This window comes from Cornus florida, unplaced genomic scaffold (assembly GCF_030987335.1).
Source record: "Cornus florida cultivar Cherokee Brave unplaced genomic scaffold, ASM3098733v1 CherokeeBrave_3.0.0_Hap2_Chr02, whole genome shotgun sequence".
Classification (NCBI taxonomy): Eukaryota; Viridiplantae; Streptophyta; class Magnoliopsida; order Cornales; family Cornaceae; genus Cornus; species Cornus florida.
The window spans coordinates 36,174,294-36,246,382 of record NW_026775572.1 but is presented as its reverse complement, the minus strand read 5'-3'; the positions used below and the strand labels follow the sequence as shown (position 1 = coordinate 36,246,382).

The 72,089-nt window shown below is 36.5% G+C and overlaps 1 long non-coding RNA gene across 1 annotated transcript; it reads left to right on the top strand.

Annotated features, from left to right (window-relative positions):
* Positions 1-29,841: 29,841 nt before the first annotated feature.
* Positions 29,842-30,400, top strand: LOC132286493 (uncharacterized). The gene is made up of 2 exons (XR_009472797.1): positions 29,842-30,054; positions 30,143-30,400. It is a non-coding gene; the product is annotated as an uncharacterized LOC132286493 (long non-coding RNA).
* Positions 30,401-72,089: the final 41,689 nt, after the last annotated feature.

Sequence of the window (72,089 nt, the reverse complement as noted above, 5' to 3'; positions counted from 1 at the left end):
TTTTTGAATAGCAAGTTCAATTATTAACCTAGAGTTTGGGCCCTCCATCTTTCGGCGCGAGAAGTTCAGTGCTTGATAAGGCTAGAATCCTGGCTACTCAATGAAAAGGGTTTGTTATCCACTTTTGTCAAGATGAAAGCTTTTAATGCATTACTAGCTCAATTGGGATATAACCAAATCAATAATCAACAAAGCATGTACCCCACAAATGAATGCTAGTGTGCGTCTGTGCTAGTGTAGAATCCTAGAGTAAATCTTAAAACAATCACAAAATCAAGATAATGTGGACCTCAAATGCAAGCATAATATCAATTTTTCAAAAAATTTACTCCTAAATGGCATCCACAAGGCATAGAAGGAGTATTGGACTCTTAAGTCAAGCAATTTTTAAATACTAAGCAATATAGTCCTCAAAAGATCAAAATTATAGCTAGTCATGGACCAATCATAGAAAATCCCTCAAATACACAAGTCATACTCAAAATGTTGAATTAAAAACAAACACTGCAAAGAACACACATTACCCCCCCCCCCCCCCCAAACTTAAATGGCATAGTATGCTCAATGTGCAAAGAGAACAAAAGGAAAGAGTATACCAGTGCAGCTTTGGCAAAGAATGGCCGGGACATAAGTATACAGCCCTCCAAACTTGGGATGAACTGTGGTCCTGAAAAGATGGCACTGGGATAAAATCTCATCAGATAACAAAGGGGATAATAATGGTGTACAGTGGACATGCAAGTGTAAGTGGGATAGTAAATGAAAATAGAGAGAGATGGATAAGGGTGGTCCTGAAAAAGTATGGGCTACACTCTCTCACTAAATTCACTTGGATACACTTGATAATGGAGTTAATCACAAATAGATAAATCAATATAATAATCTAACATCCAAAATACCATGCATAAAGTAGAGAAAATAAAAACAGTATATGGTACATCACAGTATCGGGGCCAACAGATTGGCCGCAAAAATATAATAACAGTATCAAAGGAACAATCAAATAACATAGATATATATGAATAATAAAGAGAGAGAGAGAGAGAGAGAGAGAGGTCTGGCAGATGAAGTCGGTCGGGCAGGGCTTGAACCACGGATATCTCTGGAAATACCTTACAGTGCAGTCAACACATCCGTGCAGAGAGATATCACATCTGCTCAGAGGGAGACGGCCACATCCTCCAATGTCTGGATACGCTCCCCTAGGCTGGGTGTTTGAGCTGGAGCGTTAGGAATGGTAAGATCAGAGAACTGATACCTGGCCTGATTATGCTCCTATGAATGAAATGGTGACCCCATCGGAGACTGATGTGGTGACTTCTCTGGAGGCTACTGCTCCAAGTCTATGTTCATGAATGCACCCTCAGCCGCCGGTGCTGTTGCTGCTGCCGCCTCTGCCCCTGCCTCCTCTGCCACTAGGACTGCCTCCTCCTCTAGTCTCCGAATAAGATTATTGTAGCTCTTATTCTAATCCTTCTTGTAGTAGTGGCAAACCTCTGTCTCACGATGCTCTTCCGGGTGAAAAGGATAATGTTGGTCCCGGAGGATCTTAGTGATCAAGTGCGCAAAGGGAAGGAACTTAACCCGCTTGGGCTTTTTCTTGCTGACGAAAGAGTCATAGAACTTTATCATAACAATCCAATAGAGGGCAGGGATTGAGAACCAGTGATCTGTATAAAAAGCATAGAGGGCTGCTAGAAAGTTTACCCGTCTCTGAGTCTTATGCCCCGCTATAAAAACATTTTGGTAGTACAATACTGAATCAAAGAACCATAAGTCGTCGGGCAGATAGGTCCTGATGGCAAATGTGTCACCGGCGCTAGCAGGGCCATTAAGCGCTATGGCCATGGCTGAATAGGGTGGCCACCAGAGAACTGGATAATCAAAGCCAGGAGGGCAGATGTGTGGGCACTGAGAGGCCGTAGCTAAAGTCTCAATTGTAATGCGGATGGGATGGCCATTTATAGTGGTCCGCAACTCCGCCAAGTTACTCTGGGCTAGCCAGAGGTTCTGGTGAACAACCGAACGATCCTCGGGTAAACCGGATTGGCTACCGAGGCCAAAATATGGAGATATTGTGCTAGTAGATCTCATCATAGGCCCACTTGGTCGTGGCCAACCGGGTAAAGAAAGTTTCATCGAATATTGACTTGTGCACCACCAAAAGGTGCAAAAATTTGGGCTCAACTTGGTCACGGGCCATACCAAGCTGTGCTGATGGTGGTACTGGAATAAGTGCAGGAGGTGGCATAGGCTTAGCCTCCTGAGCTGAAGAAGATGTAGAGGCAGCTGCAGAAGAGGAAGAGCACTCGATTTCCTGAGTAGGAGCTGGCTCCTTAGGCTCCTCTACCCGCAGCTATACTCGCCGGTCATAAGTCCGGTTCGTCGTGGCTTGTACCTAGTCATGGTCTGCAAAAAGAAAGAAACATTTGCAAATAAAGTCAGTAACATGAAATAATATTTGAAATATAGAATTGAAAGCACAATAGATAAAAACATGTTTGTCAGATAAAGATAGACAACTCAGAAGGTATGGACATGAACCTATCTGTGTAAGTGATAATGCAGCCAAGTATATGCATTGAATAGTCAAACATGTGAAACATGTTAAACATGATAAGTAAGGAATGCAACCAATGTGGAAAACACAGGCATTGGGCATAATTATAATAGCATGAACACAAATGAGGGTGCAAGGGCATCAATATGCAAAGCAGTAAAGTTCAATCGATCATGAAAAAAAGGGATCGATCCAAGTTAGATCGATCATGGGATGGGTTGGATCAATCTAACTAAGATCGATCTGAGCTTAGGTTCGATCAATTGAACCTGTGGATAATCATGAACAGTCACGGATCCGTGACGTGGACAACACAGGGGCATCCGAATGGTCTCGTTACCTCAACAACTCATAAATGGTCACTTAAATCGGCACGTGACCCCCGAAATCAAATCTGGAAACAAAATATATATATATATATATATATATATATATATATATATACATGCTTTGAAACTTCAAAAATGGCAACAAATCAACATGGAAGCTCTAGATTTAAACATGGCAACATGAAAAATAGTAGATTGAAGCTCCAAAATGAAAACAAAACCTTAAAACTTACCAAAAACGAAGAAGAGAAGTGGACCGAGGGAGAGATGATGAGATCGAGTGCAAGGATGGAAGTTTTAAAGCTTGGAAACTCGCCGGAGGTTCGTCGGAGATGGGGAAGATGAAGAAATGGTCGTCGGGAGAGAGAGACTGCCTAAGATCGATGTCGAAATCGATCTAAATTACCCTTGGGTCATTTAAAAAAAACTGATCCCGACATGTTCGATTGATCTCAGGAATAATTCGATTGATCGAAAATGGATCGATCATGAAGATGAATGGATTGATTGAACCCACAAGACGACAAAATATTTTTGAATTTTTTGGAAAATTGAAAAATATTTTTGAATTTTAAAAAAAAAAGAAAAAAAGAAAATGAAGAATATTTTTGAATTTGGAAATTTGGAATTGAAAAAGTCAAAGTCAAACAGGAGAATACAGATCGATCAACGATCGAACCTCGATCGATCCAACAGGTAAAAATCTGCAGGGATGTTTAAACGATACACAGAGGTATTTTTCAAAGTTTCAAAATTTTTTCTATGTATAGAACTGAGATCGATCCAAGGGAAAGTTGGATCGATTGAATAATGCTTAGATCAATCTGAGAGAAAAATTCGCACGATACACAGAGAGATGAAATATGCAGGAAATTTTCGCACGATGGAACAGAGATATGGAAGTAGGCAGAGAGGATGTTCAATTAATCAAACTTCCTTTTGTGATCGATTGAACATGCACTAAATGCCTAATTTGAAAATGAAAGTGCAAGCATTCTCTATCAAAGTCCCAAACGATGTTTATGATCCTAAAACATATCTAAACGATGCAAGAAGTGAAAGTAAAATACAAATGAGGGAGGAATACGAATCACTAGTGTTTAACGTCTCTAGCAAGACGTTGGGCTCTTTTTAGCCCGGATCAAATATCTTGTTGTGCATCTCCTCATTGATGGGGGAAATGATTTTTGAACCCCACCCAACAAATTAGTCCCTAGGGAACTTGTTGGATTTCATTCAAAGAAGATTGATGGTCCTTTGTTAATGCAACTTTTGGGCTTCCATACCTTTTCAACACTTGATTTTAAGATTTTTTTTCTTTGAAATCATTTTGGAAGACAAATCATTGGAGTTTTCAACCTCAAGCAAAGACTCAAATTTTTCAATTTCATTGTCAAGACACTTTTCCACAACACACACCTCTTTATGCTTATCCATAGAATTGGGGGTTGGATTGAAAATGTTCAACTTCACCTTCATATGCCCAAATGAAATTTTCATTATCCTCGTCCTATAATTGATGTTGGCATTAGCGGTTGCCAAGAAGGGAGGGCCAAAGATAACTGGAATTTGGCTCTTGGGATTAGGAATTGGTTCCGTGTCAATGACAACAAAATCGACCGGGAAAAAGAACTTGTCAATTTTGATTAAAACATCCTCAATAATACCCTGGGGCTTTTTGATGGATCGGTCTGCTAGTTGCAAAATGACTGACGTTGATTTTAAATCTCCTAAGCCCAATTGAACATATACTATGGAAGAAGGTTAACACTCGCTCCTAAATCAAGAAGAGCCTGGTTAATAAAATGGTCACCAATGATGTAAGAAGTGGAAGGTGAACCGGGGTCTTTAAATTTTGGAAGTGTGTTGTGTTGCAAAATAGAGCTTACTTGCTCGGTCAAGACAACTTTCTTTGGTGCTTGGCTCTTGTTCTTCCTCTTTTGGGTACAAAGATCTTTCAAGAACTTGGCGTAAGCCAAAATTTGTTTAATTGCATCCAAGAGAGGAAGATTTATCTTCACTTGCCTAAACATTTTAATTATTTCATTGGCCTTGGTCTTTTGCTTTTTAAGAGAAATGGATCCTTTTAAGGCATCTGGAAATGGAGCTTTTGGCTCAAAATCTTTTTCAAAATCATTTTGAGAATCACTTTCAACATAAGAATTTTTCAAATCATTTTTTAAAACTTTCTCAGTAAATGGTTCATACACATGCAATGAAAGAGGAATAGGATGTGAAATAGAACGGGTGTTAACTTTTGGTTGCACTGGTTCACTCTCTTCATTGTGAACTCCAACTTGATTGTTAACAATTTTTCCACTTCTTAAAGTTGTCACCACATTGACATGCTCAATTGTGTGGCCTTCCGATGAGGAATTGGTCTCCACAACAAATTGTTGCTTTGGTGGATTCAAAGACATCTTCCCTTTTTCCCTAACATTTAAGGTACTAGCTATTTGCCGAACTTGGGTTTCTAGCTTTGCAATTGATTGAGAATGAGAATGAAGCAATTGGGTATTTGTCTCCAACGTCCCCAAAGCAGTCAGCACTTTTTCCTCAAAAACGGGACTCCTAGAATTTCCTTGAGAATAAGATGATGGATTAGGAAAATGAGAGTTAGAAAATTGATTTCCATGTGATGATTGAAAAGATGATCTAAAACCTTGGGAACCTCGGCTTTGCATTGGGGGCGGAACATATTTACCTTGAAAACCACCTTGGGGAGGTTTGGAGCCTTCCCCTTGGCTTTTCTAAGAGAAGTTTGGATGGTTCCTTTACTCGGGATTGTAATGTGTGCCATAGGGGTTGTTCCCTTGGTTGACAAATGCGGCATTCATTTGTTCATGGTGCTCATTTTGCACATGTCCATGGGGACAATTGGAAGTAGAATGTAAGACACTAAAACAAGTTATGCAAGTTTCATTGGAATTATGATGAACATGGTTAGGGGAAGAAGACACTTGATTCACCGAATTTTGGTCGATCAAAAATTGATCAAACTTTTGAGATAAAGACTTGACTTCGGCGGCTATGTCATTGGAATTGTCAACTTGATATAAGCCGACATTCTTCCTTCCACCTAGATTTCTACCATTTTTAGATGAGAAAGATCGATGCATTGAATTCTCTTTCATGCTTTCATAAAAATGTCATACATCATCCTCATGCCTATCAAGATATGAGCCACCCATGGAAGCATCTACCATTCCTTTAAAATTATCCGACAAACATTCACAGAAAAATTGCACTAATTGCCATTTAGGAATGTCGTGATGTGGACACTTCCTAAGCAAGTCATTAATGTGATACCCCTGGATTTTCGGATGTAGGTTGGCCAAGCCCACGCCCGATTACCCGAGGATATCAAACCAATTAGCAAATAACGAACACAGAATACAAATAAGAAACAAGAATAAATAAAAATTTGCTGAAAAGAAACTAGAATGATAATCCAAATACTGAAACCTCAAAATAAAAATTAAATTAATAAGGAATTATTCTGATACATCAAAATTCTCCATTTCTAATACAACTCGGGAATCCATCTGGTGGACCCCTAAAAACTTCAACACTGAAATCATCAACAGAAGAACTCCACTGCTAAATCATGAAAAAGCTCTTACGTCGTCGGAAGAATGAAAAGCCGTTTCTGCTCAGCACGAACAAGATCTAAGACATGGAACCGTCCATTACCTGAAAAATAATAGTGGGTCAGGCCCACGAACAAGTTCTATCCTAACTACAATCCAAACAGAGACCCGATACGCAGATGCATCCTAGATGTCTCAACCATATCTATATAGTCCATAATAGATAAATATATATCCACACTACAAGACTCTCACTAAACTATGCTGAGGGTCTCAACCTGAATAGAAGGCAACATGTAATACGCACCTGAGTGGGCATGACTACCTAAACCTAACAGGGTACACCTCAACCAACATAGCTAGCTAAGCATCCTACTACATATACGCTCCCTAACCGTCGTCTATGAGACTCAAGCTCAGACCGCGGTACCATAAATATATATAAAGTCCTGTCCTATCCATCTATAAGAAATCCAGTTAGTCATTCAGCTTGTGCAGCTTCTTTGACATAACCTAGATATCATGTGGTCTAGTTAATCATTTAGCTTGTGCAACTTCTTTGACTAACCTACATCATTATGTATATAAGTTCCATCCAAATAAAATGTTATAATAGTCAATTGTTCGTCGTTCAGACACGACATATAATTAGGGTTTAAGTGTTTTAATTAATTCTCTATTCATCCTAGTACAGTAATATAAACAACCATCCAGTATGCCGTTCAACTGTTTTAGTTGACATGACATAAAATTATATAGGATTTAACTATTTTAGTTAATCCATTCCGCATGTATGAATGGGTAGGGATTAGCGTTTTGATCTAATCCGTCCCTTCGTATCCCATCGTCCCATACCGGTGTATACCATGGAAATGATCCGTAATGGTGCAACATTTTGAGCAGTTCATCAAATAAAATCCACATAATCCATATAGTTGATAATACATAATTTAAACAGTTCATCAACTAACAATCTAGTATCCATCCATGTACTTACGAGACAAAGTTTAATAAATCATCAAGTTAAAATCCAGCATTCATCCAGTTAATTGACAGAAAATATATATGTATAATTCTTCAATTAAGATTTATAGAACCCAAGTACTAGTTCCACAATTTAAATCCACTAATCCAAATAATTGCAGTGTAATGCTTAATATTACAACAATTAAAACTCCAAGCTTAAGTCCGTGCTTGTAGTACAGAATTAATATTTTCAACAAATAACATCCAAAGTACGCATAGATCAAACATGATACATAAATGACTCTAGCATGCAACCAAAATAAGATTTATGAATATATATATAATCCGTTAAATTGCTAAAATTAAATTAGGCAATTAAACCCTTTCTATCCGTTAACAGCCTGCACTGCTGTGTAAGATCCTATGATTAAATCCATGAGTACTAAGACACTAATTTATTAAAAGTGGCTCTAATATAGCATGATATAATGTTTCGAATCCCTGTTCCAACTCTTTTTTAATTTCTAGACACCGATTGCACCATTAAGTCCTTCCGGTCCGTTAAGTCCGTAAACTGCCGCGACTTGCCCTAGATTTTTCCTACCGTTTAAAACCTTAGCATGCAAATAAGTTTATACATCCTAGGGCTTTAATATTCCATGGTTTAGTGTTTAAAACCATCACAGTAGCCCAAACAGTGCAGAAAAACCCACATTCGAACCAAACAACGTACAAAACTACTTCTGTAAACAAATAGGATCACAGAGCCTTCTCCAAAATAAGTGGAGAAGGCTCAATCTGCCTAGAGCCGGCTCTCCCACAAGGGGGAGCCGGCTCTCCTTGCCTAGAGCCGACTCTCTCCCCTTTGAAAGCCTCGACTTTGTTCCTTCTTCGTTTTCGACAATCTGCTCCATCTCCGACCCTTTTCTACCCCTCTGTTGCTTCTTAAATTTGATCTTAAGAGTCCTAGAAACATCCAATAACATCACAATGCCTTGTACATAATAGTTCAATTCAATTATAGTGATTAAAACCTTAACCGATTAACCATGTTTTTAACGCAGACTAAAACACAGAAATACTAGAACTATAACAGAACAATTCCATGCATATAGATATCAGAATTGGCATATAACAAGCATGTAAACTTTAGTTAGTAATCCATTAAAACCCTAAAGACAGTCTAAGGATGCACAAAACACAGGCAACGGGAGAGAGAAAGGAAAGAACTTGCCTCTGTAAGTTTGGTTTGCCATCCTCTGTCTAGAATTTCTGGCGACCTCTTGATTGTCGTCCACTACATTGCTGCCCTAAGTTCAATCCCATGAGTAGCACCCCTTCCTCCTCTCCTTGGTTCAGCCTTAACTCATGACCAAAACCCCCGTTTCCTCCTCTGTTTTCCTCACCATCTCTCTCTGTTCCCTCTATGTTCTCTCTATATTATACTGTACGTATATAGGGTTATAAACCCTTTGAAGACACATAACAGTATATATATAGGCACTAGGAAACCCTAAGCCCAATCCTAATCCTCGATGGAAAAACCCTAATTTTAGTTGGCCTTAGTTAACGTAAATTTTAAAACCATTTAACGTAATTAAATAATTAAAACAAATTAAAAAAAACAGACCATAAATTTAAATCATTACCACAAATCAATTAAATAAAGGAATGCAATTAAATTAAATACTACCAATTAAATCATATAAATAAAGTGAATCAAGGAATGCAATTAAATTAAATAACCAAATAACAAGCCTAATAAAAACAATTCAATTAAATAAAACAATGAATTAAAACAATTTGACATTTAAGCACATAGAATAAAATTTAAATTCCAATCTTATCCTTTTGAAAACTAGGGGTATTACAATTAAGGCGCTCCCATGCCTCATGAAACAATTCCCTATACCCTTGAGAAAATTCTCTAATTGAGGTTTTCATTGCATTGGTCTTTGAAACCGGATAGTACTTCTTCAAGAACTCTTGTTACATTTCTGCCTAAGAAGTTATGGAAAAAGGCCTAAGATTGTTAAACCAATATTTTTCCTTATCTTTAAGGGTGAAAGGAAAAAGTTTGAGTCTTAAAATTTCTTCTGGCATGTCAGTGTATTTCACAGTAGAACACGTTTCTAGAAATTCATCCAAATGCTTATAAGATTCTTCACTTAGAAGTCTATGATAATTGGGAAGCATTTGAATGGTTTATGCTTTAGTTTCATAGTGGTGTGCTCTAAATGGGGGCAATTGAATACATGTAGTTGCATTATATTCATTTGGCACATATCGATCTCTTAAAGCAAGAGGAGGATTCACAATTGGTGGCTCTACACGAGCACTATGATTCACTTGAGCAACGGGAGGTGGGGGTGGAACAAAAATTGGTCAAGGCATTCCCAATGGAACTTAGCCTTGTTGTTGTGGTAGAATGAAAGGCCTTGGCATGCCAAATGGTACTTGAATATTGTCATGATGCACATTAGGGTGGAGGATACCTTGTTGGTTGATGTGGCCAAGGTCCTCCACACGGTCCTCATTAATGTCCTCCATTGATGAAATAGAGTGATGAGAGATACCCCTTCCCCTAGGATTACGAACAAGCATGTAACAAATAACAATCACTTCGCCTCCGCAACAAAATAATCAATAAACCTCCACATTTATCTGTCCCATACTCCCAGACTTTCAACAATATGCAAGAAAGATTAAATTGCCTCCACGCGAGCTCATAATCTATCTAAGAAAATAAAATCTTGCCGCCACGCGGGCCAACGATTTAACTAGAGATAGAGTTAGAAAAGCTAACAAAGGGTCCTTAAGCAACTTCAAATTGTTTTTCAATTTTTGCTTTGCTTTACAATTTTTAGATTTTTGAGCTTTTTATGCTTTTACTTAGCTTTGCTTGCTCCTTGCTTTAGAATTTTCCTTTGTTTCACTTTCCTTAGCTTAATTCACCTAGCCAATCAAGAACAAACACAATAAGTAACCAAAATAAAGTAAATTAAATACACGATCAAAAGAGTACTAATTCCTAATTGTTTCCAAAATACGTTGTTACCTAATCCCCGGCAACGGCGCCAAAACTTGGTGTGTAGCCGCTTCAATGCACCAAATTACATGCAAAAGTGTGTAGTGTGGCCAAGTTCAAATTTAGAAAATGCCACTACTACCTCTAACTACTAATATACCTAGGGTGAGTAGGGATCGTCCCAAGGGAAAGAGGCCAATATTTGTGCAGAAACAATGTTGGATTAGTAGGTCGAGTGATCAAAAGATGGTTTGTTGGTTGAGTTAAACTACAAATTAAACTAGAAAAATGCAATATAAAACAACTAGATTGAGTAAAGTGTAGAGAATGAGAAAGAGGTCTAGGACTTAGAGGTCACCACTAAACATCTCCTTCCTAGACATTCAATGTTTGATGGATGAGGGGAATTATGTGTTGCAATACTAATGTGTGTCATTGATTGAATCAACAAGCATGGATGACTAAATAAGTATATATTGTCTAGACAAACTAATGAATAGCACAACATATCAAATTGAGCCATTATTCCTTCCTTTAAGTCCACAATCAACACACATCATCAAATTAGAGAAATATACTACTTGCATTCATAAGTATGGAACATCAAACAATAAGCATGGATTGTCCTCCCATATAAGAAAAGTAAGGCAACTACACTACAACTAAGTTAGGGACATGAAAATTAAACTAATTAAACTAAGGAAGAGGCACAATCCATCAAGGAATGAGTATGAACCATCAAACAAACCACAAGAGTATTCCATTGAAGCACCATACCTTGACCATCACTAGATTCATAGCATCAACACATATAGGCATGCATCAATATCACAAAACCTAGAGATAAACACATGAACATCTATTTTAGCATACATAAACATATGAATAGAATTAAATGATCAATTAGAAGTATTAAACTACACAAATCATGTTAGAAACAAGATTTATATATATATCAAAGGTCAAGACAAGAATTACAACCCTAATCCCCATTAATTACAAAGCATCAAAGTCTAGGAGGCATGCTTAGGGCTAGCTTTAGCCCCAAGAAGATGTTTAGCCACTCATTGATGTTGTCATCCAACCCTCAAGGGCTATCTCCATGCTAGAAATGATTTTCTTCCTCCTTGGTGGAAACCCTAGAAGAGGGGAAGAACTTTCCCAATTTTGTGTATTCTCTTTCTAATCTCTAGTAAAGACTCTCTAATCTCACCAACCTCCTTACTCAAAATAGCCAAAATCCTTATATAGGTAGCTCAAATGTCACCTCCATTGGTTAGACCTCGTGCACTAGGACCTCCCAATGATTGCACCACGAGCGCACATTTAATTTAGCTCGAAATTAACTTTTCATGCAACTCGAGGCAGTTCGATCAATCTCAAGGTTGGTTCGATCGATCGAACCATGGCGGCGCCTTTTTGGAATAAAGACAAGGTTGAGATATTTTTAGGAAGAGGACAAAAGTGGTAGGTACGGATAAGATCAAAGATGTTCGATCGATCGAAGAATTGTTGGATAGATCGAAGAAGGCATTTTACTGAGGATAAGGACAAAAGGCTCGATCCATCTTGGCATTGTTGGAATAATCACTGTGTGATCGATCTGAGCTCTATTCGATCGATCGAAGAGGCTTCCTTTCACCAACTTGCTTCAACTTTGCTCCTTTATTCCATTGAGCTTGAGATTGCATCTTTTATGCTCCAATTCAGCTGGATTAACTTATTTTGAGGATAAGTGCCTAAAAAGGGAAATAACATGAAATTAGACTAAAATGAAAAAATAAGATAGGATAAGGTATTAGAATGCTCATGCTTAAAGGGTTTAAATGCGCACTTTTCAGTTCTCATCACTTTCCGGCATCTAAGCGAGGAGAGTTAAAGATAGAAATTAATGGTCTTAAGCAGGGTTTAGGAGACAATAGTTAGCCAGATCCGTACCCATTGTTTCAGTGTTTATAGGGTCTATTAGAACGGATGTTACTTGTTTTAGGTGTGGATAGCCAGGACACTATAAGTCCTAATGTACTCAGGTTCAGGAGGCATCGGGTGGGTGTTTTGGTTATAACCAGCAGGGCCATAAGGTAAGGGATTGTCTATAATGGGGCAGTGGTTCAGGTAGGGGTAGAGGTTCACAATAGAGATAGACACAGTCTGCCATAGTCCAATGAGGGTTTCGACCGCTATCACCACTTCAGCTATCTCAGCCAGCCATGATAGCTCATAGTTCGCGACCGGGCATCGGAGCCCCTTCTAGCGCACCTACTCAACAGTCGGATTTTCAGACCAATGGTTCTCAGGGGTAGAGGACCTAGGGTCATGTGTATGCAGTCGCTCCAGCCGAGCCATCATCTAGTCCTTCTGTTGTCAGGGGTATGTTTATTGTGTTTCGTTCTTGGGCTTGAGTGTTGTTTGATTTCGGTGCTTCTTATTCATTCATTGCTTCATCATTTACATGAGGATTGGGGTTGGAGGTTAGTCAGTTAAACAAACCACTTTGTGTTGACACACCTATCGAGGGTTCAGTCACTCTTGGTAGAGTTTGTCGTGGTTGTTCCATCACCATTGATGGACAGGTGCTTGAGTTTGACCTCATCCTTCTTGAGATGACAGGGTTTGACATTATTCTTGGGATAGATTGGTTGTCGTCCTTCAGAGCCGTCATTGATTGTTTCAGGGGCAGAGTATCGGTGTGTACCCTAGATGGAGATTGCTTCTGTTTCGTGGGAGATCGGTGTGACTCCCTCACTCCTCCTTTTTATGGTGTTAGAGGTCAAGATCAACAGGAGTTCTTCTTAGCTAGTCTTTTTGTCGATAATGATGTTGAGTTTTGTGGGGTTGATTATCCAGTGGTTGTACGCGATTTTCTGGATGCGTTTATGGAAGACTTGACGGAGTTACTTCTATATCAAGAGGTGGAGTTTGCCATTGATTTGATGTTGGGTACCGCACCAATTTCTATAGCACCATATTGTATGGCACCAATAGAATTAGAAGAACTAAAGAAGCAGCTTAACGATTTGACGATGAAAGGCTTCATCCGACCGAGTGTGTCACTATGGGGTGCACCGGTCTTGTTTGCTAAGAAGAAAGATGATTCTTTGAGGTTGTGCATTAATTATTAGAGATTGAATCATGCCACCATCAAGAACAAGTATCCTTTACCAAAGATAGATGATTTGTTTGATTAGTTGAGAGGAGCTAGTTGCTTTTCAAAGATTAACTTGAGATCAGGCTATTATCAGTTACGGGTTAGGGATGAGGATATCTCAAAAATAGCATTTCGTACACGGTATAGGCATTACGAGTTCCTTGTTATGCCCTTTGGTCTGACTAATGCGCCAGCGGCATTCATGGACCTAATGAACCGTGTCTTCCATGATTACTTGGACCAATTTGTAGTAGTTTTCATGGATGACATCCTTGTGTATTCACAGACTCTGGAGGAGCACGATATCCATTTAAGTACAGTGTTGCAGATTTTGTGGGAGCACCGCTTGTACGCCAAACACAAGAAATGTGAGTTTTGGCTATAAGAGGTCAAATTTTTGGGACATATAGTCTCGGAAGGTGGGCTTTCAGTGGATCCATCAAAGATTGAAGCAGCTTTGAATTGGGAACAACCCAAGAATGTATTTGAGATCTGGAGTTTCCTTGGCCTAGCGGGTTATTATCAGAGATTTGTGAAGGATTTTTCCTGTTTGGCAGCTCCTATGACTAGATTGACCCGGAAGTGGATCAAATTTGTATAGAGTGAGGCATGTGAGTCATTCTTTCAGGAATTGAAGACAAGGTTAACTATGGCTCCAGTGTTGGTGATACTTGAGCGTGGCTTGGGTTATGTGATCTATTGTGATGCTTCACGTGATGGTTTGGGGTGTGTACTGATGCAGGACGGTAGAGTAGCGGCTTATGGGCCTCGACAGTTGAAAACTCATGAGCTTAACTACCCTACTCATGACTTGGAGCTAGTGGCAATCATATTTGCCTTGAAGTGTTGGAGGTACTACTTGTATGGTGAGATATTCGAGGTGTTCTCGAATCACAAGAGCCTCAAGTACCTTTTCTCCCAAAAGGACTTGAATAACAGACAAAGTTGATGGGTTGAATTCTTGGAAGACTATAACTTTGACTTGTAGTATCATCCAGGCAAGGCAAATATGGTAGCTGATGCCTTAAGCCAGAAGTCTCGTGGGACTTTGGCAAGGTTAGCCATTCAAAAATGGAAAATTTTTAAGGATTTGGCAGAGATGGGATTGTATCGTTTTGATGATGATATTGGTAATGAGTCAGCATTCTTGTTTAGTCTTGTGGCTCAACCTACTCTTGTCGAACGAGTGATTGAGTTACAAAGATTGGATCCGAATTTGGATGTCATTCACACTTTGATCTCCAGTGGTGAGACAGTGAAGGATTGGACCTTGTGTGATGGCCCAAGTTTTTCAACCCGGTGCGTCAGTGATAAACTGAAAGATGACCCGATAACAAATCCGAAATGCGGAAGCAAAAGACAAACAACGGTCTCTAGAGATACAACATAACTCTAAGACGTCAATGTGACCCTCAACGAGGTCACGGAACCCAAAGGAGTCAAATGCGGAAGCAACATTTCAAAAACGAACAAGAATGAACCTAGGGGCAAAAACGTCATTTCTAGCTTAAAAGTGGGTGCTACCGAGCACACCATTGGAAAGACAACAAAAAATCAATGAACTTAGACTCAAAAAATCACTTAATGCGGAGTCCAGATGAAGAAGATATGGCTAACGGAAGAAACAGGGGCAAAACGGTCAAAATAGTCGACACAAGACCATCTAACCGGTTACCAAGCCTTCCTAACCAGTTAGAAGACCAAAAACCTTGACCAAAACACTGCCCACACTCATCTAACCGGTTACGAAACCCCTTCTAACCGTTTAGATGTGAAAGAGGCAGAATAGGCAGCAAGAAACCCTAGCAGCAGAGGTTTTTCCAGAAAAATTGGGATTTTGAGGGCCAAAATGACATTTTCTGGAAAAACACAAAGAAGAAACCCCCCCCTCAAAATTGAGTTTTATATATAAATTAGAAGAGAATTAAAAAAAAAAAAAACCCACTGTAAAATGCCCAAAATGCCCGTCCATGAAATCTGGTCATGAGGGTCCAAAAAGCTGCTAAATTGAAAAACAGAAGCTGAACTTTGCGATCGATTTCTGATACCAAGATGGCATTTTCTGGAAAAATACGAAGAAGAAAATCCCCCCTAAAATCACATTTTCTAAGTGACTATGTGGAGACCGGAATTTATTTCCCAAAAGAAATTCCCAAAATGTCCTTAAGCAAGATTATGCAACAAAGATGCAAAATGAGTCCGTAGGAAGCTCAAATCACCAAGGATGAGGTTTTTCTTGAAAATGATTATGCACGCAAACGTAACTTACCTATTTGGACGCGCTACAATGGTCCATGGCTTAAAAATATAGCTGATGCAAAATCCGACCCCCCAACAGGCTAAAAGGCAAAAATGAACAAGAAAAATGAAATTTGAAAACCGAAATTAACAAATGATTTCAAATTACCGTTTGGCCCTTGGCCACACTTCAAACATGATTTATAAGACCCTATGAAAGAATAAAAATGAAATTCCCACACCCGATGCAAGCATAGTGAAGCAATGACTCGGCATTTTTCAATATTTTCATAATATTTCATGAAGTTAAAAGTTACATAAGATACAAATTAGATATCATTAGCCTATGGCCTCATCTCATACATGTCAAATACATTGTAAAAAGTGTACTTATGTACATATTACAAAAATAGAATCAAATTTACACATTTTGACATATAAAGCTATAAATGGCATTTCAAGCCAACATTTACAAGAAATGAGAACTTCAAGTCTACAAATCATCCAAGCATGATGTGAATCCCGGTACCTGAAAAATGTCCCCACCACGTGGGTGAGTAACATAAAGCTACTCGTAGGAGATGAGCATGCATCGACCTAGCGTTTTACAATTATATCACCTTAAGGTGAAATATGTCAAAGGGCTCATGCCACCTAACGTCTATTTCAAAATGAGACTCAGCGATCATCCTAAGCTACTCATGCAATTTAAAGTGAACAACGGCACACAAGGATATATGCTTAAGTATACTAAGCATTGTTAAAACATGCTACACAACATCAAGCATACATTTCTAAGTATACTAAACCATATTAAGACAAGTCATACAATGTCTATGCATATGTACACAAGTATAAATTTTATATGGAAATCTCGTAAATCAAGTATACGAACACAAGTATACTAAGCTAAAAGAGATACGCTTAAAACAAGTATACACGGCACAAGCATACTAAATGAAATTTAAACTCACGGAGCAAGTATACAAGTTCAAGTATACTAAATAGGATTCAATTATCCAAATCAAGTATCAATTCTCAAGCTACAAGTAATCCATGATTAACAACTTGAAATTGAATGCGAAATCAAATAGTGGAAAGACTAGGACATGCGGTCGCTAGACCAAACAAGTGTTTCCAGGCAATTACGACCCACAAGGCACTACCTAGTGCGCACATACATAAGTTATTCCGGGTAATTATGACCCACAAGGTACTACCTAGTGCGCACTTATAACTTAGAAGACTCTTGTCTCCGTACTAGAGCCAAACCCTAGCCATCACGTGAAATATGTCATTACAAGCTTCCCAAAATCAATAAGTTCAAAACTTATACTAAAATCAATAAGTTAGACCAAACTTATATTAAAATCAATAATGCATAAACCCATCTTCCACGCACAAATAAGGTTGAATCGACACAAACCACGTCTAATGATTCAAGTCTAAATAGCATATGACATGTCAAGTCTCCAATACGCAATTATGCACAAAACAAGAATATTTTACAACAATTGAGTTACATTACTATCCTAAGCCACAAGTATTAAATAAGTTTCAATTTAGTAACAAGCTTTCAAGGTAAACAATTTTAATATTCTAACAAGTTATATACCTACACAAGATATATTTAAACAAGTTTTACTAGTCAATAATATTCTATATCACACTAAATCCAATTACCATTTTAAGAGGCCCTAAGTACTAATTCTACATCTAATTAGTAATATGTTCACAAGGTAATTAATTTCACTACATTAAAAGGGATTTTCAACCTAACATGAAAAGTCTCTAGATTTCATATTAATCCCAAATAAACTCAAATTAATATATGTTAAGGGACATAGCATAGTCTTCACATATATTATACCCAAAATCAATTTAAGTGATTACAACATTTAAAAATAAAATTAATTAAGCTAATTAATTAATTTTCTCTAGATTTTCAAACATATCTAAATGTCCTCAATTTAATATATATTAAAGAACTCACCAATGCCTACTTTAATATCACGTTACAAGTTGATTCCATGCTTGATACAACTAGGTGAATTAAACTTTCACAAAAGATAAATATTAAATAAAATTTGCAATTCTTTTTCAAATAACCCCAATTTAATATATATCAACCACCATACCAAGGCCTAAATTTCTAGCATGCCACAATTTAATTCTAAGTTGCCTTGCATCATGAGAATTAAATCTTAAACAAAAATAATAATTAAGTTAAATTGTATAACTTGAACAAGGCATGCTCACAAGTTGTATATGCTCATATAACAATCAATACAATATTAATATAACACTAAAACATCCCTCACCTCATTTTGTGATGAAATCACAAATCCCCACCGAAATGAAACCGCTCCGAATCCGACGAAACTTCTAGGTTTTGTCGGGGACAACACGATCTACATGAATCCACAAGAAGCCCCATCAAAATCATAACTTGACTTCAAACCCGAACTCCAAAATTGGCCAAAAGTGGGTTCTAATAAGGGGGAAAGGTAGAGCACGACGAGGCCTACGATAAATGTTAAGGCCGAAGACTTTCTACCAAGGAAATCAAGTGGAGGAGAAGAAAGAGTGAAGGCAGCCCCTTGGGCTCCCATGGCTGCCGGCCAAGAGGGGAAGAAGATGATCAAAAATCTCACTTTTTGACTTAAGACCCCCTACTTATAGAAAAACTCAAAAAGTGTTCCGAACGGGCCCCGCCGGGTCCGAAAAAGTGAAATTTGAGCAAATGCGCTCAAACAAAAAAACTCTGTGAATGAAAAAGATTTAAAATAAGAAATTATGAATAAGGGAAGAAATGGTGTCAAAAACTGAGTCCCGAGCAGAGAGTTATGTCCCAAACAAGTTTGGCACAAACCGGGGCCAGAAACCCTAAAACTGGAAAACATCATCCAGGAGGAAATTCTAAGAGTCCACAACTCGATGAAATGTGAAAATGAATCCCGTACAAGGATCCAGGCTCAAAACAAGGCATTGAGCAATAACTTTCATTAATTGCACAATGGCCCCTTCAAAAAGTAAAAACTGCGAAACTGCCCCAGAATGAAAATATCTTCCAAAAGATATTTTATTAGATACCCCTGAAATAAAATATCTTCAAAAAATATTTATGAAAAACACCCCAAGAAAAGAAAAAGTTTCCAAAGAACTTTGCATTTATACCCCTATGGAAACCGGGAGCAACCAAAGTACTTTCTCACGAAAGTAAAGATACGTATCTCATAGAAATCATTGAGAATGAGATACGTGAAGTCAGAAACCAACTCCAAACACAAGAGGTGTGGTTACGCAAACAAAGTTTCAAACGGGAAAAAGATAAAATAGGGAAAATGACTAAAAGTGAATAGTGTCGAAAAACGAAAAATATGGAAACGACTCGGTCCTCAAAGGAAGTTGTCAATCCACAGAAAAGAGTCCTTGAAATCACTCCAGAGCATTCAAGATGACACTAAGCGACATGAAACTGAACTCAGAAAGGAAAAAGAACGGAAAAAAAATATCCGTGAAAATCTGAGGAAAGGGAAAGGAATGAAAATGACCGGGTCATTACACCTTGCATGCAGACGGAGGTCTACGGTTCAGAGATTTGCTGGTTATCTCCACAGTTTGTCATAAGGACGTCTTATTGGAGTTTCACACTTCTCGCTTTGCAGTTCATCCAGGTGGTACTAAGATGTATTATAATTTGAGATGTCAGTATTGGTGGAGTGGGATAAAGAAGGAAGTTGCACAGTTTGTGGCTAGGTGTTTTACCTGTCAGTAGGTAAGGGTCGAGCACCAGAGACCAGCTGGTTTGGTGCAGCCATTGCAGGTAATGCAGTGGAAATAGGACAGATTACTATGAATTTTGTGACCAGTCTTCCTAAGTCATAACGGGGGAATGAGGCCGTATGGATTATTATTGATAGATTGACTAAGTCGGCTCACTTTTTACCTATTAAGGCAACAGATGACACAGAGGCATTTGGTGCACTGTATGTGAAAGAAATTGTGAGATTGCACGGAGTTCCAGTATCTATTGTTTCTGATAGGGATGTCAAGTTCACTTCGAAGTTCTGGAAAGGACTTCACGTAGTGTTTGGCTCATCGTTGTATTTCAGTACTGCATTTCATCCCAGACGGATGGTCAGTCGGAGCGTACCATCCAGATTTTAGAGGATATGTTTCAAGCATGTGTAATTGATTTAGGAGGTAGTTGGGAGGATCACCTTCCATTTATTGAGTTTGCTTACAACAACAGTTATCAGGCGAGCATTCAGATGGCTCCATTTGATGCGTTATATGGTAGACCTTGTAGGTCTCCTGTTTATTGGACCGAGGTAGGCGAGATAGCCGCCTTAGGACCAGACATTGTACTTAAGACTACTGAGAAGATTAAGTTAATTAGGCAAAAATTGCTTACAGCTCAGAGCTGACAGAAGAGTTATGCGGATAAGCAGAGACGACCGTTATCTTTTGAGGTGGGAGACCATGATTTTCTTCGGGTTTCTCCAAGGAAGGGGTTAACGAGGCTCGAGAAAAGTGGCAAGTTATCGTCACGATTCATTAGACCTTTTGAGGTCTTGGACTGTGTAAGAAAAGTTACCTATAGGTTTACTTTGCCACCATAATAGGACAAAGTCCATAATATCTTTCATGTATCGATGCTATGGAAGTATGAGCCAAATCTGTCTCACATTTTGGATTGGGTTTATGTGAACATAGATGAGGATGTTTCCTATAAGGAAGGACCAGTTCAAATCCTTAACACACGACAGAAGGTGTTAAAGGACAAAACTATACCATTGGTAAAAGTTCTCTAGAAGCAACACGGAGTCGAGGAGGCTACTTGGGAGCTCGAATAGGAGGTTCGCTCTAAGTATTCGGCGTTGTTTTCTTCCCCGGGTATGGTTTGACTTCGGGGACGAAATCTTTTTTAAGTTGGGGAGAATGTAATATTTTCGATTTTCGTCATTTTCTATTTTATGGAATTTTCCTAATTTTTCAAAGGTATTTTTGTCTTTTCTCGTTTTGCGTGTCGGACACCGTGTGGTGTGCCAGGTATGTCTAGGAGTTGGTTAGGACATTTCCTTGAGTTCAGGACTCTTAGAAATGTATTGGTTGCCATTTTAGCATTTTTTTTGTCTTTCGGACCGGGGAGTCCCAGGTGGGACCCTCTACAGGGGTTATTGTGTACTGGGGTTGTGTCACGAGTCCATTGCATTTCATACATTATTATCTGGAGCATATTTACTTGGTTGTGTAACTAATTATGTGGTGGTAAGTGATTGGTGTGTGTGTGTGTGTATATATATATATAATATTATTAATGGAAGATATTTTAATTTTTGTGTGGCCCATTGTTACATAACAATTTTAATGGCCTTAAGGCTATTATATCATCACCATTTCCTCCCTCTCTTATCAAAATCTCTCCCCCTCAATTTCTTTCCTTTTTCTTTTCTTTTGCCATTAATTTAAAGCTTGATCTAGCCTTGTCCATTGAGAATTTGGCTTTGCCACTTAAGGCAAAGTTGACGAGCGCATCGAGGTTGACATTTTGATCAGAACAAATCTCCGTTTGGCCACCAATTAGGATTTCAAAAATTTAGTGAATTTAGGGCTTTTCATTCAATTTGAGGTAGGAGTGTTCTAACCCATACTTTCTTTGATTCTAGTGAATTTTTCCCCTTAAATTTGCTCTCAAACATGTTTAGTTTGAGTATTTAACTTATGATACTTAGGGTTTTATGTGATAATTTGGTTTATGTGGTTATTTGGCCAAAATTCTTTTTCTTTATGTTAATGTGATGAAATACCTTCAAAGTATGCTATGATATGTCCAACGTGTTTAAATTGTTTATTTGAAAGTATGATGTATAAGTATGTGGTTAGTAATTGGTAACTTATGTGAAATTTCATTGTTTGCGTAATAATTATGAAACATGAGGCATTCTTGCATTCATTGGGAAAGAAAAGGGAGAAAAGTACGTGTTTTAAAAACAAATGAAATTATTTTGTGAAAAATGTTTTCGAAAAGTGTTTGCGAAAATCGGACGCCTAAGAGTCGCCTAGTAATCCGTGGTGTTAGTGTGGTCTAGAGTGGACTAGGGAGAGACCCTAGTGTGGTTGAGCTACCTAGGCCGGTATGATGCCTTGAAGTTGCCTTGTGGTCTTAGATAGTTAGCCAATCCTCTTTTCGTAACGCCTTGGAGTTGTCTTAGGTCGGATTGCACTGACGGTTTGAAAGGTGAAACGGTATTATTTCGGAAATGGGGAGCGACATTGCATGGCGTGGCATTTCATTGGCATATATTGCACACTTGGTAGTTAGATGACTTGTTTAAGTGATTGTTGATATTATTATTGCTTTATTTAAATCCCGATGCATGATCCTGTGTACTTGTATTCTATTCCTTATGTGGATTCATGGGGTCGTAAGAGGTGTGTCTTAGACATTTCCTACTGAGCGGTTGACTCACCCCATTTTATTATTAACATTTTTCAGGACACGAGAAGGAAGTGGCGGATAATGATCGACCACAAGCTTGATGAGACTTGAAGTCATTTGTCATCTTTTGTACTGTGAACCCATTCTTTTATAAAGTCTCTTATTGAAAATGTATTCATTTTGTACTGTATAGACGAATTCTGTAACTGATTTTTGATAGAAATTTTGTTGTAATTTAGGATTATGTTGACACTTTGTATTGAATAGTAAATGATAGAGTATTTTGGGAAGTTTATATTCGTTTCAGTTGTGGAGTATATTGTATATTTCATTACCATGGATTCAAGTGTGGTTGTGTATCAGGTTTAGCTCATAATGAGCCCAGTTTATAGTGTTTCCAGCTACAGTTAGCAACATTTCAGGGCTTGTCGACTGGCTGACAAGGAGAACCAGCCTACCGACAGGGCATTTTTGGTGCTTGACAGAGAGTGTGGTTGTGAACTGGGTTGTTTAGGCTGGCCGAATTTCCCCATCAACCAACTGAACCTCTGGTTTTAACCTGCCGAAGCTAGATCTCTAGCCGGCCGAAAGACCAAATTCTGGAAGTCCCGAGGGCATGCACATTTGTGAATCGTTTCGGTCGCTCGACTATCTAGGTTAGCCGAACGAACCTTATGTATCAGCCGGCCGACATAAGGCTGTTAGCCGGCCGATCTTCTTCTTCCTCCCTACATTGAGTTCCTCCAGTGGTGTTGGTAGTTTGGGAGAGTTGTGGACTTGTGGATGAGGTCCATGCCTTGCGTTGACTTAGGAAAGGTCGGTCATGCCCTTTGTTAATCGTTCGGGTAAGGACCTGACGAACGGTTCGGACCCTCGGGTTTAGGTCGTTACAATTCATCTGCATCTTTCTTTTTCCTTAGCTCCAGCCGCCAATCATCCCGCCGTAAAATTGAGTAAGAAAAGGAATAACTTTCATATATAGCATGCATAAAAATAAATTAAAAAAAAAAAAAAAAAATTGAAGTAGATTTTGAAAAGGGAGAAATAGAAATGTTCAGTTCAATTTTTTTAAAGATAGTTTTCTATCTTAAGAAAATTAAAAATAACAAAAAAAAAAAAAAAAAAAAAGTTGGGAAAGACAATTTTCAATAAGTTGTTCTCTAAAAACAGAATTAAAAGAAGATACATCCAAAGTTGAATAATTTTAAAACTATTTCAGATTTTTTTTTATACGATTATAAAAAACTGCCTAGAACTATATCAGAATTAAAAGGATTTTTATTATTCTAAAAAATGGAGGTCTCGTAGGAAATATTAGGATTTGGAATGATTGACAACGGGAGCTAAGAGAAAAGAAAGATGTGGATGACCATGTGAGTGAGATACATAGTTGGGAGCAAAGAGAGGGAAAAAATATAGATTTGTAAATGGGTATAACCCATATTTTGTATTTTTTTAAATTTAAAAAAGGTGTCAACCTCTTATTGGGACACATTATTGTCTATCCTGATGGAGCAGGACTAAAGCATTATCCGATCCTAACCAATATAGAAATTTAATATTAGGCCGAAAAATTTGTATCATTAAATATTTTTTTTCCCTCTTTCTTTCTCTCTCTCTCACTTTTTTACACCAGCACTAAAAACATTTTTGGGTAAATTACACCAACGGTAAAATATTAAATATCAAAGAGTCGGACTAATCCAATTGTCAAATTATATATCATTTTTCTAACTCCTGTTACTCATTTTTGTTTTGTAGACTTGGACATTGATCTTTAACATTTTGGCGTGTAGACTTGGCATTCTTCTTTTATTTTTGACTAGATTTGCATTGGTCAGTGCTAGGGAACCCACCATAACCACCCTTTTCTACACTTCCCATTTCTTTTTTTCCATTCAATCAGTGATGTGTAATTAGAACTCCTCGAAGTCGATCAAAAGTGAAATCAAGTAGGCCAAAATTCAGTTCAGAATTTAATTTGACATTTGATCGCAATTGAATAGTAGCCCAAAATTTAGTTCAGGATTTAATTTGACATTTGATCGCAATTGAATAGTGATTACGGTTAGAAATCATAAACAGCGATTAAATTTCACCTTTAAACTGATTTTGAAGTCTTTGGTTCACGAACTAAAAAATGTAGCCCCGAAAGTAAAGGTTAATTTTTTTTTTTTTTGTAAGGTACGCGGAAAAGTATAGGTTGTGAATTGTGATATTGCATTCATAATTGAATAAGTAATTTTGCTCTCTATTAAAGAAAACCCTAAATTATAAAAAAATTAAAAACCTTATAACATAAGGAATCTGATCTTAAAAGAAAAATAACACCCGAAAAATAGTTTAAAAAATAAATATTTAAAAAAAATAGAATAAGAAATATAATCAATAAAAACTGCTATAGATAAAAACGAGTTCGTATGAACAACAAATAAAAATTGTGACCAATCCGAATTCGTTTAAATAATGAATAAAAATCTCAAAATATTTAGTAATTCTCTTAAAGAACAAAAAAATCTTATTTTGATACTCTAAACGATGCTATTTGACCTAAAAACGATATACTGGTGGGCCTTGCCTTTTGAGTTGTCTCTAATAAAAAATGGACAAATGAAAATTCATTCAGAAAATCTTTCTACATGTCCATTTGAAACTCTGATGTTCCAAATAAACTATATAGGCTTTGACAATTAGTTGCAACACAAAACATCCATCGGGAAGTAAAAACCACTTTATAACTCAAAGTCTTTCTACAATGATAGCCCACTTGCAAAAATAAGCCATACATTGTTGATATAAATCATGTATAAACATAGTATATTACAACTTCTTCTGTTCATTTCTTCGTTGGTGCCCACAAAGCTAAAAAAACAAATTAAAATAATGAGAAAAGCTTATTCGAGCTCTTCTTCTATCATGTGCTGGGGAGGAAACTTAAAACGATCAGATACACATAGAACACTATATGATGAGATATGGATACAAGGATACGATAAATAAATAAATAAATAAATAATATGATATGGTAGGATAGAACAGTAAATAATAAAAAATTATATTTTTATATATTTATGAAAATTAATTTTAAACAATATTTATAATATTATGAATTTAAATATAATTATTAATATATTTTAAATAAAGAAACAAATATAATAGAAGTTCATTTCATAACATATTAAACAAGCATTTCTAGACAGCACTAAATAAACTTTCACGTATGAAGCATAGATACTGATGATACGATACATATACGAAAAATACTTACAAAATAAAATATGATGCAAGGACATGAAAGTAGGTAGATGCTATTTTATAAACTTAGATATGTATAAAATTTAACATATATATATATATATATATATAGACTGAAGTACTGTTAAATAGTCACTAAGCATTTTGTTTCAAGATTGATATATTTTTCATCTTTTCCTAACTTTAATGTCACTTTAAAATTATGAAACACAAACATTTTTACGAATGAGGTGTACTTGTATCGCATTCGTGTCAGGTATTGACACTCATCGGACACGCCTTGGATATGTGTTCGACATTTCATGTATTGTAAATAATTTTTTTTTATTATGTTAGACATTTTCCTAACACTTTCGGACATTTTGCCACTTTTTGGACAAATAGGTGCTATTTGAAAACTCAATTAAGTATTTAATTATGAACGAACTAAGTGCTTATCCGGTTAAACATAAGGCAATTTGAATATCACTTAAAATGGTAAGTGTCAATTAAAAAGCCACAAAGATGTCACTTATTACTGAAGCCTGAGATATGCCAAAGAGAGATACTGTCAAAAAAACCAAAAAAAAAGAGGGAGGTTCCACTTTCCGTTAAAGCTTTATTCTTAACCGCAATCAACGGCAAAAAGAGATATAAATGTCTATTTATGTTTACACTTTTCCAAAATAAAACATTAAAAAAAAACAGAGTAATATTTAAAAGATTAAAAATAGGAGATCTTGACACGTCACAAAAGCCAAAATGGCAAGGCCTATATGTAAGACCAGAGCCTACATGGGTTTTTGTGTTCACTTCACTTTAATCACTAGGGCTGTATACATATTTGAGCATTAGAGACGTCTTAGAAAATGTACACTGTATAGGTGAGAGACTAGAGGGGCTTCAATGTGAAACAAAAAAACGTCTCTTGCCTTGAGAGACTAGAGGGGCCTTCAATGTGAAACAAAAAAAGTCACTTGCCTTGATTATTAGGGCTGCTAAGGGTTGACCCTAATTCTGTAAGACCAGAGCCTACATGGGTCTTCTGTGTTCACTTCACTTTAATCACTGGGGCTATATATGTATTTATACGAGGATGAGTGCTAAACACAATCACTTGCGACTGTATATTTACAATAGCATATTTTATTAGTTGAAAAATAAGTTGTAATTAATGTCGCTTTCTTATTTTTTTGGAATTATAAAACTTCAACTTTGAGACTAAATTACTTTTCTAAATTATTTCTCTTTCTTTATACCTAATAACATTTCTTCTTTCCTTTGTTACGTTTATTTAACTTCTTTTTTTTTTTTTTTTCTTTTTTTTTAACAATTGTCTTCTTTTTTTCTTTCTTCCTGATTGGATATATATGGCCATACTTCATTTTTTACTTTCTTTCTTCTTTTGTTCACTTGTCTTATATATATATATATATGTTCCATCTTGATGGATTTTTTATTTGATTTTATGTAATTTAATTGAAATAGCAATATGAGATTGAGTTTTAATTGAAGTAATATTATAAAATTTGAATTTTAGTTAATATATAAAATAAGAGAAGTATGGTTTTCAATCTAATCACAGTATGGCTAACGCAGTACTCTATATATATATATAGAAAATGAAATAATTGAAAAAACAAAAAAACAAAAAGGAAAGAAGCCATTCACACGGTGAGCATATATATATATATATATATTAAAAACAATTGAAAAAAGAAAAGAAAAAGAGAGACAGAAAAGAATAAGGTAGGTAAGTAAAAAAGGATGAAGGTTACACACGTGCGCGTGCGCGTACAGGCAGGATAGCAGGATAGAAAAGAAAGAAGAAATATAAAAGAATAATTTGATTTTAAAAGTTAAAATTTTATAATTTTAAAAAAAATAGAAAATAGTCATTAATTACAACTTCCATAATTAAAATTTTAAACCGTGCGATTGTATTTAACACTCCTCTTATATGAGTATTAGAGACGTCCTGGAAAATGTATACTGTATAGGTGAGAGACTAGAGGGGCCTTCAATGTGAAACAAAAAAAGTCACTTGCCTTGATTATTAGGGCTGTTAAGGGTTGACCCTAATTCTGGAGGACCAGAGCCAACATGGGTCTTTTGTGTTCGCATCACTTTAATCACTAGGGCTATATAAATATACATGAGTATTAGACCTCTGGGAAAATGCATACTGGATGGGTGATGGGCTAGAGGGGCCTTCAATGTGAAACCAAAAAAGTCACCTTGACTTCATGGTGGAACTTTCTTTTTGTTGGAGACCCAAAACAGTGTATCCTCTTCCTAGAAAGCACACTTTCACTTTTTCTTTTCTTTTTTTCTCTTTTTTTTTTTCTTTTTTTTTTTTGCCCTTTTTGGGTTTGGCCATCTTTTGAAATCTTGAGCATTCACACCAACAAATAAATAAATTCACAGCACATTAAATACTATGGAAATTGGAGGTACAAAAGTCACAGAATTAATTATTTTATGTATGAAATGTGAGATAAGAAGGAAGGGAAGTAGCAGGATTTGAAAGCACAAGTAAACACAGTATGTACAGAATATCTTTAGTACGTACTAATATCAATTTTTCTTTAATTTTTTATTTTAATTTTTTATACGCTTTACCCATGTACTATCAAACAACTTGGACTATCAAAAAGTTTTATATAAGAGAAAAAAATTTCACGGAACCATTAGTTGACAAAAATTATCAAAATGACATTTTAATAAATTTAAGAATTAAATTAACAAAAACTCCTCATACTTTTATTTTTTAACACTTTAGTACTGTAGTCTACACGTACTATATATAATATAATTTTGCATTTACATAGTTTATTCATTATCAAAATATCGTATATTATTGTTTATTTTTAATATAATATATATTATATAGTTTGCAATGCTAATATATCATTTATATAATTATATCATATATATTAGGTAATGGTACAAACAAAGATAACTAAACATTATTTGTTCTGTCATTATCTTTGCCTCTATGTTTGTTGAATGGGGTTGTAAATATACATTATATTATGTAATAAAATAAAAAATACTATAGATACATAAATACTATATTATTTCATATTATAAAGTATATTTTATATATTTAATAATATTTAATCAAAATCTCTAATATCATATTATAGGTTTTATATGGGTAAATTATTTTATAGAAAATTTATTTATTATAAAATTAATTTCTTATATAATTACTAATTTATTATATATAATGTAATGTATTTAGACGGTTTTAGTTATTTTTAAATAATAGATTATATAGTGTGATACTCAATTTAAGCCTTTTTATTATTGGTGCTAAAGGGTATTTTAGTCAATTTTGGTAACAAGGATAAAAAAATAGTACATGGGAGTTTTGTGAATTTAATCCAATAATGTCCAATCCAATAATATATAATGTACAACTATATAAGGCATACATTGTACAAATCTGGTCACTTAGAAATATTACAAGAGAGAGAGAGAAAAGAAAACTGGAAAGATATAGTTAGGGAAAACATTGCCCTCTATTTATACATAAAATTTGGACTTGAAATGAAAATTTGAAGTCCGCATAGTGAATAGTTGGCGTGTGCTAGAATAATACAGTCGGTCGGCCCACCACTAGGTTCTGTCTCCTTGTCGGATAGTAATGATAGACTTCTGATAGGGGTAGGGAATTGTGGAATCAAAGGCTTTGGGAAAAGTTCTTTGTTTTCCTCCAATAAAATCAAAAACTTTGGAGAAAGTGCTTTGGCGTCTTCTGTCGGCAAGGTAGAAGAAAATCTCTACTGTTTTGGAGGTTTCATCTTTTATGCCAAATGAACTGTAAGAGAATCCCAATAATCTTCAGCGGAGAGGTCCTCTTGGATAAGATCCTGATCTATGTCCTCTTGTATTTATATATTATGAATATTTAATAATATTTAATCAAAATCTCTAATATCATATTATAGGTTTTATATGGGTAAATTATTTTATAGAAAATTTATTTATTATAAAATGAATTTCTTATATAATTACTAATTTATTATATATAATGTAATGTATTTAGACGGTTTTAGTTATTTTTAAATAATAGATTATATAGTGTAATATTCAATTTAAGCCTTTTTATTATTGGTGCTAAAGGGTATTTTAGTCAATTTCAGTAACAAGAATAAATAAGTGCTAAAGGGTATTTTAGTCAATTTCAGTAACAAGAATAAATAAGTGCTAAAGGGTATTTTAGTCAATTTTGGTAACAAGAATAAATAAATAGAAGTACATAGGAGTTTTGTGAATTTAATCCCATAATGTCCAATCCAATAATATATAATGTACTACTATATAAGGCATACATTGTACAGATCTGGTCAGTTCGATCTTTGTTGTTGTCATATATAAAAACAAATTAAAATGATAAGCAAAGCTTTCCCGACCTCTTCTTCTATCATATGCTGCTTGTTGATGATTTCGATTATCATGGTTTCACCTGTCCTGTCTGTGAGAAAGTTATCCATGGCTTCCGGCAGCTGTAAGTACTCTGTCTCTCTGTCTCTCTCTATATATATATATGTCTCTCTCTCATAGCTCTCATTCATTTTGTTGTATGAGTTTTGCAGATGACGCATATGGAAACCCTTTTCCACCAGTGGCTGTTAAAATTGGGGTACCCCCAGTCCATATTGAACCAAGTCCTGGCACCGGCCATTAATTGAATAATTTTTTTATTATTTTTGAGATGTGAGAGACTGTATTATGCATGTTTTGGTTTATATATGTAGCCAAACAGAAACTAATAACGTGTCCAATGTATGCCACCATGTTCTGTACCTCACTTTGAATTTCCCTTTTAATTCTTACGGTTTTTTTTTTCGAACTGTCTTTTAATTCTTATGTTGAGAGCTGTGATAATAAGTTGCTAAATCATCCATCCGAAGAGTCTTATTATTTATGAACATTGTGTTGCTTTGTTAATTAATTCGTTGATTTCCCGGATAACTTTTTTTTTTTTTTTCAATTGGCCATTCTTTGACCAGGAGATTGTGGTCAGCTTAAAAGATCGTTAAGCTCCGGATCAGTGAGATTGTTTGGGAAATGTGTTTGTTTGGGGATTATGTGTGATAGCTTGATAGGTTGATGTTGGACATAAAATATAGGGTAAAGTGCATAAAACCTCCCTCAATTATACTCTCTTTCAACAAACCCCTCAAAACTACATTTTATACTGAAAACCCCCTAAACTATTTCATTTCATTGCTCAATATCCGTTCTGGCAATATGCCGATGAACAGTTAGTCACATGCCTGTCACGTGATGGGTTAATTTTTATTTAATGGCAATAACACCATTACACCCTTCTGCCTATATATATACATATACACACACACACTATATATATATATATATATGTTCATCTTCTTCACCACGCATGTGCAGATGCATAAATAAAAAATCTTCTTAACTGAATCGTCCTTTCTCCCACTGCCTCTCTCTCTCTCTATATATTTAACTCTTGTCCACATCATCCATATTCATGGCAATGATTATCAGGAAGAGAGAAAATTGATTTATAGAATTGATTCTCAACCCTAATCACAAGAAAACCCAATTGCAAAATTCTCACCCCAATCACAAGTAACCCAATCGCAAAATTCTTAATACATCGCCACCACCCAATCACAATAACGTATTTGCAAGACATAATCACAAGCCAAACCCACTCACAAAACCCCCAATAATTTTTTGTTACGTACCGCAAATCCAATCGCAAAATTCTCCATCCATCGCCAAACACAATCACGAGTAAACCCAGTTGCAACAACATCCACGTCGGTGGATCTCGAAACAACAACACAACATTCCCATCACCGATTATCAGGTCTTTATCGTTGTTGGTTGAGCCTTTCACCAAAGTCTTATATTTCACTCTCTCTCTATAAATATAATAATATATATATATATATATATATATATATATATACACACACGCAATATACGCTTGGCTTGTATATCATCTTGGGTGAGTTGTCAACATATGATTGGTTGTTTATTCCACATCGTTGACTTAAGTGGTTGTGGAGTGAAACAGTGACATATTTTGCATGGGTAACATAGTCTTTCAACATTTCCATTACCTACAACTAGCCGGAGTGTCCTTACTTGCAACAAAGTAATACTTTGGGGGGACAATTCTTAATTCAGGGGGTTATTTGCAAATGAACAATAATTAAGGGAGGTTTTATGCACTTTACTCTAAATATATCTATAGAGTGGTAAAACATGATATGCTTATTTTGTGTTTTATTTATAATTGGCAAAGGAATGAAATGGGAGGAAGTTGTTAATGCTTCAAATAGTAATTTTTTTGATACATCTCTAAAATTGGAAGGATTTAATAGGGAAATGTTTATCGATCCACTTTGTCCATGCAAGTAGGTTAGGGATTTGGCGAGTGAGAAAGAGCGTGAGGGATTTGCAGATTTGGTGTGATTTGATAGAGAAGACAGAAGACGGTTTATAAGTTGATTGTTACATATTCACACATGCATATAAGTAAATATGTAATGTATGGAATTATATATATATATATATATTTGGACATAATTGTTTTGAAAAACTTGAGCCTCTAAGCATTCCCATTCCCCCTAATAGTGTTGAAAAACTTGAGCCTCAAAGCATTCCCACTCCCCTAGTAACTTACGCAAATTATTTTTAATGGTACTACTCATATTTATATCATTACTATTTGAAATATTATATAAAAATTGTGTCACGCCCCAAAAATTTTAGCACAAGAACTCTTATCTTATACTAAAATCTGGTACGTGACTCACATCATTTATGCACCATAATCCATGATTAAATCAGTATGAATAAATTTTATTTAAAAATCCATCAATCCAAAGGGAATCTATTACAACCACCAATAAATTAAAATTCCACAAACTAAGTGAACCTTAATACAAAACTCCTCGTTATGAAACAATAACAAAATAAAAATGTAGAATATCTAAGAAGTCTTCTACTCTCCATCGAGCCTCCTTTGCATGCTAAATCAACGAGTACCTGAAAGTAATAAACGGGTGAGCTCACAAGTTCAGCAAGAAATGCTAAACACAATAATTGTTCAGCAAGTTAACCCATACCTTGTATTCCCATACTTAAAATGCAACCCATAAAAGATACATTAATTACGTTCATCAAAAAGCCTACTAGGTACTAATTTTGTCAAAGTACATAAATAATAATGTATAATAGTCACTATAACTACTATCACATTTGGTACAACTATATTATTATAATCTCATTCCCATCCAATAATTATTTTCTTATAATTATTATATCTCAATACCATTATGTCACAAGATAATCAAAATCTCAAATTCACACTATAAATCTATTAACCATCTCAATAATTAATTTACTAAATTTCACTTACCTCACATGAGCCCCTGCCTCCCCTCAACTAGTTGGCTGTTTTATTGCCAGTATCTCACATGAGCCCCTGGCTCTTCTCCAACAAGTGGTGTGAATCGCATAGTCCTGGACTACCGAAAATACACATGTGGCTGGACGGTACGTCTACTCACCCTGGCCGTTGACCACCTCCACATAATAAGGGCACATTAAGCCCGATGGCCATAACAAATGGTAATTCACTCCCGTAGGCGGTCCCTCACCGTGCTCAACAAACTCATCATTGGGTTACTCCCAGGCTATAGCTCTATTAAGTTCAATTATCCCAGTTAAAAACCAAAGCATTGCTTAATTTAATTAATGCTCTTTAACCTTTAAAATAATCCTAACTCATAAATTCATGAGTTCAACAAACACCATAAATAAATAAATAAATAATTATCATATACATCAGATACCCAAAATCTTAGTTTCGTATCCTACCATTTAACTCTTCAAAAAAAAAAATAGCTACAATAACCTCCAATTGATTTGCTATTTAACAGCACGCTCATTCATTTCAACCAATGATTACTAATTCTAATCACTAATAATGATTCAAGTGCTATAATTGAATCTTTTGATTCCTTAGTTAAAAAAACTGGTCACTATGGCATATGTGTATCTATAAGTAAACATCCCTGGCTTATTTAATTATACTAAACACCTTCCAACTGCTCCAACACATACCCATCACATTTATGAAATCAACACATAACCCAGACTATTAATTAATCACTTAATCTACAACTACACTTTTGATCCATTACGCTTATGTACGAATCATTGCGACCAATACCTACTAATTTATTTATATAAAAGTACATAATGGTAATAACAATCTACCCTATCTAGATCATAACAGTACATATGTATGACATGTATGTATACCCAATATAATTACTAAGAATTGTTCACCCCTAAAAACTAGGGGTATTCAAATAATCCGCCAATCCGTCAATCCGGCTCGATTCGGTCCGATCCATGTGGTTCGGTTTGATTTTCTATTCTCGTGGTTCGGTGATGATTTGAAAAATTAATAATCCGTAATAACTGGATCAATTAACGAATTAGGTGTTAAAAAAATCGAACCAATCCGTAAATCGATCCATGGCAATCAGTTCAAAATTTATATATATATATATATATATATATATATATATATATATATATATATATATATAATAAAGGAGAATTGAATACATTGAATACAAAAAGAATCTGGTGAAAAGCCATAGGACAGACATGCCATGTGCAAAAGTCTAAAGGTACACTATTTTTTATTTTTTTACAAAGCTTAAAGTCTAAAAGTGTTCGTCAAAACTTGAAAGTAATAAAAACAACATAGAATAACAATTTCGATGCTTCTCGCGTGCGCCTTCAATCTCCTGCTGCCTTGAAGCTTGTAGCCTTGTACTACCAGTTTCTTTCATTTCACAGTACACACTGTGATACCCCTCGGATCCAAGACACGGGTTGATCAAGCCCAAGCCCGAACCCGAGGGACTATCAAACAATTAATATATAAAACGAACACAGAATACAAAATGAAATAAGAAATAATTAACAGCTGGAAGAAACTAAAATGAAATCCTTTAAAAATAAATACTTAAATCCAGTAATCCAAAACCTTCAGTAGTTTAAACAACTCGGGAATCTATCTCTAGTGAACCCCTAATAAAAATCCAAACTGAAATAAAACTACTCAAAGAACATCTAGAGTAAACCATAGAGAGAAGTCCTACGTCGTCGGAAGAGTGAGTAGTAGTCTCTACTCAGCACGGTTAAATCTAACTATGGAACTGACGAGTACCTGAAAAAAATAGAAGTGGGTCAGGTCCACGAACAAGTTCTAACCTACTACAATCCAAGCAGAGACTCGATACATATATACATCCTAAGCAACTCAACAATAGCTAATAGTTCGTACGTAAGTATATCCACACTACAGGACTCCCTAATAGGGTATACCTCAATTTCTCATATCCAGTTATGCATCCTACTGCATATACGCTCCCTAACCGACGACTCTAAGACTCAAGCTCATATCGCGGTACCATAAAAATATATTTAAAGTCCTATCCTATCCATCCACAAGAAATCCAGTTAGTCATTCAGCTTGTGCAGCTTTTTTGACTTAACATAGATAACAAGCAATCCAGTTAGTTATTTAGCTTATGCAGCTTCTTTAACTTAAGTATAAGTAGGATTTATTTTAGAATCCATTCCCTTATTCCGTGTAGGTAGGATTTAGTATTTTGAAACTAATCCAAACCTAGGAATGCCATCGTCCCATACCGGTGCATGTTATCCAACATCCAGCGGTTGATAATACTAATAACGAAAGTAAATACCAACTAGTCCATAACAAATATAATAAGAATCCATCACAAGTATGATAAGAATATGCATATGACATGCTTGTTCTTTACTACCGATACATGATTCTCCAATAAGTTTAAAATACAGAGAATAGGTATACTCCATCCTGTAATCCACTATGAGCATAATAATAACAATATCAGAATTAACATGCTCACTTTAAACCATTCCATGATATCCAGTAAGTTGATAAGATATAATACTGTATAGTTAGCAACTAAATTCCCATTAAGCATAACAGAGAATTATCATAATTGGCGTGCTTATTTTTATAACACTGTAACATGATTTAAACCATGAATTCCTTAAGTCAATTGCTAATTTAAACATGAGCAACTTGAATCATTCACATCCAAGCCAACACTTAAACTTTCTGTAGAATTTCCTACTGTTTTCTATATTAGCTTCCCATGGTATCTTACGTATTACCATGCCTTCTGAAGCTTTAATAAGGGTTTAGACATCACTGTACTCCCCAAGAACAACTCCTTTATCAACCTGGAACTTTAAAAATCCAACCACAGTATCCCAAAACTCGCAGAAAACCAAGAAAAACTGAAAAACCCTAAAGGAGCCTGTTCCAAACAAGTTGGAGCCGCCTCCAAACAAGATGGAGACGGCTCCAAACATGTTGGAGCCGCCTCCAAGGCATTTAGAGCTAGCTCCATGATTCCATGGAGCCGCCTCTTTCCCCCTCTCTTCCTATCTGCTTGTTTCCTTCAACTGTGTCCTCTCCGGTGACGTCCAGTTTTATCAATTCTCAACTTTAATGATTTCTACTAATTAAAATTAAGTTCTAATGCCCTAGATATTTTAAAACCATTGATCTTAAATCCACTCTAATTAGAACAGAAAAATTCAGGGAGAAGTAAAATAAGCAAATACGAAACATGCACACATATACAGTTGCAGACGAACCTAAACATGCAAAACCAGATTAACATTAATACTTTCCAGTGTGTTACAGACTAACTCAACTCTTTATATAGCAATTTATATGAATTATACATCCAGTTACATGAATTACTTTACGAGTTACATGACGAAAAACTATAAACAAGCAATACAACTTATGGCTATATTCAGTTTAAACAACAGAGACATGAAAACCAGTTTACTTTTAATCCTTATACATTCCTGGAGTTGCATTAGACATGCAAAGAACACGAGTCAACGGAATAGAGTTAGGATTAGAACTTACCTTACACCGACGTCTTCCTCAATTCTCCGGTGAAATCTCTGTTTGCCATCTCTGGTTTCTCCCAGACTTCTCCAAACTTCTCTCTGCCTTCACTATATCGTGAATAGGGTTCTCAAACCCTAGGCAGACCCCTAAAGATGTATTTATAAGCCACCCTTAAACCTAACCCTAAGTGTGATATACTACCGAGAGCTAAGTCGGCTAAATTAACACAGAAACCCTAAGTAAATCCCATTAACGTAATTTAGAATTTAACAAGTATAATAAATCAATTAAGACTTAACTAAACCATATTACAATTAATTCAATTAAAGGAAAACAATAAAGTTCACTAAACAAAATAATTAAATCAAATACACACTTAACCAGTTAAAACATTAATTAAATAAAAATAAACACTAAATAAATAAAAACAATTACATAATTAAACACAAGGAAACAATTTAAATCCAATTAATTAAAATAACAAGCAATTAAACTATTAAAACCAATAAATATGCACTTAAACAATTAAAAATGGAACTTAAACAATAAATTAAATACTATGACTATCCTTTTGAAATTAGGGGTATTACATTCTTCCCCCCTAACAAAAGGAATTCCATCCTCGGAATTCGCTCTTACCTTCTTCCAAAATTTCAGGAAACTGCGAGCGAATGACATCCTTCCGTTCCCAAGTAGACTCGGCCTCATTGTGATGACTTCACTGGACACGAACTAAAGGAATAACCTTGCTACGAAGGATTTAATCCCAACGGTCGATAATACGACATGGTGGCTCCAAATAAGTTGCATCCGCCTGCAACTCAATCTCCCCAACATCGATATGCTGATACCTATCCATGTCTCGCAGAAATTTCCGCAACATGGAAACATGGAATACATTGTGTACGCGATCCAAATTATCTGGAAGTGCCAACCGATAAGCGGCAGCTCCAATTCGATCGTAATCATAAATGGACCGACAAATCACAGAGACAACTTCCCTTTCTTTCCAAAGCATATAACACCCTTCATTGGCCACACTTTGAGGAGAACCTGATCCCCAACCTGAAACTCCAAAGCACGTGTGCGACGATCAGCATAACTCTTCTGCCTACTTTGGGCAGTGCACATGTGATCCCTAATAAGAGCAATCTTCTCAGAAATATCCTTAATGAACTCAGGACCTAAAAATCTGCTCTCGCCAACCGCCAACCAACAAACAGGTGGTCGACATGATCGGCCATATAATGCCTCAAATGGTGCCATCCCAATAGTCTTCTGGAAATTGTTGTTATACGTAAACTCCATAAGTGGCAAATAATCCTCCTAAGTGGCCCTTGAAATCAAGAACACACGACCGAAGTATATCTTCCATGATCTGATTAACCCTCTCAGTCTGTCCATCAGTCTGAGGATGATAAGTAGTGCTAAGATGCAACACTGTACCCAAAGCCTGCTGAAAACTCTTCCAGAATCTTGACACAAAGCTCGAATCATTGTCTGATATAATAGACAATGGAATGCCATGCAACTTCACAATCTCGGTAATGTAAAGTCTCGCCAATTGCTCTGAAGTGAAGTCAGTGCGAATAGGCAAGAAATGAGCTAATTTTGTCAATCTGTCCGTGATCACCCAAATGGAATTGTGATCCTTGAAAGAATTAGGCAATCCTTCCACAAAATCCATAGAAATGCTCTCCCATTTCCACTCCGGTATCGACAGTGGCTGTAGAGCTCCTGGCGGCCGTTGATGATCAATCTTAACCATCTGACAAGTACTACACTAAGAAATAAAAAGAACAATGTCCCTCTTCATACCTGCCCACCAAAACTGCCGCTTCATATCCTGATACATCTTGTCGCCTCCCGGATGAGCAGAAAACTCAGAGTGGTGAGTCTCAGTCATCACATCTTTCCTCAACTTATCAGCAGAAGGTACTCCTAACTGTCCCTTGTACCGCAAACCTCCATCAGCCCCAACATAGTAGAATGGAACCTCTCCGGAAGCTATCTCTGTAACTTTGTCAATGCACTGTTGATCTGTGAGTTGTGCCTTCAAAACCTTGTGAATGATAGAAGGTGTAACTACCATGCAAGCCATGAAAGCATCCGATAACTCATCTACCTTCTTCAAAGCATTCCACTCAGTGGTGAATAAAGCAGAAAGGCTAGCAACAGGTCGGCGACTGAGTGCATCCGCCACTACATTCACTTTCCCTGGATGATACTGTATAGAGAAGTGATAGTCCTTCACAAACTCCAACCATCTACTCTGTCTCATATTCAACTCCCGCTGAGTGAACAAATACTGCGGACTCTTGTGATCGCTAAATAATTTGAAGGACTCACCCAATAGATAATGCCGCCAAATGCGTAAGGTAAAAACCACAGCTGCCAACTCCAAATCATGCGTTAGATAATTAAGCTTGTGAGGCTTAAGCTTACGAGATCCATACAAAATCGATCGCTCCTCCTGCATCAAAACACATCCAAAACCCTACAAAAAAGCATCCATGTAGACAAGATACTATATTCCACTATGTGGGGTAAACAAAATCGATGCAGAAGTCAACTTAGTCTTCAGCTCATCAAAAGTTGTCTGACAATGTTCATCCCACACGAACTGTACACCCTTCTTAGTCAAATGAGTGAGTGGTCCCACTATCTTAGAAAAACCCTGGATGAACCTTCTGTAATATCCTGCCAAACTGAGGAAACTCTGAATCTCGGTAGGCGAAGTAGGCTGTCCCCACTCAACCCTTGCTGAAACCTTGGTTGGATCTACCGCTATCCCCCTTTCTGACACTACATGACCCAGATATTTCACTTCCCGCTGCCAAAATTCACACTTTTCGAACTTGGCATATAACTGGTGTTCACGAAGCATCTGCAACATTATACAAAGATGTCTAGCATGATCGTCCTCTGACTTAGAATAAATCAAGATGTCATCAATGAAGACAATGCCAAACTGATCTAAATAAGCCCTGAAGACTCTATTCATAAAATCTATGAAAACCGCTGGTGCATTAGTCAACCCAAACGACATCACCCAAAACTCATAAGATCCATATCTAGTGAGAAACACTATCCTCGGAACATCTTACTCCCTAACCCGAAGATGATGATATCTAGACCGCCGATCAATCTTAGAGGAATAGGTAGCCCCTTCAACTGATCAAAAAGATCATCAATAACTGGGTAAAGGATACTTGTTATGAATAGTAACCTTGTTCAACTCCCTGTAATCTATACACAACCGAAATGAACCGTCCTTTTTCTTCACAAACAGAACTGGTGCTCCCTAGGGTGACGTACTATTACAGATAAAACCCTGGCTAAGTAACTGCTAAATTTAATCCCTCAGCTCTCGCATCTCCGCTGGTGCTATCCTGTATGGTGCCCATGCCCGCTGCTACAGCTTGAACTATGGTGTAAACTAACTAAGGAGAATACCAGGGTTTCCTGCCTTGATTGTAGCCCCGGTCTTGAGACTCCTGAGTTAGCTGTTCGTCCTCCTGCTCGATATGCAACTGACCACCTTCCTCCTGCTCCTCTTCCTGAAACCTAGGCAATTGCTGTTCTTCCTCCATTAGTTGACGCCGCAGGCGTTCCTGTTGCCTACGTACCACTCTCCTCTGTCGATTGTTCATCTGTCCTCTTCTAGCGTTAACCATGCTATTAACATAGAATGACAAATATCAGTACGAGTTTAAACAACCCGTAAAGGAATACAATGAATCCTAAAGTTAAGCTTTAATCAAGAGAAAAAGCTACGCAGAAGTCTAAATACGAAATACCCTAGAGACACTTGAACTTGGAGTGCTCTGATACCAACTGTGATACCCCTCGGATCCAACATGTTGGAGTCGCCTCCAAGGCATTTAAAGCTGGCTCCATGATTCCATGGAGCCGCCTCTTTCCCCCTCTCTTCCTATCTACTTGTTTCTTTCAACTGTGTCCTCTCCGGTGACGTCCTGTAATGACCTGGTCATTTTTCATCCTTTTCTTTTTCTCAGATTTTCACGGATATTTTTTTTCCGTTGATATTTTCTTTTCTGAGTTTAGTTTCTTGTCAATTAGTGTCGTCTCGAGTGCTCTGGAATGATTTTTGAGACACTTTTCCTTGGATTGACAATTTCCTTTCAGGACTGAGTCATTTCCACATTTTCACTTTTCGGACACTATTCACTTTTCGTTATTTTCCCTATTATGTCTTTTCCCCGTTTGTCACTTTGTTGACATAACCTCACTTCATGTGTTCGGAGTTAGTTTTTGACTTCACGTATCTTCATTCTAAGTGGTTTTCACGAAATACATATCTTTACTTTTACAGAAAAGTACTCTGGTTGCTCCCGGTGTCCATATGGGTATGGATGCACAGTTCTTCAGAAACATTTCCATTTCTTGGGGTGTTTTTCGTAAATATCTTTTGAAGATATTTTATTTTAGGGGTATCTAAGAAAATATCTTTTGGAAGGTATTTTCATTCTGGGGCAGTTATGCAGTTTTCAATTTTTAGAGGGACCATTGTGTAATTAACGAAAGTTATTGCAAAATGTATCGTTTTGAGCCTGGATCCTCGTACGGGATTCATTTTCACTTTTCGTTGAGTCGTGTACTCTTAGAATTTCCTTCTGGAGGTTTTTCTCCAGTTTCAGGGTTTTTGGCCCCAGTTGTTGCTGAACTTGTTTGGGGCATATCTCTTTGCTCGGGACTCGGTTTTTAACGCCGTTTCTTCTGTTCTTCATATTTTCTCATTCTGGTTCTTTTTCATTCACGGAGTTTTGCCGTTTGAGTGTGTCTGCTCAAATTCCACTTTTCCAGACCTAGTGGAGCCCTTTCGGGACACTTCTAGGGTTTTTCTATAAATAGGAGGTCTTAAGAAGAAAAATCAGATTTTTTTCTCTCTCTCCTCTCTCTTGGCCAGTAGCCAAGGGGCTGCCACCCTTCTCCTTCATTTTTTGGCCACTTCCTTTTAGTAAAAAGTTGTAGTGCTTTAGCGTTTTATGTTCGCCTTGTCGTGCTCTACCTTTCCCCCTTATTAGAATCCGTTTTTGGCCATTTCTTAAGTTCGGGTTTGAAGTCAAGTTGTGATTTTGATGGGGCTTCCTTGGGGGTTATGTTCATCGTGTTGTCCTCGACAAAACCTAGAAGTTTCATCGGATTCTGGGTGGCTTCGTTTTGGTGGGGATTTGAGATTTCATCTCAAATGGAGGTAGGGGTGTTATAATTCCATATTTTTGTTGTCTTGCATGTTTTTGATGCTTATACAACTTGTATGTATGTTTTTGTTCATAATCTAGAATTGAATTTAATTATTTTCTATGGTTAAGATTTAATTCTCATGATGATGTATAACTTAAAATTAAATTGTGGCATGCTAGAAAATTAGGCTTTGATATGTTTGTTGACATATATAAAATTGGGATTATTTGACTAAGAATTGCACTTTTTATTTAATAATTATCTTTGGTGAAAGTTTAATTCCCATGGACGTACCTTGCATGAAAATAACTTGTGATATGCTATTCAATTAAGTTTTGGCATGTTCTTTAACATACTTTAATTTGAGAGCATTTGAATGAGTTTGAAAATCTAGAGACTTGAATTAAGAGAATTAATTAAAATCTATTTTTTATGGTTTTGTTAGTCTAATTAGGATTTTGAATGAGTATAAGTAATGATCATGCTATGTCCTTTAGCATATATTAAATTGAGGCCATTTGGAAATGATTTGAAATCTAGAGAATTTAATTATTTTTATTTAATTAAATTCTATCTTGTTGTTCCATAGATTTAATTTTTGTTGTAGAAGTTGTTTCTATTTATAAATCATGAATTAGAACTTTTGTGTATTCACATAGTTGTGTTTTGAGCATTGGATAACATTGTTGTTATATTTATATTCATGAGAACATGTTTTCTTTATGGAATATAATGTTGCCTTGTGTAATGAATTGCACACTTTGTAATTGACATTATATATATGCCATTTTAGAATTTAAACTCTAAGGCATGAATTGTGTGGGTTTAACCTACTTGTGCATGAAAGGTGATTTCGTGCATTATATAAATTATGTATAAGTTGCGAACTTATTTGGTTTATTTTGGAGTCTTGGGACATTGTTGTTACAAGTGACATAGCTAGAGTTTGGCTCTAGTGCGGGAGGTATGAGTTCTCCCCAATCGAGATAGTGCGTACTAAGGTGGTCTTCTCAGTGGGTTAATGCCCGGATTAACCATTTTGTTCTTGGTTTAGTCCAAGACGTGATGTCCAAGTCTTCTACTATTTATTTTCGCATTCAATTCCAAGTTGACAATCATGTTTAATTGTGACTTGTGGTTTTGGCTATTGTCGATTTGATATTGTTAAGTACATCTATACTAAATTGTTATATTTAGTTGCTTCACACATTTAGATTTCAAGTTGCTAACTTAGAGAATCTATGTCTTGATGTGTGGTATCAGAAATTTTAATTGTACTAAATTGTTATATTTAGTTGCTTTCACACTTTTAGATTTCAAGTTGATAACTTAGAGAATATATGTCTTGATGTGTGGTATCAGAAATTCTAATTATGCTAAATTGCTATATTTAGTTGTTATTGCATTTTAGATTTCAAGTTGGTGACTTTAAGAGTCTATATTGTGTTGCTTCGTATAGCATGCTTCTATGTGGTTTAGATTGTATAGAGGATGTGTTTTATGCTAGAAATGATTTAAGGTAGCTTAGGATGCTCTCTGAGTCTCACCTTTGACATAGACGTTAGGTGGCATGACCCTTTTGAATTGTTTCACGTTGTTATAAAAATCTATAAAGAAATCGAGTCGATGCATGCTCATTCTCTACGAGTAAACTTGTTTACTCACCCTGAAGTTACTGGGGAATTTGTGCAGGTACAAGATTCAAGATTGGAGATTTGCACTTGCCTTGGGTGACTCGTAGATTTGAAGCTTCTTTTAAAGTATTCTTGTTCACATGCAAGTGTTAGCATGTTTAAGTTTTGCTTATAAAGATGTAATATGTAGTTAGGTTCAATTATGTCATTTTTGTCTTATAACATGTAAAGTGTACTTGGATACATTATTTAGGACCTATTTGATATGTATGACATGAGGCCAAAGGCCAAAATCCTTAAAGTTCAAATGTATGCATCTAGATTCCAAGTTTTGTCTTTGAGATGTAATCTTCCTAATTTTGAGGGTTAGCATGTAAAATATTGTAATTGAAATGTAATGAGGCCATGGACCATTGTAACATGTTTAAAATTTCATATTACACTTGCGTGTATGTTCACATCATCACACACTTGCATACAATGCAATTTGATCATGCTATGGGGGATCCATTTGAGACTTAGGAATTTCCTTTCATTTTTGGTGCATAGCAGGTTCATTCTTCATATTTTCGACCTGTTTTGATTGACTGGTGGCTTGTTTCAGTCGACCAATGGCCTTTAAATTTCAATTGAATAGTAAAACATGCATTCCAGTAGCCAAATTCGAGTTTCAGGTCCATTTCGGTCGACCGATGGTTCATTTCGGTTGACCGAAGTGATTTTTCTTCACCTTCAGGATTTTAGGAGAATTTTCAGTCATTTCGGTTGACCGAAATAGCCATTTGGGTCGACCTAAATAGCTTCCATACACAGCACTCTTCAGTTTTGTTTTTACACTGTTGTTCCGATTTCAAACGGCCATATCTCCTTCATTTCTAACTCAAATGGGATGATTCTTGAGCCTAAACTCAAGAATTTTGAGTCAACCTTCCAATGGTACCTATTCCATTCTCAGATTCCAATCATAGTGGGAGTTATTCATGTTTTAGTAAAGTAGGGTTAGTTTTCTCTTAAACCGGGAAAGGGCATTTTGTGGGATTCTTGTCCAATGTTCTTGGAACCTCTTGGAATGTTGTGAAATGACTAGATTAGGTTGTATTCACCTTGTTTGACTTGTTTAGAGTCAAGTTTCTCTTCTTAATTATGAATTGACCATTTTGCCCCTTGGTTAATGGATTTTTCCCGTTTCGACCTTTGTTTCCGCTTTCGTTTCATTTAAGTTCCGTGACTTCATGGAAGGTCACATTGGTGTCTTGGGGATGATATATATATCTCTGTAGACTTTGGTTTTATCTTTTGCTTCCGTGTTTCGGATCCGTTATCGGATCAACTTTCGGTTCATCACTAACGCGCCGGGTTAAAAAACTTGGGCTGTCACAAGTGGTATCAGAGCTCCTAGGTTCGAAAACTTTAGGACGATGGGTTTTGAATGCATATCATGCTTATGTTTCCATGCTCTATGTGCTTATATGCTTCATGATAACACATGTTTGTGTGCTTACGTGCTACATGTGGTATGCTATTTGTATAGCATAATTTTATTCTAATGTAAAGAGCATGACATATGATGTATACTAGATTGGATTTGTATATGCATAACTGTGTTGCATATTTGGCATGACATAGGATTGGTCATTGAGGCATGAGTTGAGGTTGATGTTGATTGTGGTCACAGTTTCGTGGTAGTATAGGTTGTTGTCGACCTAGCATTGGTTTTGAGGTAAGTGGGTGGTCACCTTTTTGTTTAGGCTCTCATGAGGTGAGTCATTTAGAGTTACCATAGTGCTGGATTTGTTGGTTTTGGGCCATGATGAGGTTATGGACCTCTTAGAATCCTTGATTGTTCGGGATGATTCCTCTGGGATTGTGTTTTTCGTTGGTGGGTACGTTTGTGGGCGGGTGCATGGCACTGTCATGCTATCGTACTGGTTAGCTACAAGTGTAGTTCGGATGGAATCAATTTGGTTATTGTTGGTATAGCTATAGTTGCCATTTTCTTTGAAGAGTTCTTGCGTGATAACACTTTTGGGATTAAGTCGATTGATTGATGTTTTGGGTAGACAGAGCATTACATTGTTAGTGTCACTTATAGTGTCACCTCTAGTTTCGGAGATGGATTCTTAGAGTCTTACCATTGTGGTAAGGGCTCACGTTTGTTTTCGGACAGGTTGTTGTTGCATTGGTTTTTGGAGTCAGTTTATGGCTAGGACTGGTCTTTCCTTTTACCTAGACACTCTAGGACACGATGTCCATAGGGTTCATTGTTGCATCGTTTTGTCTTCTGTAGTTTCGTTTACTACCATATTAGTAGAATGATTTATGTTATTGCGATGCATGAGTAGGTAGAGGTCTATCCACATTTATCTTCTTATTGTGTGACATTAGCATGCCTTACATACATGTTTAGAGATGTCATGTTGTTACTGTGCTTTAATGACATGCTTTTGTATTTACGTGGAGACGTGCCGCATGTACTCTTGACTTTATCTATGTCAGTAGATTTACTTATTTGATAGTCGCATTCCTTATCATATGCATGACTTCCATGTTTGGTTTTCCCTTTTTTTTTTTCCTTCGGTTGCATGTAGTGTGCATGCGGGTTTCCACGATGGTTTCGTTGTGAAATTCCTTGTAGATGAGTTGTCACATTTGTTTTATCTTGAGCTATCCACTTCCCTAAGGTGGGAAGAATGCTCCATTTTCTTGTTTGTCATGTTGACACTCGTGGGGGGAATAGGGTTTCTCCTCTTTTCTTGGTTCGTGTTAGGGACTTCATAAGAAATAGGTCTCTTTTCTTCGTCGTCTTGTGCACGGTTTTGGGGTTGGTTGGTCCGTAAGGATCACCATTGTTGCCTTGAGTCATTGGTGAGGATTTGATGAATTTTAGTCGACTTATTTCCATGTAGGGGGCAAAGTCTTTGACCTTGTTGTCTTTCACTTCAGAGATGAAGTCATGGTGTTGTCCTTCTTAAGACAAGTGGTTCCCTTTTTTTTTCGCGTCTTCCCTTGGGGAGTTTTTGCCGTGGTTGTTGGCGGGTTGTGGTGCTCAGAGTGAGTAGATTGGTGTGAGATCATTTTACGGGGACTTGTGTCCATTTCATTGAGGATTTGTTTGATTCGTGAGGTGAACTTGATGCTTTTTTTTAAAATGCTCTTTGGAGACTAGTGTGATACCCCTCGGATCCAAAACACAGGTTGATCAGGCTCAGGCCCAAACCTGAGGGAAATATCAAACAATTAATACTTTAACGAACACATAATACAAGATGAAATAAGAAATAAAATAATAAACTGAAGGAATGCTAATTGAAAATCCTTAAAATAAAATTATTTAAATCTGATAATCCAAAACTCTATAAGTTTAACAACTCGGGAATCCCTCTAGCGGATCCCTAATAAAAATCCCAACTGTAAATAAAAATACTGAGATAAGATCCAAAGCTAAAAAGTAAGCAGTCCTACGTAGTCGATGGAATAAAAGTCTGTATCTGCTCTACACAACCAAGCTCTAACCCTGGAACTGACGAGCACCTGAAAAATAAAAGAGTGGGTCAGGCCCACATGCAAGTCCTGATCTACTACGAACCAAACAGGAATCCGATACGCAGATACATCCTAGATAGACTCAATAATATCTAGAGTAGTCCATAAATGAATATATTACACACTATAGGATACTCACTAGTCCAATAGGTCTGTCTCAGCCTGAGTTGAGATACCATGCAAATCGCACATTACGTGGTCATGTGTACCTAGACCTACCAGGGAACAGTAACTACTATCCAGCTATCCATCCTAGGTGATATACACACCCTAACCACGGTCCTGACTCAAGCTCATACCATGGCACCATATAATAAATATATATAAAGTCCGTACTCCTAATACAAAATATCATCCATCTATATAGTGGTCTGATACATGTATCACAACTCCATCCTAAAACCACAGTAGGTCATTCAATTATTTGATTGACATGACATAAGTAGGTGATGGACTTAACCTATATGATTAATCCATACCTTAATCCAAGTTAGGTAGAACTTAGTGTTTGAACTAGTCCATACCTAGTATGTCACCGTCCCATACCGGTACATACAATCCTCCGGTTACCATAGTTGACAATACAGTATTAAATAGTCATCAACCATAATATGCACAAGATAAATTAATCCATATACATAAATATTAGGCATTCAATACAGAGCCTAAAATCCATTTCCAATAATGTAAACTGCTATATTAAATTCAAGCATTCACATCCTCCAACATAGTCCATGAATTGATACAGTTAATAGAAATTTAAGTATCAATTAAATTAATTCCCCATCCTTAAAATAATGAATTAATATATGATTATATATAATTAAATTATATATAAAAACCTTACTCAGTTCCAGTAAACAAAACTAATAAAACAGAGAGCAAACTACCCATCTTCTCTTAGGTTCATCTTGCTCTAATCTTTAATCCATCTATGAACTTATATTTTTCCACCATAAAACCAGCCTTGAACAGTCCCACACATCATTTAAAACAATTTAAATTAATTGCAGAAACCTTAAAAATCAAACAGTTTTAACAAAAATGCACGTTACAATGCTTTTCAAGAAGAGCAGGCTCTAGAAAAATGAGAGCCTGCTCCATGTTTACACCTAGAGCCGGCTCTAGATTCTTGGAGCCGTCTCCATGACACCATGAACAGGCTCTCCCCTTTGGGAGCCGGCTCTAAGAGGTTTGGAGCCTTCTCTCCTTCCTCTTAGCAGCCCTCGTCCGTTCTAGCTTCATCTGCTTCAATTCTGGTGATTTACAGTACCTCTATAATGTGTTCTAAATCTTATTCTAGGTTCAAACTTAGTCCTAAATAAATTTTAGACCATTGATATCCAATTAGAACATATTTGGAACACAAGTTTTGTAACAAGATTGCAGAAACTCCGTTATAAATTTTAAGCAACTAATCGTAGATTACTTCAGTGAATTTTTATATATTGTTCTAAATACTTGTTCTTGAGTTCAAACTTAGTCCTAGAATGGTTTCAAGACATCCAATCACATTACTAATCTCAACTATAACAAAGCTTAATCATAAACCATAGAAGAAACAAAGAACAGAACCTCAAAGGTAATGCAAAGCAATTATTTCAACGAGTCTAAACAAAATTCATACATGCATAACAGACTTGTTATAATGTTTATTTAAATCCGTTATATCCTTGATTCAATCCCTGGAGTCTAAACTAGGCATGCACAGAATACGAATTAAAGGGACAGAGAAGATTAGAAACTTGCCTTTAAGTTTCAGAGTTGAAACACTAAATCCACGTCTCTGAGTTTTCCCTTGCTCTGCCTTCCTATGCCCCCTCTCTCACTCTCTGTTTCTTAGTAGCTCCTTGTGTTACAGACGTAAACGTATGTTTTTCTAATACCCTAAAACCTCCAGCAAGCGTATGTATTTATAAACTCAGACATTAACCCTAATCCATATATAACTTGGCCCATAGATAAACCTAGGTTAAAATCAATGACGGCTGCCTATGAAAACCGTATAACAGTCACGTAAAACAATTAAAGTATTAAATCCCACAAAATTAATTCAATTACAATAATTAAATTAAGACAATTACTTCCATAATTAAGACAACTAATTAAACAGAACAATTTATTAATTAACTTAAACAATGAATGCAACTTAAAATCAATTACACAAATAATCAAATAAACTGACACATCATTCAAATAATAACAAGTACTTCAAATAAATCAACCAATTCACATAAGTCGAATAATTCAATCAAATAAACTAACACATCATTCAAATAATAACAAGTACTTCAAATAAATCAACCAATTCACATAAATCAAATAATTCAAACAATTCAAATAATTCAAGTAATTCAAGTAAGTCAAATAATTCAAATATACAATTAAATAATTAAAAATTCAATTAAAATAATAAATTAAATACCATAAATATCCTTTTAAAATTAGGGGTATTATATTCTTCCCCCCTAACAAAAGAAATTCCGTCCTCGAAATTCACTCTTACCTTCTTCCAATATTTCAGGAAACTGCGAGCGAATGACATCCTCCCGTTCCCAAGTGGACTCAGCCTCATTGTGATGACTCCATTGAACACATACCAAAGGAATAACCTTGTTGCGAAGAATCTGATCCCGTCGGTCTACAATATGACACGGCGGCTCCAAATAAGTTGCATCCGGCTGCAACTCAATCTCCCCAACGTCGATATGCTGATACCGATCCTCATCTCGTAGAAATTTCCGCAACATGGAAACATAAAACACATTATGGACGCGATCCAAGTTATCCGGAAGTGCCAACCGATAAGCAACAGCTCTAACACGATCCGTAATCATGAATGGACTGACAAACCACGGTTACAACTTCCCTTTCTTCCCAAAGCGCATGACACCTTTCATAAGTGACACTTTAAGTAGAACCTGATCTCCAACCTTAAACTCCAAAGCACGAGTACGCCGATCAGCATAACTTTTCTGCCTACTCTGAGCAGTATGCTTGCGATCCTTAATAAGAGCTATTTTCTCAGAAGTATCCTTGATGAACTCAGGACCCAAGAATCGGCTCTCGCCAACCTCCATCTAACAAACAAGCGATCGACATGGTTGGCCGTATAACGCCTCAAATGGTGCCATCCCAATAGTCTTCTGGAAACTATTGTTATAAGCAAACTCCACAAGAGGTAAATAATCCTCCCAGTGGCCCTTGAAATCAAAAACACACGACCGAAGCATATCCTCCATAATCTAATTCACCCGCTCAGTCTGTCCATCAGTCTGAGGATGGTAAGCAGTACTAAGGTGCAATTTTGTACCCAAGGCCTACTGAAAACTTTTCCAGAATCCAGACACAAAGCTCGAATCCCTGTCTGATATAATAGACAATAGAATGCCTTGTAACTTTACAATCTCTGAAATGTAAAGTCTCGCCAACTGCTCCGAAGTGAAGTCAGTGCGAATAGGTAAGAAGTGAGCTGATTTCATCAGTCTGTCCACAATAACCCAAATAGAGTTGTGATCCTTGGAAGAGTTTGGCAATCCCTATACAAAATCCATAGAAATGCTCTCCCATTTCCACTCCGGTATCGGCAATGGCTGTAGAGCTCCTGGCGGCCTCTGATGATCAATCTTGACCATCTGACAAGTACTACATCGTGAGACAAAAAGAACAATATCCCTTTTCATACCTGCCCACCAAAACTGCCGCTTCATATCTTGATACATCTTGTCGCCTCCTGGATGAACAGAGAATTCAGAGTGGTGAGTCTCAGTCATCACATCCTTCCTCAAATCATCAGCAGAAGGTACCACTAACCTTCCTTTGTACCTCAAACCTCCATCAGCCCCAACATAGTAGAATGGAACCTCTCCGGAAGCTATCTCTATAACCTTGTCAATGCATTGTTGATCCGTGAGTTGTGCCTTCAAAACCTTGTGAATGATAGAAGGTGTAACTGCCATACAAGCCATGAAAGCATCTGACAACTCATCCACTATCCTCAAAGCATTCCACTTAGTAGCGAACATATTAGAAAGACTACCAACAGGTCGGCGACTGAGTGCATCTGCCACCACATTCGCTTACCCTAGATGATAATGTATAGAGAAGTGATAGTCTTTCACAAATTCCAACCACCTGCGCTATCTCATATTCAGCTCCCGCTGAGTGAACAAATACTGTAAACTTTTGTGGTCGCTAAATAATCTGAAGGACTCAACCAACAGATAATGCCTCCAAATGCGTAAGGCAAAGACCACAGCTGCCAACTCCAAATCAGGTGTTGGATAATTAAGCTCATGAGGCTTAAGCTTCCGAGATCCATACAAAATCAGTTGCTCTTCCTGCATCAAAACACATCCAAGACCCTGCAACAAAGTATCCGTGTAAACCAGATACTCTATCCCGCTCTGTGGGGTAGACAAAACTGGTGTAGAAGTCAACTTAGTCTTCAGCTCATCAAAAGCTTTCTGACAATGTTCATCCCACACGAACCGTACACCAATCTTAGTCAGATGAGTGAGTGGTCCTGCTATCCTTGAAAACCCCTGGATAAACCTCTTGTAATATCCTACCAGACCGAGGAAACTCCGAATCTCGATAGGTGAAGTAGGCTGTCCCCATTCAACCACTGCGGAAACCTTGGCTGGATCCATCGCTATTCCTTTTTCTAATACCACGTGACCCAGAAACTTTACCTCCCACTGCCAAAATTCACACTTCTCGAACTTGGCATATAACTGGTGTTCACGAAGCGTCTGCAAAACTATCCATAGATTTCTAGCATGGTCGTCCTCTGACCTCGAGTAAATCAAAATGTCATTTATAAAGACAATAACAAATTGATCCAAGTAAACCCCGAAGACTCTGTTCATCAAATCCATGAAGACCGCTGGTACATTAGTCAACCCAAACAGCATCACCCGAAACTCATAGGATCCATAGAGAAACGCTGTCCTCAGAACATCCTGCTCCCGAACTCGAAGTTGATGATAACCAGACCACAGATCAATCTTTGAGAAATAGGTAGCTCCCTTCAACTGATCAAACAGATCATCGATCCTGGGCAAAGGATACTTGTTACGAATCGTAACCTTGTTCAACTCCCTGTAATCTATACACAGGTGGAGCGAACCATCCTTTTTCTTCACAAATAACACTGGCGCTCCCTAGGGTGAAGTACTCCGACGAATGAAACCCTGGCTAAGTAGCTGCTGAATCTGATCCCTCATCTCGCGCATCTCCACTGGTGCCATCCTATAAGGTGCCCTTGCAATAGGCGTAGTGCTTGGAGCTAAATTTATCACAAAATCGATCTCATAACTAGGTGGCAACCCTGGAATCTCTTGAAATACATCTAGGAAATCTTGTACAATTGGTATGTTATCCAATGATACAGTAGTCCCCTCCTCCGTTTCCTCCTCCACATGAAATAAATAGGTGCTAATGACTCCGCTAGAACATGGCATGGCGACGACATACATGTCCTGACCAGGTATGGTAAACACAATAGACCTATCAAAACAATTAACTTGGGCATAGTAGTGAGACAACCAATCCATCCCAAGTATCACATCATAAATGTGCATTTCCAGAACCAATAGATTGGTTAAAAACCTGAGTCTGCTAATATCTAGTGCCACAGGCCCATCACTCTCATGAAGAATGGCAGTATCGGCCAACGGTGTAGAAATACCCTGTGGTCTATTGCATACCCGAGTCATCATCCCAAACAAAGCAACAAATGATCTAGCTACAAATGAGTGTGTAGCACCCGTATCAAATAACACACGTCCAAGTAAACTATGAATAGGAAACTTACCCTTAATAGCCTGAGGTGCCTACATATCCTATGGTATGGGATTGTACACCCTGCCATAATGTAACTACTGCGGTGCCTGTCCATGAGGTTGCGGCGGCGCTGGTAAAGCTGGATAAGTCTGTCCCTGAATCCGTGGAGCCTGTAGAGCTGGTAAAGGCACTGGCGCCCTCTGCCCCTGCTGCACATGCTGTCCCTGTCTCTGTCCCTATCTGGCTGTAGGACACTACCTGGAAGTGTAACCATACTCTCCACAAGTGTAGCAACTACTCAGGAAAGTACCAAATGGCCTCCTCTATTGGTTAACCTGTGGCTGAACCTGTCCTATCTGTGGTCCTCCATTCTGCTGTCGCTGAACATGTGCCACCTCCCTGGGTGCATCGGAACCACCCTTGTGCTTCTTTCAAGGCTACTATCCCTGGAATTTGCCCATGTCATTCAGTCGGTGACCGTTCTCATTCCCTTTCTTAGCTGACTGATTAGTAGAGTCTCTGTCATCCCGTTTCTCACCCTTGGCCTGTCTGATATCCATGGTCAATTGATACTGCTGTAGAGCAGCGTCTACCACCTGAGCATAGGTAGTATAGGCTGGACTACCCGTAATAGCTCTCTTGATAGACCACATCAGTCCCTTGACGAAATTATTGCGCTTCTTCTCCTCTGTATCCACCTCCTCTAGTACAAAGAGAGACAAGCGTGTGAACTGCTGCTCATACTCCGCTATTGTCATGTTCCCTTGCTGCAGATTAAGAAACTCAGTCTTCATAGCTGCCCTAACTGCATAAGAGAAGTACTTCTCTTTAAAGCATACACTGAACTCATCCTAAGTCAAAGCCATCCTCTCCTCTATGGTGGTAACTGACTCCCACCACTGTAGTGCATCCCCAACTAGCTTGAAGGTAGCAAGCATCTGCTTCTGAACCTCCGTGCACTGAACCATGCGAAGATGTCACTCGATGTCTTGTTTCCACTGGTGAGTTACTCTAGCATCGGTAGAGCTTGTGAACTTAGGTGGGTTCCCCTTTGTGAAAGAACTCCTAGTCTTCTCCCAAGTATCAGTCTGAACAATCGGTGCTGGTAACGGTGCCGGCTGTACCTGAGGCTGATTCCGAAGTGCAGCTGTTACCCCTGCTTCTATAGCCTGAGCAATAAGGTCATTGAGGTGAGGAGGAAACTCTGGATCTCCTCCCTGATCCTGAGTTTATTGAACTTCCTCCTGCTCCTCATAGAACTGACCTTCATCCTCCTGACACTACCTACGGGCCGCTTCCCTTCGTTGCCGATTATTCAGTCTAGCTCTTGCGTTAGCTATTCTATCAACACAGAAAGACAAACATCAGCACGATTAAACCGAACCGTAAATAATACAATGAATCCTAATACTTTAACTCTAATCAAGAGAAAACGCTACGCGGAAGTCTTATACAATAGAATCCTAGAGACACTTGAACCTAGAGTGCTCTGATATCAACTGTGATACCCCTCGGATCCAAGACATGGGTTGATCAGGCCCAGGCCCAAACCCGAGGGAAATATCAAACAATTGATACTTTAACGAACACAGAATACAAGATGAAATAAGAAATAAAATAACAAACTGAAGGAATGCTAATTGAAAATCCATAAAATAAAATTATTCAAATCTGAAAATCCAAAACTCCATAAGTTTAACAACTCGAGAATCCCTCTAGTGGACCCCTAATAAAAATACCAACTGTAAATGAAAATACTGAGATAAGATCCAAAGCTAAAAAGTAAGCAATCCTACGTACTCAATGGAATAGAAGTCTGAATCTGCTCTACACAACCAAGCTCTAACCCTAGAACAGACGAGCACTTGAAAAATAGAAGAGTGGGTCAGACCCACATGCAAGTCCTGATCTACTACGATCCAAACAAGAATCCGATACGCAGATACATCCTAGATAGACTCAACAATATCTAGAGTAGTTCTTATATGTATATATTACACACTATAGGACACTCACTAGTCCAATAGGTCTGTCTCAGCCTGAGTAGAGATACCATGCAAATCGCACATTACATGGTCATGTGTACCTAGACCTACTAAGGAACAACAACTACTGTCCAGCTATCCATCCTAGGCGATATACGCGCTCTAACCACAATCTTGAGACTCAAGCTCATACCATGGCACCATATAATAAATATATATAAAGTCCTTACTCCTAATACAAAATATCATCCATCTATATAGTGGTCTGATACATGCATCACAACTCCATCCTGAAACCACAGTAGGTCATTCAATTATTTGATTGACATGACATAAGTAGGTGATGGACTTAACCTATATGATTAATCCATACCTTAATCCAAGTTAGGTAGAACTTAGTGTTTGAACTAGTCCATACCTAGTATGTCACCATCCCATACCGGTACATACAATCCTCCGGTTAACATAGTTGACAATACAGTATTAAATAGTCATCAACCATAATATGCACAAGATAAATTAATCCATATACATAAATATTAGGCATTCAATACAGAGCCTAAAATCCATTTCCAATAATGTAAACTGCTATATTAAATTCAAGCATTCACATCCTCCAACATAGTCCATGAATTGATACAGTTAATAGAAATTTAAGTATCAATTAAATCTAACTAAGCATGGTTAAATAAAATTAATTCACCATCCTTAAAATACTGAATTAATATATGATTATATATAATTAAATTATATATAAAAACCTTACTCAGTTCCAGTAAACAAAACTAATAAAACAGAGAGCAAACAACCCATCTTCTCTTAGGTTCATCTTGCTCTAATCTTTAATCCATCTATGAACTTATATTTTTCCACCATAAAACCAGCCTTGAACAGTCCTACACATCATTTAAAACAATTTAAATTAATTACAGAAACCCTAAAAATCAAACAGTTTTAACAAAAATGCACGTTACAGTGCTTTTCAAGAAGAGCAGGCTCTAGAAAAATGAGAGCCTACTCCATGTTTGCACCTAGAGCCAGCTCTAAATTCTTGGAGCTGGCTCCATGACACCAAGAGCCGGCTCTCCCCTTTGGGAGCCGGCTCTAAGAGGTTTGGAGCCTTCTCTCCTTCCTCTTAGCAGCCCTCGTCCATTCTAGCTTCATCTGCTTCAATTCCGGTGATTTACAGTACCTTTGTAATGTGTTCTAAATCTTATTCTAGGTTCAAACTTAGTCCTAAATAAATTTTAGACCACTGATATCCAATTAGAACATTTTTGGATCACAAGTTTTGTAACAAGATTACAGAAACTCCGTTATAAATTTTAAGCAACTAACCGTAGATTACTTCAGTGAATTTTTATATACTGTTCTAAATACTTATTCTTGAGTTCAAACTTAGTCTCAGAATAGTTTCAAGACATCCAATCACATTACTAATCTCAACTATAACAAAGCTTAATCATAAACCACAAAAGAAACAAAGAACAGAACCTCAAAGGTAATGCAAAACAATTATTTCAACGAGTCTAAACAAAATTCATACATGCATAACAGACATGTGATAACGTTTATTTAAATCCGTTATATCCTTGATTTAATCCCTGGAGTCTAAACTAGGCATGCACAGAACACGAATTAAAGGGAAAGAAAAGATCAGAAACTTGCCTTTAAGTTTCAGAGTTAAAACACTAAATCCACGTCTCTGAGTTTTCCCTTGCTCTGCCTTCCTATGCCCCCTCTCTCACTCTCTGTTTCTTAGCAGTTCCTTGTGTTACAGACGTAAACGAATATTTTTCTAAAACCCTAAAACCTCCAGCAAACGTATGTATTTATAGACTCAGACATTAACCCTAATCCATATATAACTCGGCCCATAGATAAACCTAGGTTAAAATCAATGACGGCTGCCTATAAAAACCATATAACAGTCACGTAAAACAATTAAAGTATTAAATCCCACAAAATTAATTCAATTACAATAATTAAATTAAGACAATTACTTCCATAATTAAGACAACTAATTAAACAGAACAATTTATTAATTAACTTAAACAATGAATGCAACTTAAAATCAATTACACAAATAATCAAATAAACTGACACACCATTCAAATAATAACAAATACTTCAAATAAATCAACCAATTCACATAAGTCAAATAATTCAATCAAATAAACTGACACATTATTCAAATAATAACAAGTACTTCAAATAAATCAACCAATTCACATAAATCAAATAATTCAAACAATTCAAATAATTCAAGTAATTCAAGTAAGTCAAATAATTCAAATAAACAATTAAATAATTAAAAATTCAATTAAAATAATAAATTAAATACCAGAAATATCCTTTTAAAATTAGGGGTATTACAACTTGTTTCTGTTTTGAAAACCTGGATGTGGTTGACTTTTAGGAGAAGTTTTAGAGGATCGCTGTTGGATATGGCTTGTTTGTGGAGGTTTCTCGTCCTAGTTATGACTAGGCATAGTTTTGAGATATTATAGTATCAGTGATTGTTTATTGATTGAAATTGAGGAATCTTGATTTAACTTGGTGTTGCCAATCACGGTTTTGAGAGACTCGTTTTGTGATATTGTCTGTCGAGATTTTGATGTGTGTGTCACTTGGTGGGCTTGTATTTTAAGGATTTAATTATCCATGATAGGGATGTGGAACTGATTTTGATTACAGTGTAATCTTGTAGTTGATTTGTTTCAGGGAGATAAGTAGGATTTTCGATGAAATGTCTTGTGGTGAGATTCGTTTTGATATCTAAAGGTTTTAATTTGCTAGTCAGGCTTTGGATTCTTGATCGATGTTGTTAATAGTAGTATTTTATGATATTAGAGATGTTGGTTTTGCTGTATTGAGGATTTGGGGCCTTAAGCATACTAGTGCCTATGACATTGTTGTCAGAGTTTGGGATTGGCCAGGATAGTCCAGAACATTTTTTGACCATATTCCAACTCTCACAGATGTCTGGTTACCATATTGATTTTAGCCATGATCGTTTTGCAACATTGATGTCATTGGTATTTAGAGGTTTCATGGGTAGACCTAGTGGGGGGGGGGGGGGGGAGGTTATGAATTAATGCCTTATACTATCATACTACCGTACAAGTTGTGTGTTGTGGGCAGGTGCTAGTTGCCGTCGATGCTACCTTACTGATGAGTAAGTGTGGGCGGGCACTAGACACTGTCATTGCTACCACACATTTGAGTACGTCGTGGGCGGGTTCTGGTCGCTATTTGTACTGCCACGTTGTCCTTGTTCAGTACCTTGATTTGATATGCGGGGATTTTGGAGTTCTTTTGGTGGTTGTTTTCGGATCCGTTTGATGGTTCGTTAGGAGGGACGTTTATGGTTATTGTCGTCTGTTCCTTTGTCTGACCTTGGGTTCTGTGTGTGAGTTCAGACTTGTCGTGTGGCCATGGGGTCACTATTCTTTTGAGAGGTTGTCCTGTCATGAGCACGTGGGTGCAAATGGCATTAGGTTGTACGTTGTCCTCCAGTGTTGGATTTGCTTTTATAGCATGTTGTGTGGGATACTCAGAGATGTACTCATTAGTTATCCTAGTTTCGCCTTTTGTTTTGTTGGGGCTGGATTTCAGGGACGAAATCCCTTTAAGGTGGGAAGGTTGTAATGACCCGGTCATTTTTCTTCCTTCTCTTTTTCTCAGATTTTCACGGATATTTTTTTTCGTTGATCTTTTCCTTTCTGAGTTTAGTTTCTCATCAATTAGTGTCGTCTCGAGTGCTCTGGAATGATTTTCGAGACTCTTTTCCTTTGAGGATCGACAACTTCCTTTGAGGATCGAGTTATTTCCACATTTTCACTTTTCGGACACTATTCACTTTTCATCCTTTTCCCTATTCTGTCTTTTCCCCATTTGTCACTTTGTTGGCATAACCTCACTTCATGTGTTTGGAGTTAGTTTTTGACTTCACATATCTTCATTCTAAGTGGTTTCCATGAAATACATATCTTTACTTTTGCAGAAAAGTACTCTGGTTGCTCCCGGTGTTCATAGGGGTATGGATGCACAGTTCTTCAGAAACATTTCCATTTCTTGGGGTGTTTTTCGTAAATATCATTTGAAGATATTTTATTTTAGGGGTATCTAAGAAAATATCTTTTGGAAGGTATTTTCATTCTGGGGCAGTTTTGCAGTTTTCACTTTTTAGAGGGCCATTGTGCAATTAACGAAAGTTATTGCAAAATGTATTGTTTTGAGTTTGGATCCTCGTACGGGATTCATTTTCACTTTTTGTCGAGTCGTGTACTCTTAGAATTTCCTTCTGGTGGTTTTTCTCTAGTTTCAGGGTTTCTGGCCCCGGTTGCAGCCGAACTTGTTTGGGGCATATCTCTCTGCTCAAGACTCAGTTTTCAACGTCGTTTTTACCGTTCTTCATATTTTCTCATTCCGATTCTTTTTCTTTCACAGAGTTTTTCCGTTTGAGCGCGTCTGTTCAAATTTTACTTTTTCGGACCCGGTAGGGCCATTTCGGGACACTTTTAGGGTTTTTCTATAAATAGGAGGTCTTAAGAAGAAAAATCAGATTTTTCTCTCTCTCCTCTCTCTTGGTCGGTAGCCAAGGGGCTGCCACCCTTCTCCTTCATTTTTCGGCCATTTCCCTTTAGTAAAAAGTTGTAGTGCCTTAGCGTTTTATGTTTGCCTTGCCGTGCTCTACCTTTCCCCCTTATTAGAATCCATTTTTGGCCATTTCTTGAGTTCGGGTTTGAAGTCAAGTTGTGATTTTGATGGGGCTTCCTTGGGGGTTATGGTCATCGCGTTGTCCCTGACAAAACCTAGAAGTTTCGTCGGATTCGGGGCGGTTTCGTTTTGGTGGGGATTTGAGATTGCATCTCAAATAGAGGCAGGGGGTGTTATAATTTCATATTTTTGTTGTCTTACATGTTTTTGATGCTTATACAACTTGTATGCATACTTTTGTTCATAATCTAGAATTTAATTTAATTATTTTCTATGGTTAAGATTTAATTCTCATGATGATGTATAACTTAGAATTAAATTGTGGCATGCTAGAAAATTAGGCTTCGATATGTTTGTTGACATATATTAAATTAGGATTATTTGAATAAGAATTGCACTTTTTATTTAATAATATCTTTGGTGAAAGTTTAATTCTCATGGATATACCTTGCATGAAAATAACTTGTGATATGTTATTCAATTAAGTTTTGGCATGTTTTTTAACATACTTTAATTTGAGAGTATTTGGACGAGTTTGAAAATCCAAAAACTTTAATTAAGAGAATTAATTAAAATCTATTTTTTATGGTTCTGTTGGTCTAATTAGGATTTTGAATGAATATAAGTAATGATCATGCTATGTCCTTTAGCATATATTAAATTGATGCCATTTGGAAATGATTTGAAATCTAGATAATTTAATTATTTTTATTTAATTAAATTCTATCTTGTTGTTACATGGATTTAATTTTTGTTGTAGAAGTTGTTTCTATATATAAATCATGGATTAGGACTTTTGTGTATTCACATAGTTGTGTTTTGAGCATTGGATAACATTGTTGTTTTCTTTATGGAATATATTGTTGCCTTGTGTAATGAATTGCACACTTTGTAATTGACATTATATATATGCCATTTTAGAATTTAAACTCTAAGGCATGGATTGTGTGGGTTCAACCTACTTCTGCATGAAAGGTAATTTCGTGCATTATATAAATTATGTATAAGTTGTGAACTTATTTGATTTATTTTGGAGTCTTAGGACATTGTTGTTACAAGTGACATGGCTAGAGTTTGGCTCTAGTGTGGGAGGTATAAGTTCTCCCCAATTGAGATAATGCGCACTAGGGTGGTCTTCTCAGCGGGTTAATGTTCGGAATAACCATTTTGTTCTTGGTTTAGTTCGAGACGTGATGTCCAAGTCTTCCACTATTTGTTTTCGCATTCAATTCCAAGTTGAGAATCATGTTTAATTGTGACTTGTGGTTTTGGCTATTGGCGATTTGATGTTGTTAAGTACATCTATACTAAATTGTTATATTTAGTTGCTTTCACACATTTAGATTTCAAGTTAATAACTTAGAGAATCTATGTCTTGATGTGTGGTATCAGAAATTCTAACTGTACTAAATTGTTATATTTAGTTGCTTTCTCACTTTTAGATTTCAAATTGATAACTTAGAGAATATATGTCTTGATGTGTGGTATCTGAAATTCTAATTATGCTAAATTGCTATATTTAGTTGTTATTGCATTTTAGATTTCAAGTTGGTGACTTTAAGAGTCTATATTATGCTCCTTCGTATAGCACGCTTCTATGTGGTTTAGATTGTATAAAGGATGTGTTTTATGTTAGAAATGATTTAAGGTAACTTAGGATGCTCCCTGAGTCTCACCTTTGAGATAGATGTTAAGTGACATGACCCTTTTGAATTGTTTCATATTGTTATAAAAATCTATAAAGAAATCGAGTCGATGCATGCTCATTCTCTACGATTAAACTTGTTTACTCACCCTGAAGTTACTTGGGGTTTTGTTCAGGTATAAGATTCAAGATTGGAGATTTGCACTTGCCTTGGGTGACTCGTAGATTTGAAGCTTCTTTTAAAGTATTCTTGTTCACATGCAAGTGTTAGCATGTTTAAGTTTTGCTTATAAAGATGTAATACTTAGTTAGGTTCAATTATGTCATTTTTGTCTTATGACATGTAAAGTGTACTTGGATACATTATTTAGGACCTATTTGATATGTATGACATGAGGCCAAAGGCCAAAATCCTTAAAGTTCAAATGTATGCATCTAGATTCCAAGTTTTGTCTTTGAGATGTAATCTTCCTAACTTTGAGGGTTGGCATGTAAAATCTTGTAAATGAAATGTAATGAGGCCGTAGGCCATTGTAACATGTTTAAAATGTCATATTACACTTGCGTATATGTTCACATCATCAGACACTTACATACAATGCAATTTGATCATGCTATGGGGGATCCATTTGAGACTTAGGAATTTCCTTTCATTTTTGGTGCATAATAGGTTCATTCTTCACATTTTCGACCTGTTTTGGTCGACCGGTGGCCTTTAAATTTCAATTGAACAGTAAACACATGCATTCCAGTAAGCAAATTCGAGTTTCAGGTCCATTTCAGTCGACCGATGGTTCATTTCTGTCGATCGAAGTGATTTTTCTTCACCTTTGGGATTTTAGGACAATTTTCGGTCATTTTGGTCGACTAAAATGGCTATTTTGGTCCACTAAAATGGCTATTTAGGTCGAACTAAATAGCTTCCATACACAGCACTCTTCAGTTTTGTTTCAGCATTGTTGTTCCGACTTCGAACGGCCATATCTCCTTTATTTCTAACCCACATGGGATGATTCTTGAGCCTAAACTCAAGGATTTTGAGTCATCCTTCCAATGATACCTATACAATTCTCAGATTCCAATCACAGTGGGAGTTATTCATGTTTTAGTAAAGTAGGGTCAGTTTTCGCTTAAACCGGGAAATGGCATTTTGTTGCATTCTTGTCCAATGTTCTTGGAACCTCTTGGAATATTGTGAAATGACTAGATTAGGTTGTATTCACCTTGTTTAGAGTCAAGTTTCTCTTCTTAATTCTGAATTGACTATTTTGCCCCTTGGTTAATGGATTTTGCCCGTTTCGACCTTTGTTTCCGCTTTCGTTTCATTTGAGTTCCGTGACTTCATGGAAGGTCACATTGGTGTCTTGGGGATGATATATATCTCTGTAGAATTTGGTTTTATCTTTTGCTTCCGCGTTTCGGATCCGTTATCGGATCAACTTTCGGTTCATCACTGACGCACCGGGTTGAAAAACTTGGGCTGTTACACGTCCAGTTTTATCAGTCCTCAACTTTAATGGTTTTTACTGATTAAAATTAAGTTCTAATGCCCTAGATATTTTAAAACCATTAATCTTAAATCCACTCTAATTAGAACAAAAATATTTAGGGAGAAGTAAAACAAGCAAATACGAAACATGCACACATATACAGTTGCAGACGAACCTAAATATGCAAACCAGATTAACATTAATACTTTCTAGTGTGTTACAGACTAACTCGACTCTTTATATAGCAATTTATATGAATTATACATCCAGTTTAAGTTTACAAGATATTTAGAGGAGGGACCTACTTGCAAATATTTTTGGGTTATTTTAGGATTATGGTTTTAAAGAGAGATTTTATGTAATTGACCAAAGTAGTGTGCATTGACCATGGTGCTAGTTCACATAGTGAGTGGAGGATCTCTATATCCTCCACTCACATTTCATCTTCACCATTTTTATCTTATCCCTCTCTTGAAAACAAATCTAGCCATCATTAGAGAAGCTTGATACTTAGGCTTTGAAATTGAATTTTGAGGCCCTTCCACTCATCTTTAACCATAAAGTTTGGAATACAAAAGCTTTGCATCACCTTCCTCTTCATAACCCTAGAAAGAAAACTTGAAATTCCTTTGCTTTCCTTGAATTCAAGAGGAACAATCCTCTTGTGAGGTGAGGGGTGTTCTAGTTTATTATATAAGGGTTTTACTTGCTTTTGTAGTGAAATTTAAGTTGTATGCATGTTTTATATTAACTTGAGAAATTAATAATTAATTGTAGCTTGCATATAACTCACTTTAGACTTGGTATATGGCATGGCTATGACTTGATCTTTATTATATATTAATTTAGGATGATTTAAATGAGTTTTCAAATCTAGATATTTAATTAATTTAATTTGATTTAAATTCTACTTAATTGTACCTTACTTATATTCCATTTTAGACTTGATATATGGCATGGTCATGACTTGATCTTTGTTATATATTAATTTGGGATCATTTGAATAACTTTTAAAATCTAGAGATTTAATTAATTTAAATTAATTAAATTCTACATGTTTATATCTTGCTCACTTTGTAAAATTGATGTGATATTTGCAATCACCATGGAATGGATATTCACATATATTATTTTGAGAATTTTTGGGCAACTATTGAAAATTAGTAATTTAATTATTTTTATGTTAATTAAATTCCACATGATTATATCTTGCTCACTTTGTAAAATTGATGTAATATTTGCAATCACCATGGAATAGACATTGACATATATTATTTTGAAAATTTTTGGACAACTTTGATTTCTAGATAAATTAATTAATTAGGTTAATTAATTTCAACTTAGTGTTCTAATGAATTGGACTTGTATTTCATGGGGCTTTTGTCTTTTTATCATGCATCATGACTTGTTGTATCTTGGTTTCACTAATGTAGTTAATGAACTTGCACAATTGTCTTGGAGACAAATAATTAAATCATGTGTCTTATACTAGTGGTATATTTACATCAATGGATTCTATGTGCTATATTTCCTAGTTTGTAGTCTATGTAGATGCATATTATGATTTATTGACATTTCAGATGGCATTATAGTTAAAGACTTAGGGTATGACTTGTGTGTTCCAAAATCTTGGTTGTGAATGGAATGTGGTTTAATGCATTCCTTGTATCTTGATACTATCTTGACTTGCACAACTTGTTTTATTTTGGAAACTCGGCGATATCAATCAAGACTTGACATGGCTAGGACTTGGTTCTACTATAGGAGATAGAGAGCTCCCTACATTATAGTGCGCACTAGGGGAAGGTACCCATGGGTTAGTAGCCCTAAAGTGATCCCAAGAGTACGGTTTTTAATCCAGACGATATCCGAGGATCCACATTGGTTGATTTCACTCTTTAAATTTCAAGTTGTTATTCCTTGAGGATTTAAAACTTGTCGTGTTATGTGGAATGTTCCAATCTTATTTAATTGCATAAATATTATGCATTATCTTCAATTTCACTCCTTAAATTTCAAGTGTTATTCCTTGAAGATTTAAGTACCTTTTCGTGTTTTATGGAATATTCTAACCTTATTTCATTGCATAGATTTTATGCTTCATTTTTTATTTCACTCCTTAAATTTAAAGTGTTGCATTCCTTGAAGATCTAAGACCTTTTCATGTTATATGAAATATTACAACCTTGTTTATTTGCATAGACTTTATGCTTCACCTCGGATCTCACTCTTTAAATTTCAAGTGTTGCATTCCTTGAAGATTTAAGAAACTTTTCGTGTGATATGAAATGTTCCAACCTTGTTTAATTGCATAGATATTATGTATTATCCTTGATTTCACGCCTTATCCTTGTCATATTAATTGAATTGTTTTAATCTTGTTAATTTTCTTAATTATCCTGTTTCATGTTACTTTATGCTATCGTGACTTAGGAATGATCCTATACATGTAACTTGACTTAGATTCTAGGTGGCATGGACCACATGTAATGATTTATATCAACATGCAAAATCTTTAAACCCTTAAATTTCAAGTGTTATCTCTTGAAGATCTAAGAACCTCGTCGTGTTATATGGAGTATTTCCTACCTTGTTTAATTACATAGACATTATGCTTACTTCGTGTATTTAGATCTCATTCAGTATACTTGAAACTATGCACTTGCTTCTTGAACCTAGATTTCATTTAGTATACTCGTGTCTCGTATACTTGCTTTGTGTATTTCATTTCAATTGTCTATGTAACTTAGGATGATCCCTGAGTCTCACTTTGACATAGACGTTAGGTGGCATAAGCCCCTTTAACATGTTTCACCTTAAGGTGATGTTATTGTAAAATGCTAGGTCTAGGCATGCTCATTCCCTACGAGTAACTTGTTTACTCACCCCAAAGTTATCGGGTGATTTTTCAGGTACGGATGCCTTGGTTTGGGATGTACAATATCCCTAGATCGTTTCAATGAATTGAAGTTCTTTAAATGTATTCTTGTTCATGATTCATGCAAATGTTAGCATGAAATGCTATTTGTAGCTTATATGTCAAAACTTGTATATTTGATTTTAAACATGTAAAGTGTTCATGAGCACACCTTTTGGAATGTATTTGACATGTATGAGATGAGGCCAGAGGCCAATGACAATTATTTTGTAGCCTATGTAATTTTTGACTTCATGAAATATTATGAAAATATTCAAAAATGACAAGTCATTGTTTTACCATGCTTGCATCGGGTGTGGGAATTCCATTCTTATTCTTTCATAGGGTCTCATTAATCATGTATGAAGTATGGCTAACGGCCAAATAGTAATTTGAAGCCATTTCATAATTATGAATTTCAAAATTTTCATTTCATGTGCATTTTTGACTTTTTGGCCGTTAGGGGGTCGGATTTTGCATCGGCGGTATTTTCAAGCCATGGATCATTATAGCGCTTTCTAGTAGGTAAGTTACATCTGCGTGCATGATCGTTTTCAAGAAAAACTCCTTCCTTGGTGAAATGAGCCTCCTATGGACTCATTTCACATTTCTTTTCCATAATCTGGTTTAAGGGCATTTTGGGATTTTCTTTCGAGAAATAAACCCCGGCCTTGACATGGTCACTTAGAAAACGTGATTTTAGGAGGGTTTCTTCTTTGTGTTTTTCCAGAAAATGTCGTCTTGGTACTAGAAATCCTTTATTAAATTCAATTTTCTGGTTAAAAAAAAAAAAAAATCTTGTTATCAACCTCATTTAATCGATTAGATGAGCCATCTAATCGATTAGATGGATTCTGTTTTGGCATTTAATCGATTAGATGGATGGATCATCTAATCGATTAAATGGTCTTGAGTTGCATCTTTTGACCTTTTTTCTTCATTTGATCATAACCTTGTCATCCGGACTCCGAATCAAGTGATTCTTGAGTCCAAATTTATTATTTTTTTGTTGTCTTTCCAATGGTGTGCTCAGTAGCACCCCCTTTTATTTTGGAAATGAAATTTTATCCCCTAGGTTCATTCTCGTCCATTTTTGAAACGTCGTTTCCGCATTTATTTTACTTTGGGTTCCATAACCTCATTAAGGGTCACATTGGTGTCTTAGAGACGTGTTGTTTTATCTTTTGCTTCCATATTCTTGATTCGTTATCGGATCTACGTTCGGTTCATCACAGGATGCACTAGCCTAAAAACCAGGGCCACAAGTGGTATCAGAGCTCCTGGGTTCGAATACCTTGGACAATGGGTTTTTGGTGCATATGATGCTTTTGTTACTTGCTTTGATATGACAGATGCTTCTTGATAACATGTCTGTTTGCTTATGTGGCAACTTGTTTAGAAGCTTACGTTAGCTGCCTTAACATAGGATATATACTTGTTTACCTTAGCATGTGGTATATGCTTGGCTATTTTAGCATGTTGTATATGCTTACCCGCTTTAGCATGACTGTATGTTACATACATTGACATGCTACATATTTTATGTAGTCATTGTGTGAGTTGTTTTCAGTTATGATAACTTGTGTTATTATTGACATCGTTTCATTCTTTCACGCATATAGCGTCATGGTCTTGACTCATGGAGGGTCATCTTGTCTGGGCTCGGGAGAGCATTGAGTTGCAGTTTTTGTCTGGTGGAATGAGACGCGAGCCGTGGAGGCACCGTTTTATCTTGTTCTTCTTTCGTAGCTTTATGACATGGTCATGGGGCATCTGAGGTGTTGGTATCACCTCTTAGGGTTTTGTGGTGACCTTGATGTGATGACTTCATTAAGGTCTTTGTTTCTAGCATCATGGGATGAAAAGTCAGGGCTGACTCGAATCCTTCCTTTGGGAGTTGGGAGGTTGCTTTGTAAGCCTCAGGGTGAGGTTCTCATGTCTTGCCTTCTTAGGGCGATGGTTTCAGGATTTGGATAGGTGTGTTGACCTAGGATCCTTCTTGTGTTGCCTCGAACATCTCTTACGAGCTACTGTTGGGATGTGAGCGGTTTCGTGAAATTAATTGCGTTGGTGGAATTAATTACTCTCCCTTGTCTTTAGAGACTTGCGGCGTTGTGTTGGGGTTCCAGTAGGATCTTTTAGAGTTCTCATAGAACTCATTGGCACCTTGAAGGGTGTTTTCCTCGTCAATGCCTCGTAATGGTTAGCATTGGAGTTATCCATTACACTGTTGTCTTGTTTCATGTGGTGTTGGGATTCCATCTGGGTTATGAGCTGGTCTTGGGAAGAACTTGCTGATCTTATGTCTCGGGGACCTTAATGGTTGTTTGAGGGATAAGTCATTTCCTCGTGGTGAGAGATTAGACTCATCCAGGTTCTGTCGTACGTTTTCTGCTTAGTATCTCTTGAGAGGCATTCCATCCCTTTCTTTTGACCTTATGAACTTGCCATTTGTATGATCCCTTTTACATGTTTATGAGCCCCATTATTTTCAAGCATGCCTTAGAAACATGTTTAGGATAGATGACTATGTGGTAGTTGTATATGGATGTAGATGGTGCATTTTCATTTACAGTATCTGCTTACCATGTTAGTGCCATTAGTGGCGTACAGCGTGTTGTCGTTTATTTGACCCCTATATGAGAGGTGGCATGTTTCTTTTACCTTATGAGTGCCGTGTGCTTAGCACTAAGGTATTATTTAATTTATGTAACTTAATTTTGTGAGTATGTGCTATATGAGTAGCTGGTTATGTTGTTGTATCCTTCCTGCACTTATGTTGGGGTTTTGTGACCTTGGTCGTCGGGACTGTCATGAGTGAGCTACAAGGTAGACTTGTGTTTTGAGGACTTAGTTGTCCATGATGGGGATTTTGATCCAACTTTTTGTTTCTTGTATGTGACCTTAGGATAGGTCTGCTTCGGGTCTGTGTCTTTCGATTTCGTGGAGTCCGATCCATTGGCTTGAAGGCATAGACTTATCAGGCTTTGGATTCGTGACTGGAGGTTGTTGGTAATGGTGTTTTGCAATGTAGAAGTTATTGGCTCTACTTGCACTGTGGATTTAAGGTCTTAAGCGTAATGGTGCCTATGACATTGTTGTTAGCAACTTTCACAATATGGTTGGTTCCCGTAGTGCTTTTGGTAATGATCTTTTTCGACATTGATGTCATTCGTATTGATAAGTTTTTTCGGGTTGACTTGGTTGGGGGCAGATTATGAACTAGTGCCTTATACAATCATGCTAGCGTACAAAGTTGTGTGTTGGTGCTAGTTGCCGCCGATGCTACCTTACTGACGAGTAAGTGTGGGCTGATACTAGGCACTGTCATTGCTACCACACATTTGAGTACGTCGTAGGCAGGTTCTGGTCACTGTTCGTACTGCCATGTCCCTCTTTTCTTTTATCGTGTTTCAACATTTCATTGTCTTGGGATTCTCTCAGTGGTTGACATTAAGTTGACGTACCTATTCGTACGAGGTGTTGTCTCGGTTCGTGGTTTCATGTTCCTTTAGTTGATCTTGAGACTTCTGGAGTTGTCCTTCAGTGCTTTATGAGCTGTCCTTTGGTTTGACCTGGTGTTTAGTCCTTATTCTGTTCTTTTTCTAGTACGTTCCTAATTTCGGGAACGAAATTCCTTTAAGGAGGGTAGGTTGTAATGATCAGGTCATTTTCTCTTCTTTCCTTTTTCTCAAATTTTACGGATAAATTTTTTTTCGTTTAATTTTCCTTTCTGAGTTCTGTTTCTCGTCACTTGGTGTCGCCTCGAGTGCTTGAAAATGGTTTCCAAGACTCTTTCCTTTGGATTGACAACTTCCTTTAAGGACCAAGTCATTTCCACATTTTCAATTTTTTTTTAGCACTATTCACCTTTCATTTTTTTCCCGTTTGTCACTTTGTTGGCACAACCTCACTTTTCGTGTTTGATTTTGCTTCCACTTTTGCATGCAACCATGATATATGATTTCTTAGAAATGTGTATTTTTACTTTCCTAGAAATGCATGCCATTAGTGTACTTTCTTCCTTAGAGGTGTGGATGAACACTTTCTTTGGAAACTTTCTTATTTTGGGGGGGTTACTTGTGTAATTACTTAAAGTAATTATTTTTGTCTTAAGGACCATTTTGTAATTAAGTTTGCAAGATATTTAGAGGAGGGACCTACTTGCAAATATTTTTAGGCTATTTTGTGATTATGGTTTTAAAGAGGGCTTTTGTGTAATTGACCAAAGTAGTGTGTGTTGACCATGGTGCTAGTTCACATAGTGAGTGGAGGATTTCTATATCCTCCACTCACATTTCATCTTCACCATTTTTATCTTATCCCTCTCTTGAAAACAAATCTAGCCACCATTAGAGAAGCTTGATGCTTAGGCTTTGAAATTGAATTTTGAGGCCCTTCCACTCACCTTTTACCATAAAGTTTGGAATACAAAAGTTTTGCCTCACCTTCCTCTTCATAACCCTAGAAGGAAAACTTGAAATTCCTTTGCTTTCCTTGGATTCAAGAGGAACAATCCTCTTGTGAGGTAGGGGGTGTCTAGTTTATTACCTAAGGGTTTTACTTACTTTTGTAGTAAAAAATAAGTTATATGCATGTTTTATATTAACTTGAGAAATTAATAATTAATTGTAGCTTGCATATAACTCACTTTAGACTTGGTATATGGCATGGCCATGACTTGATCTTTGTTATATATTAATTTGGGATGATTTAAATGAGTTTTCAAATCTAGAGATTTAATTAATTTAATTTGATTTAAATTCTACTTAATTGTACATTACTTATATTCCATTTTAGACTTGATATATGGCATAGCCATGACTTGATCTTTGTTATATATTAATTTGAAATCATTTAAATAACTTTTGAAATCTAGAGATTTAATTAATTTAAATTAATTAAATTATACATGTTTATATCTTTCTCACTTTGTAAAATTGATGTGATATTTGCAATCACCATAAAATGGACATTCACATATATTATTTTGAGAATTTTTGGGCAACTATTGAAAATTAGTAATTTAATTATTTATTTTAATTAAATTCTACATGATTATATCTTGCTCACCTTGTAAAATTGATGTGATATTTGCAATCATCATGGAATGGACATTGACATATATTATTTTGAGAATTTTTGGACAACTTTGATTTCTCGAGAAATTAATTAATTAGATTAATTAATTTTAACTTAGTGTTCTAATGAATTGGACTTGTATTTCATGGGGTTTTTGTCTTTTTATCATGCATCATGACTTGTTGTATCTTGGTTTCACTAATGTAGTTAATGAATTTGTACAATTGTCTTGGAGTGATTTAATTATTCATGTATGGCTAGACAAATAATTAAATCATGTGTCTTATACAAGTGGTATATTTACATCAATAGATTATATGTGCTATATATCCTAGTTTGTAGTCTATGTAGATGAATGATGTGTTTAATTTTACCACTCGCAATAGTACAATTCCGTGTAGGATAGTGTTATAAAGAGAGGTGTCGAACCCACAGAGAGATGAGATTTATATTCAGTTTTCAATTTAGTTTTATTGATTTATAGGTAACTTGTTGAAGAATTTATTGGTTGTCACGATTAAAAACAAACTAAAATTAAAGCAAAGTATTAAACTAAAATAAACTAAATAATCAGAGAAAGAAATCTTAGGGTTTTAACTTCACCACAATCATCATAATATGGTTAATTGTACCAACTCTGGGGATTTAACAATTATGTTTTTCAAATGAATTGAACTCAATAACATTCGTTCAATTCGGGTTTTAAAGAAAGATGTTTTACAAAATTCAGTTAACTATAACCTATCTGCGGTTAGCGTGGACTATCCACCTACCTACTCTAACTACTTTATAAACAATCCACATTTCCTAAGCATAGACTATGAAAACATTCTTTTGCAAAAAACATTGGAATACCATTATATGACCTCTTTTCTTATGTTCGGCAGGGCTCCGCCAGATACCGTATAACAAGATAGGTTGAGAATAGAAAACAAACAATTATATCTAAAATAAACAATTATATCTAAAACAAGGTAATAACAGTTTGTAATCTATTAAAGCATGAAAACCAATTGAGTTGTCTCAATTGCCCATAGTCATATAATTAAGTAAACATAATATATTAAAATAAATCCCAGAGTTAAAATAATCAAACCATAATACTAGATTGGGTTACATCAGTGCCCTAGGAGAGGAATTAGCTATTCATGACGATGTCGGATATCATCTGTGTATGAGTTGTCTTCATTGTTACAGACGACACTTCTCTTTTTAGGATCTCCACCTCTTATCAAGGCTTGAGCCTTCTTTTATAGAAGAAAATAAGGATTTGGCGGGCTTTTAGGTCTTCTGGCCCATCTAGAATGAGACACGGCTTGAAAAGGAAGTAATCTCGTAACTTTAATCTGACATGTCATGTAAGGCTCGAGCTTTAGGAACAAAGGCTCAAGCATAAGGAACAAGGCTCGAGCTTTTCTGGATAGGTGCTCGAGCTTCAAGAATTGGTGCTCAATCTTCACTTTGACACTTAGCCAAATTTCTTCAATTATTTTTCGAAGCGTCTTTTTCTTCAACACTTAGAATATTCTT